At 31.9% G+C, this 72,089-nt stretch overlaps 1 protein-coding gene and 1 non-coding gene across 2 annotated transcripts; one reads left to right on the top strand and one right to left on the bottom strand.

Moving 5' to 3' along the window:
• Positions 1-21,928: 21,928 nt before the first annotated feature.
• On the bottom strand, positions 21,929-25,112 carry LOC108456241 (zinc finger protein WIP3-like). The gene is made up of 2 exons (XM_017754839.2): positions 24,305-25,112; positions 21,929-22,890 (listed from the first exon to the last, which is right to left on the bottom strand). Exons 1-2 carry the CDS (start codon positions 24,914-24,916, stop codon positions 22,453-22,455), a joined length of 1,050 nt encoding a protein of 349 aa, XP_017610328.1. The 5' UTR covers positions 24,917-25,112; the 3' UTR covers positions 21,929-22,452.
• Positions 25,113-50,992: 25,880 nt separating this feature from the next.
• LOC128280941 (small nucleolar RNA R71) lies at positions 50,993-51,099 on the top strand. Its single transcript, XR_008271159.1, has one exon. It is a non-coding gene; the product is annotated as a small nucleolar RNA R71 (small nucleolar RNA).
• Positions 51,100-72,089: the final 20,990 nt, after the last annotated feature.

A 72,089-nucleotide genomic window follows, 5' to 3' on the forward strand; every position in this document is an offset into this window, starting at 1 on the left:
AAGGTAAAGGCAAGAAAATGTCACGTCAGAAAAGTAAAAACGGAAATCAAAAGAAAAAGAAAGATAGGATGCAAAGAGAAATTCAAAGATGAAAGAGAAAGAATCACGTTCAAGGAGAAAGTTTTCTGTAACAAAAAGAAAAAAAAAAGACTGAAATTGGGAATTGAGGGAAAAGTGGGAGATGACAAAGGAGAATTTTTAAGGGATATCTCTCCAAAATATTATTATTTTTAAAAAAAACTACCCACATCCTACAAATTGTTATTTTCTATTAGATTTTTCCAGAATTTAAGTTCTAACCATATGGCCGGCACAAATAGAAACAAATCAAAAAAAATTTTGTTTTGCATACACAAGACTCAAACACAAAACCTTTGGATAAACTGAAGCCTTACCACTAAACCAACAATCTTATTCTTGTCAACAAATCCCCAAAATTTAAAGATAAATCAACTCTTTTGAGTTAGAGGTTGGGACAAAAATAATAAAAATTCAAAGGAAGGGATTTAAACACAAGACCTTAAACATATATAATTTGTAAGAACCCAAATTTACCCGGGCCCAAAAACCACTAACCAGTCCAAACAAAAAATAAAAAATGAAAGCCCAAATACAAAAAAAATTACCCAACCATGGCCCAAACACAACCAAAAATCCCTAACCCAACCTCTATTGGCCCCATAAGCCCAAAACATTAAGCCAACTCAGAAACCCTAGGGTTTCTGAGCCCCCCTCGCGCCGCAGCCACCGCCAACGTGCCTTAGCGCACACTTCGCCCGAGGATCAACGCCCTTGCACGGAAGTGGAAACTCCCTCGCCCGTTGACCCTCTATGGACCTGCAAACATGGCAAAGAAAAGAAAAAGCAAAAGCAGTGCCAAAGATTTTTGTATTCGGCTATATAGCCACAAACACAAAAAGATTGTAACACGAACACTAGCAATCAAAAAAGCAAAAAAAGCATACAAAAAGTTTAATCTCCGATTTTATTTTCTTTATTTTCGTTTCGTTCTTATTTCTTTAATATTTTTTTTTGTTTCAATACAAATCTGTTAAAACAAAAGGGGACGTAAGACAAATAAAAGAAAAGGGGAGAAGGGAATCTTACCAGATCCGCCCCGTGGCCGCATCGTCAGAGCTTTCCTCTCTGTTCGGCGTGGTTGAGCAAAAAGGGGGGGTTGAGCCCTTGTCTCTCGGCTTTTGGGAGCAAGTCTCCAACAAGCATGAAAAAGGAGGGCTAAAAGAGCCCATTTTAGTGCATCGCCGGCCACCGATGTGATGGTGGCGCGGTGGTCGAATGGCGGCAATGATGGGTTATTTTCTAACTCTAGCAGAGAAAAAATATGGGGAGAAAAGAGGGTGTTCTGAAATTTTTTGAGGAAAATGAAACAAATTGATTTTTTTTCTTTTTTTACTTAAATGATAAAGCAAAACGGTGCCATTTTGCACCTGGAACCCCAACGCCGAAACGGCGTCGTTTGGACCACGCCCGTGCACGACCCGACCCACTCTAGGGGGTCCACGCGTTTCCTTGCGAGGGGTAATATCCGCTTTGGTCCCTCCCCCTTTTCTATTCTTTTCATTTAATCCCATATTGCTTTGTTTCCTTTTTAAATTTCGTCCTTTGATTTCATTTCATTTCTGTTTTGGTCCTTAGCCCAGATAGATGAAACACTGCACATAGAGGGCTGGGAATATTTTCTCAATTAGTCCCTCGTTCTTTATGTGCGTTTCGCCTCGGTCCTTAATGGCCTATATTTTTTTTATTATAATTTGCATCTTAAATTTAATTAAATTTCAACTTAGTCCTAATTTATTTATTCGTTTATCTATTTATTGGTTTATACATACCTATTGTCCATTTATTTATCAATGTACATTACTAGTTTAGGTCATTGAAATCATTTCATAATTCCTTTATTTCTTTTCGATTTTCGTTTATCTTGGTTATTATTATCTTATTATCTATTATTGTTTTATTATTTATTCACTCATCATTCTTTTATACTCTTATTATCTTTTTTTCATGAATTATTCATTCTATTTATATTACCATTATTGTTTGTGGTGGATTATTTATTTTATTAATGTTATTATGATTACACTATTAATCTAATTTAGTTAATATTTAATACCTATTTGTTTGTTTATTCATTTATTCATTATTATTTTTATAGATTAGATTTATTTTTATTTCTACCTCATTATTATCCTTTTTATCATATGTTTGTGTATATCTTCTATACCTTCAAATGATATATTATTTATCTTATTATTATTGTCACTATTTTTGAACATATCATGTGTTTTAAACCATCATCAATTTTAAATATTTCACATATTATTTCTTCTAAATCATCATATGTAGTATTCATTTTGAATTTTTTTATATGTATCTTTGTACTCTAAATTATTATATACATATATACACATACTTTTTACTTAAATGGTTTTTATACATTGTTTTATCTCAAATTTCGCTTTTCACCTCATTTATTCCAAATGTTTTATACGTTGTTTATGTTAAACCATCTTATATGTTTTAAGTTTTTATATGTTATTTTGTTATACTATTTTATATGTAAACAATTTCAAATTCTTTTATTATTTATCGTAAACCTTTTATCATTATGTATCTTAAGATTTCATATATATTACTTATTAAATTGTTTTACATATTTCTTATGTATTATATATTTTCAAAATTATTTTTACATATTATTTATCTTAATTTTTTTTGATTTATTTTAAATTTGTATATATTACCTATTTTAAAGTTTTATATGTATTACTTGGTTTAAATTATTTTATATGTTATTTACTTTAAATTTCTTTTACATTATTATTATTATTATTTTCTTTTTTAAAATTGTTTTATATTTTTATATTATGTATTTTATTTTATTTCATTTTTTATTTTTTATTGTAGCGACGTAAAAAATTAGTTTCGCTTGGTCGCTAATTGTATGGCGATTTATTAAACATTTGAAAACTAATTTTGATTTTATTAACAAAGGAGTCGCCACCGATCCTTTTTATAGGTGTGATCGGACACCTAATAAAATTATTTTAAAACAAAAGAATGCCAATTTTAGGTCTACGTGAAAGTCCAAAGAAAAATTGGGGTTCGAGTCGATTCTGTGAGGAAGGTATTAGCACCCTCGCGACGCCCAAAATTGGTATCTCATAAACATGTGTTGACTTGATTTTCAAAATACGAGTTCAATATAATATTTAATCGTGATCCGATTGAAAATTGAGAATTTTAGTTTTCGATTTTTTTAGAAAGGGTGTCCGTTTTTAACACAAGCCGATTTAATTTCACCCAACATAGCGATGAAATCGATGGCTTAATATTAAATCGGTACATTGCCTTATTTTGAAATTAATTAAAACATGAGAAAAAATATTCCTAAAGTGAGAAATTAAAATAGATAAAGGACATAAAAAAAATGATATCATTAATGAAAAATATTAACATGGAATACTAGAATATTAGAATAACAATAATAATGATATTTACAAAATAAAAACAAATCATGTACTAATAATAAAATAGGAAAAATGCTATATTTGGTAATAATAATATAAAATAATAATATGTACATAAAATACATATATATATATATGCATATAATAAAAGTATGTAGTAATAATAATAATAATATCTACAATAAAAGAAAATATTAGGAAACGTACATAAAAATATATACATAAAAATTTACAACAATAATATAAAATAATGATATGTGCAAAATATATATATATATACATATGTACATAAAATATACACTAATATAATAATAGTTATAATAATAATAGCAATAGTAATAATTTGTAATAATAATATATACACAATATGGTATTTAAAATATATATATATATATATGTATATAATAGTATTTAAGAATATATACATAAGAAATATATAACTAATGACATTAAAAATATATACATAATATATATAAAATACCTAAAAAAAGAAGGGGGAAAGAAGAGAGAAGGGAGGGGGGAAAGGAAGTCCGGCCAAGGGGGCGGTCGATCGATCGATCGCCGCCATCGTCAACCACCATGAGCCCACCGCCTACAGTGGCGGAAAAGGTAAAATTTTTAACAATATATGCATATATAAAGAAAAAAAACAACACAAAAAAAAGAAAAAAAAGATTCGAACGAAGAGGAAAAAAGAAAAAAATGCAACATTTTTATTGATGTTTCTTTTGTGTTCAAAATTTGAAGGGATTTTTGTATTTTTTTTTTCAATCTTTGTAAAATCCCCTCTTACATGATTTTGAATGGCTTTTTATAGCCATCTTTTACATGATTTTTTATTATTTCTTTTTCTATTTTGTAGGTGGTGGTGGTAGACAATGAATATCAAAAATGGGAGGAAAAATAGGGCAAGTGGGAAAGTGGCTAGGTGGCTAGGGTTTCTTGGTTTTTTTTGGGTGGGTTAGGTTTTTTTTTTTTTTTTGGGGTTAGGTTTTTTTTGGAGGGGGCTTAATGGGCTTTTGAATTGGGTTTAATATTTGGGTTTTGTAATGGGTTTGAGTAGATATAAATGGGTCATGGGTTAAGGGTTTTAGTGGGTTTAGAGGTTTGGTTGGGTTTTGATATAATCGGGCCCGGGAAATTTGGGTTTCTACATTTATATATACATATTATTTAGTTTAAACTTGTATATGTCGTATATTATTAAACTATTTGGTGAATGTTTTTATTTAAAATTGTCTTGACATTTATTTGAAATTGTTCATATTATTTATTTCACTTCTCTTTAGTTGTTGATATTGGTATTTGAATAATATTCATTGCATGTCACCTTTGCATGCCTTAGAAATTATTTGTTAGTATCTTCATTGACCTTCAATAACATAGCATCTAATTCATGTATCACCGTTCCATGCTCTATATTCCCTTTCATTTTAATTAGTTTAAATCATATCATGTGTGAAACGTTTCGTTTTAATCCAAACAAATAACATGTTGTTTAAATATCGAATTCGATATTCTTCAAAAAGAAAAAATTCCAAAATAATGCAATGTTTCGCGTTTTAGAACATTGAGAAATTGTGCCTTAACTTACGGGGTTTCGATTTTCTCCTTGATTCTAAATAGCTAAATATCCTTTTGAGTTTTAAAACACACGGAATTCCAATTTAAATTAAAGACAAGCTTGCGCTCGAGAATTCATGATATCGTGTCCTAACTGACGAGATGTGATACTCCTATATCTCGAGACGAGGAAGTCTTTAACGATCGTTTTGAGCTAATTCAAGTGTTTTTTAATCGACGTCAATAAAAAAGTATCGTATTTTAAATCCATTCTCGATTTTCAACTTTCGACTCTAGGACAATAACTAATCGATTTGGTACCAATTATGGGCGTGACGAGGGTGCTAATCCTTCCTCGCACGTAACCGACTCCCGAACCCATTCTCTTGAGTTTCGTAGACCAAAAACACCATTTTCATAAACTAAAACGTTTTATTAAAACAAAGGTGGTCCGATCACACCTAATAAAGATCGGTGGCGACTCCCGTTTTAATTTTCATTTTCAAACAAAGTCGATTCTCGTTTTCAAAAAAATGGTTTCGACATAATTAACACTTAGCCACAGAACCAAATTAACTCACTTAATATAATTTAACAATTCAAAAACAGGAATTTTGGCGCGTTACAATTTGATTGATGGTTAAATTAGTCTAAATGATAATTATGATATAAATTTTATGATTGTGTAATGAGATAGTTTGAGTTGCTTCGGCAGCATAATGTGACATCACATATCCAAAATTGATGATCAAGTCAGTTGTGGGGTGTTCCATGTGGTGTATTATTTATGCTTGATTGAAGCATGAGAGAATTTTTCTCTTGCAACTCAAACATTTCTTTGATCTTATTATGGTCTGACCAATAAATGAGATGAGGTTAAATACGTTATTTATGATGAAGATGTGTTTAAGGACTAAATTGTTAAAATTTATAAATGATGAGATTAAATTTATTAATTTTTTAAAATTAGGGTCAAAAGTGATAGAATGTATAAGTGTTAAGGACTAATTGTGTTATTATACTAATTAAAAAGTCACATCATTATCTTTGTTAATTATTTAATGAGGGATGGCCAAAATAAAATTGATTGAAAACATTAGTGATGAACCGAAACAAAAATACGCTAATAGTTAGTTACAATTTACCCATTAAATTAATTATAAAAGTTAAAACTAATATTAATAAAAATATAAATTTAATCTATTGATAAGATTGTTAATATATTCATTTAATTAATTCAAATCTTATTGCTTAAAATTTTACTTTTATTAAGAGATAATGATAGATTTAGCTTTTAACATTTATATTTTTGTCCATTTATCTCTTATTTTTAGTTAAATATGACATTCAACCTTTTAAAAGAGTTGAATTTGAATATCAACCTTTCTAAAAGAGTTGAATTGATATTAAAATTTTAAACATGATAGCCCACATTGCAATTCACGTGTATTTAATTTTTTTCTAATTTTATGAACTTTTTATAAATTATTTTAAAAATTTCAACTTTTATTTTATAATATTTAAATTAATTGTTGATGTAGCATATAAGAAAAAGAGTACAATATCAACGTGAAGTACCTATGAACTGCAAACGTGAGTTGTCATGCCAATATTATTAAAAAAATTTAGTCAACATTTTGTTAAAAAATAATTTAACTCATTTTAAAAGGTTAATGCTTAATGACCAAATTTAATTAAAAAGATTAAATCAACAAAAAATGTAAACATTAGAAAAGCTAAATATATCATTACGTCAGTTGAAGGTTAAATATATCATGATGCCTTTTATTAATTTTATTAATTTATTTTTATCAATTTAATGGACAAATCTTTCGTTGGAATCCATATTATTATAATATTAAAATAAGCAATCAAAATTTAAAGAAATTATTATAATATTAAGGCAAAAATATCAATATCTATATTATATATTAAAATTTTGATTGAATTGATGTTATAAATCGACTTAATTAACTAATGACAAAAATATTTTCACTTTTCAAAATATACTATATTATTTGGAGGGTATTTTTAGTTATCTTATATCTTTTATATAGAAAGTTATACACAGATAACAAGAATTAACCCTAAACCTCTATGGTTTTAAGATTTATACTATTATTTGTATCGGTATTTTATTAATATATATTTATTATATTATTCTATTTTTAGTGAAATTAGTGAGTTGTAACAATAACCAAGTTGATGGGGTGACGTGAAATTATTGATTGTTTTTTAAATCTTTTTCAGGACATTGAATCCAATCAAGATCAGTGCATGGACTGTTTGAGTTGCATTTGCCTCATTTACAGAGAAGCTAGTCCTAGAGGTTTATTAATGTTCCTTTTACAACCCGTAACTCAACCATAAGAAATGCCCTTTTACAAGGGTCTCATGTCTTCTTCCTGGATTACATATTGTGATTCAACTTGCAGAGGAAACAGCCCCCAATTTAAATGAAGATGGAAGGCCTTTGTCCTGTTTTTAGAGCATTTCTTTGCCATCTAAATGTGATGTTTATACCTACACTCGAGCGAATCCATTGCATGGACTTAACTGCTAAAATTCCTTTCAAAGCTAGAAAGTATTGTTTCTCACGTGGAAAGAAAATTGAAAGTATAGAAATAAGTAGTTGAAACTTAAAGTCTAAAAAAGGGTGGGAAGGAATTGGTGTAGCCTTGATAATTTAAAACCCTAAACTTATCTGGATCTGGTTGAGGTGGCCACCCCAATTTTGGTTAAGATTCGGTGGTTAAAACTTATGCTTAACACTCCTCTCCTCTTCACCACTCCACCTTTTCTTCAACTTATATATTGATCAAGTGATCCCAAAACTTCCTTTTTCTTTTTTCATGTTATTCGAGCTCACAGAAAATAATATTTTACAACAAGATATTCAAAATTTTTAGATTTTTTTTTTCTGAAACATTTAATGTAATAATTGCACTCAGTATCCTTTCCCCTCTATTTGCTACTGAATTTAAATTTTCTTTTTGGTGCATTGAATAAGGTTTTTAAGAGCCCTTTTAACCGACTCATTTCATTTGTGCCTCCTCGGAGCTGCTTTACAGGCTACTGAAAGAGGGAGGATAAGAAAATAGGATCGAAAAGGGGAAAAATCATAACTCAATTCGAATTTTCGTTTACTAAACCAAAATAATTTTTAATGAGTTTTTTCTTTTTTCTTTCTACAATTTCTAATACTATTTATATATTTTTGAATTCTTAAATTAAAAGAAAATATGTACTTGAATTTATGTTCTCTTGATTGTCATAAAAACTATTGAGTATGACTTCTATTTCAGTCAAATTTGAAAAATAATCTTCTAGTTAAACATTGTGAGACATAATTTTCCAGTTAAACACTATTTATTTGTTTCAATTAAACTCTGATTAGTCTTGATTATTTTATTATTATTTGACCTATGAATTTAGCCTATAAATATACTCTTCTACAACTTTAGAAAATATATCAATTAGAGAATTTTATATTTATGTTTGAGCGTTCTTTGTTTTCGTGTTTTCGAGGTTTAATTTTTATTACTCATGATTTTTTATTCTTGTTAGAGAGTTTTTTCACGTTAAAGTTATGTGTTTAATTTTTTTATTTTTTCTGTTATTTTTATTTGTTCGTTGCTTAATCAGGTCAAACAATAATATGAAGTAAGTTTGTTACTAATTAATCTAAAGTTCAATTGATTGATTCTGATTAATTTTTTTTATTACAAACAAGAGTCAAAGCACTAATCAAACACGATTAACTATTCTCATAAATGCAACGCCCTCCGTATCCACCCTCAATAGGTGAACAGCGGAAGGAGGGGGACGTTCAAGGAAACGAAATTAACACTCCAACGTCAAGCTCCCCTTAGCCAAATGATCCGCGACAAAATTACATTGCCGAGGGACATACCTAAGCTCACATCTCCAGTCCCGCTGTAGTAACTCACCAATGGACGACACCAAGCAATGCAATGGATGCTTAATGCCAACACCCGAATGAATCATGGAGACCGAAGACAAAGAATCGGTTTCAGCAGCTCTCGTCATCCCATATTCGCAAGTTCAAATTATTCTATTCTAATTAATTCTATATTTTATTCAATTTACAACTAATTTTTGTTTTCATAACATAAAATAACTTATATTTAAATTTTTAAAAAACAAAATAGGGTTAAATATAAAATTGGTATCTAAACTTGTTCACTTTTCCCAGATTGGTACTTATGATTTTTTTTGTTCAAGATTGGTACCTGAACTTTTTTTCCGTCAACTAAATCGGTACCTGAGTCTAATGCCATTAAGTTTAGGACATATGGCAGAAAAAGATTGTGAAACATTGCATAAATAAAGTCATGATAACGTCATAATCTAAGACAAAAAAAAATTATAAATACCAATTTGAGAGAAATGGACAAGTTTAGGTACTAATTTTATATTTAACCCAAACAAAATAGGTATATTTTAAAAATAAAAATAAAAATAAAAGAAAACCAATTCCATAATTTGGGTAGATTCTTTTGTTTAAATATGAAAAGGTCTCAAGAATCTTTTAGAATTTCAAATTTAGTCTCTCTACTTTAATTTTGAGACATTAAGTTCATGTACCTTTTTATTTAAATTTTTTGTTTTTCCATCAAATTTATCACTAGAGTTGTTGATATGATAATTATAAAAAATTGAAAATAATTTTTAGCTCTTAACATTTAAAATTTTTGCTAATTTGCTCCTTACTCTTTAAAAGTACATAAAATTATAAAAAATTAAAAGTTTTTTTATCTAAAAGATCGTAAAAGAATTTCAAAAATTATGAAAAAAACTCTTCAAAATTAAAAAATAAAAAGAATGATAATTATAAAAAATATAATTATAAAAATCCAAAAATATGTTATTTACTTTTTTACTATTAAATTATTTACCACTTAAATGGTAATTAGTTTAGAGGTGTTCATGGTCTAAGCTTGGGAATGGGGTTGTAACGGTTTTGGGTTTCTTGATTGCGAAAGAAATCATCAAAAGAAGGTGGATGGGAATGGAGGTTTGGTTGAGGTGGATTAGGTAGTGGTGAGGATGGATTACGAAAATGTTTACGAGTGGTTGATGGGCCAAGGTATGTTGGGAAATGTGTCTATATTATAGTAAACATGTAACTATTTTCTATATATTTAAACAATGAATAAATAGATAAAGTTAATTTCACATTTTACTATTATATCTTTTGTGTTTCTGTTTTTCATGTTTTGCATAGATAGCGAAATTGTGACAAACAAATATTAGTTTACTGATTGTTTAAGTTCAAACTGATAATAAGTGACACTATAAGAATATTTATATTGCGAGAAAGACTACTTCAGTAGATAATCTAAACAAGTCCGTAATCCCGTAAAAGAATCAAAGTGAGCATTTGATTCAAATACTTAGAAGGATTATTATATTGTCTACAATACCAAGTAGAGAGATAACTAGTCTTGACTATCGGATCAGTTAACTCCACAGGTAGAGACATAGATGTACTCATTGAAAGAATGATACATTGGACTGGATCCAAGTTGAATGAATTCTGAATCTATTTGTGAATTGATTTGCTTGTGACGTTCATGGTGTGACTTACCTAAATCTTGAGTTAGTTATTAACCATGCGTATGTAACTCATGTTCTTTGAAATAAGCGGGGGCTTATGTTATAATGATGATTGATCCGATAGCCGGTATGTTGGGTATATGACTTGTGTATGGATGACTTTACTAGCAACAATGGAATTCATAGCTCAATTAAAGAGTTAATGTCCTCTCATTAGCATTGTGTGAATTGATAAATATGTAATGTGGCCACAAGTTGCTTGTTTTTGAACAAACAATTTATCACAGTTATTAGTTGACAGTGATCATATTAATCATTAAGATGACACAATGGTGACAATGAGATGAAATATGATTTTGTTGAGTGAACGAATTTAGCTCAAAGGAATAAATGATATCATATGAAGGTAACACACACATGACGAGGTCATTAGACAAAACAGTTGGACGAATTACTTTCGTAAAGAGTATACAATAAGTAGTTTTCAATTATGGTACTTATTGTGGACTAACTCCATGATTATAGGAGCTTTCAATAAGGAGTTCGTAAATTACAAATTATCAGAATAATGCTTATGGACATAATTGCAATTACTCGAGTCTAATTGCATATGTTCGATTGGTCCCTTCACTAGCTCAACAAAAGCTCGATCGAACTGTATTTGAATCAGAAGAAAATTCTACGACCTTGGAAATAATTAAATTGAGTTGATTTATTTGATGGGGAATTAAATTAGGCAATCATGAAAATTTGATTAAATAATTTTCTTGAAAAATTAATTTGAAAAATATCAGTGATTTTTAGGAAAACTAGTTTTTATCAAGTAAAAATAAATTAATCAAAATCATTAAAATAAATATGATATTTTTGGAAATTAATTTTCAAGTCATACAACTAGTCCAATGGGTAATTGAACTTGAAGATTGGACCCGAAATCGAAAATTGGACTAAACCAAAAATTGAGATTGAGACCCAAAACGAGTTGAATTGGGCTCGATGTATGAAACTGGACCGAAGGTCCAACCGGTGGCTAGACCAAACTGATCAAGCCGTTAATGGCTCGAATTGAAGCGACATCAATCGAACCTACTGTCGCGCCAGCTAGGCATGCGAATGCCTAGCTGATGGTGCCTCGGCCACAGCAGCAAGCTGTTCAAACAACCTGTTAAGGGTCTCGGCCAACCCCATCAACAACATCGGGCCAGACGTGCGAACACCTAGCTGAGGGTGTTGCACCCCGTGCGGTTAGTCGTGCGAATGACTGACCTGGGCAGGCACTTGTCAATTGAGAAATAGGGGAGGCTGGGCATAGGGCCAACCATTCGAATGGCCATGTAACGCCCCAATTTTCGCGAATTCTGTGAATGTTGGCATAGGTTTAATTATGTTAGTGGGCCTCTAGAAGGCCCAAGCTTAAGATAGAACCCGATAATTTTAGTTAATTTTTGTTCCATAAGAAAAAGGGAGTGAAATTATGAAATAGGACCTATGTGAAAATGTTTGAAAATGCTATAGGCTAATTTGTAGTGGCCAAATAAATAGTAGTGCAAAATAGGAGGATTTGCATGTCAAATTCCCCACTTTTAATGTAGTGGCTGGCCAAGGTGATGAATAGTTGATAATGTATGCATTTTAGCATTTTAATAGTTAATGGATGATGGGCATTAGCATTTTAATAGTTAATGGATGATGGGCATGGTAAGCATTATGGGCATATTTTTATTGGAATTATGGCATGAGTATGGCACAAATATTAGTATATCATTTATATGTCATAAAATGTTGAGTGATAAGAATAACAAAAGGAAGTAAATGAAGGTTTTTGTTCATTCTTTGTTCTTCATAGCCGAATTTGAGAGAGAGCAAATAGGGGAGGAAACCCTTAAATATTCGGTCACTAGGAGGGGGAAAAATTGAAGGTAAGTTCTTGGTACTTTGCTTCTATCTTGATGTTCATGAGTTCTTCTTGATTCTACCCTAACTCATGAAGCATATTTTGGTTTTTGGTTGTTGTTTCATGTTCTTTTGATGAAAAATGGAAGATAGGTGAAGTTGAGCCAAACAAATGATCGTGCATGTGCCTTAGATGCTAAAGGGAAAAATCGGCTAACATATTGTGCTTTAAAATGATGAAATGGAGATTATGCATAAGTAAAAATCATAGATATGTGATGATTGATTGGTGATATACATGTTTAAATAACATGCATGCAAGATAGGTGTATGAAAGAGTGATTTGATAATAAATCTGCTTGGGACAGCAGCAGTAATGTGACTTCGGAAAATCACCATAAATTGTGGGAGATGAGTTAGAAGCTGAATAAATTATGTAATTAAATCTTAATGAGTCTAGTTTCAAATGAAATAAACGAGAACATATTTTGAATTCTGTACAATGAGAAATTTGATTTGTAATGAAGAGTGGTCAGATTAGTCAAACAGTGAAACATGGGAAACTTTAAGAAAAATCTGGTATTGATTGGCCCTACCAAAAATTCTGAAAATTTTATGGATAGAAGATATATGAGTCTATTTTCAGGGAAAATTAATGGCACTTGATTTGGAGTTTCGTAGCTCCAGTTATAAATGATTTAGTGACTGTTGCTTAGGAAGACAGCTTACAGTGAAATTATGATTATGTGGTAAACATTGACAAAAATTTGTTAATGAGTTGCTTATTGATTTCTTATAAGCTTACTATGATCTGTAGGTGTGGTTGGCCGAATATCGTAAGGGGTTAATACGTAGTTTGTATTTGAATAGTTAGATTAACGTGTTAGTAATCTAATTGTAGGCGGTTCGTGTGTGGATCTCGTCAGCATATCGTCGCAAATAGGTGTGTAACTAACATCCTCTTTCTTAGTCTAGATCGGCAAAAGTCGAAAAGCCGAAATGCCAAAAACCGGTATTTTGTAGATTTGCGAGTGTGCGAATGCTCGTGAGGTAAATCGATTAATGTTTTTGGTAAGCTGCAATGTTTGGACTGCAAAGTGCATGATTTCTGTACCCTCGATATTTTTGGGCTTAATGGGCCAAAATTGGAATGATGGGCCAACGGGCCCAATTCAATAAGAACCCTCGGTAGTGATTCTGTTAGTACGTGAAAGGTAGGAATATGCATGAAAAACCCTAAAATAGATAAATTACTGAAATACCTTTAAAAGTGGAAAATTTACAATTTTACCCCTAAGAGATAAATTACCGAAATACCCCTAGGGTTAAATTGACCTAAATGCATGTTTGATGTTGTTATTTATCGCACGCCATGTTGTTATTATCGATGCATGGACTGGGATATTGACGGAGGAAGTCTGAAAGTGGCTTGTCCACGTCTTGGAGGCTTTGCCCCAATTCTATGTTAAGCTGAGCAAAGAAGGTTGCAATTGTGGAGTCTTTCAATGGGTGGGTTGAGCTATTCCCACATGGAGTGTGTGGCTGGTGCGGGTGGAGTGTAGTGGTTGGTGGGTTGAGTAGTCTCCCAAATGGGTTTGCATATGTTTCTTGATGTTGCATGTATTTTGAAATGGGCCTATGGGCCATCTTGTTATCTAAATAAGGGCTAAGGCCTAGTTTATTGTAATCTGAAAAGGGCTCGGCCCAGACCACTATTACCTGAATGGGCTTAGGCCCAATGGGCTTGAGCTGACTTGGGCTTTGAATGGGTTTTCTTTACACACTGAGTTTCCCCAAACTCACCCCTTCTTTAACCTTACAGGTGAGCCTTGATGTGGGTGACTTGGAGCCGGAGGGGATTCAGAGTGGCCATGGTGAATACTTTTGGGTTTGAAAAAAAGAGACTGGTTTTCTTAAGTTATTTTTAATTACTATTTAATTTTTGGGTTGTAATAAGGCCATTTTAACTTTATTTTCTTATTTGATTTTTCTGGGATTATATTATTAAAAACAACTTTAAATTGATGGATACTAATTCAAATGGGCTAGACTTAAGGTGTGATTTCAAAACGATACTTGTTTTTTTTTTAAAAAATAACACGACTTCACGAATATTTGATTTACCAAAGAAATTTCAACTTGTTATAACCAAGTGTGGCAATGGATGTGGACATGTCTAGGATTGGATCCAATCGGAGAGCTTGGTACTTAAGCAGCCTTCATGGCTCACCTCCTCTGTTATGGATACCTACTTGGTGTCCAGCTCCCATTCACTTTAACCTATAATGAAATTATCTTTTAAAACACTAAGTAGGTTTTTCTAGATCAACAATATAAAATGTTTTGAACGCTTCGATGTGGCATGTCGGATCCGGCCATAACGTCTGGGCTGGGTTTGGGGTGCTATAGGCCAGCCTCGCCCTAGCCATGACATTGGCAGCCCCGCGAGGAGGCGCCGAATCGGTCAGGCCCATTCGAGAAAAATAGCGACGGTTCGGAGTGCTTGGGGGAAGTTGCATTTGTAAATAAATTTAATTGTCATGGTCTATAAAACTATGATTACTAATTAATTTAGTTTTCACTTTAAACTCAATTATTTAATTACAATAAATTAAACAAATTTTAAATAAATTAAATTAATCACTAAGTCATCTCTTATTTACTATTGATAGTAAACATGCAATCTATTTCTATTTTGTTGTTTTAATTCATTTAATGTATCAGTTCTGAAGGCAATTCATTAAGAGTTTTATTGAGCTAGTAGAGGGATTGATTAGACATATATAATTAAGGCTCAAATAATTTATTATGAAGTTTTAAATCTTCATCTATTAATCACAATATTATTTAGTCATGGAGTCAATTCATTAGAAATGCAACGATTGAACTCTCCTTTATTATATACTATTACGAAAGCAACTTATAATTTTACTCATCCAATGTTCTTGTCATTAATGTGTTACCCTCATAGGATACTCTTAATTTCTTTGGGTTAAATCCATTCATTAGTGTGTTACCCTCATAGGATACTCTTAATTTCTTTGGGTTAAATCCATTCACCTAGTATGATTTATTTTATCTCATAGTAATCATTTCATCTTCCTCCATGAAAAACTCTATTACCAACATATAGTAATAAAATCATTCTTCCTAGACAAATTACTTGCGATTGCGTTTCTTTTCCATCAACCATGCAATGTTAGTAAGAGAATGTCATTTACACTTCAATGAGCTATGAGTTCCACTATTGTAAGCAAATTTATGTCATACATAAGTCGTGTACCCAACATATCAGCTTTCGACTTTATTACCAATTGTACTTAGGTTTTTATATGAGTTACTAAGGTTTTTAATATATCAAAGTATATGAGTTACTAACTTAGAATTGAGGCAAGTCACACCATAAACCTCACAAGTGAATGAATCCATAAATAAATTTAGAATGAATTCAACTTTGGTTTTGTTCGATGTATTGTTAGTATAGACAATCACACCTATTTTTCTATCTTTTTGGAAGTCATCTGCTCTGATACCCAAATCGAAGTATCTCCCCAATTGGACTTGAGAGACAGTTTGCTGAATTTTGATTCTTCAAATAATGAACCATTTAGATTATCTACTAATAAAAAATTATTTTCTCACACATTATCCGATCACATGATACAATTTGATATTAGTTAAACGTTAAGTAATCATTGAGTCAATATTTACTTATACATTTTGTTTTTCATGCAAAAACTATTTAAGACAAACATATAAAGATAATAATTTTAACAATGGAATTTTATTAACAAATCTATTTGAAAAATTAAAAGCATTAATGATGAAACAACTATACTAAGGGCACTTAATCCCAACACCACCAACTGCCACCTCTCTAATGATATGATATTTATGATCAATATATTTTTTCCTTTTATAATGTTTGGTCTCTGTGATATTAGCTAGGATTGCATTATTATCAAAATACAATGTGCTAGCCTTTTTTTTTTTTTTTGTATTAGGAACTACTTCAAATCAATTAAGGACTTCTAAAGCCAAATAGCTTTGAAAGCAGTCCCATATTCAACCCCTTTATTGGAGTTAGTCGTACTAGCCTTCTTCATACTTCCCTAAACTATAACCTTGCAGCCTAGGATAAATACATAGCCCAACATCCATTTACTCGAATCTCTACAAGTTTAGAATTCCAAATCAGTATATCCAAGAGTTGTCCTCTTGTGTTTTTTTTTTTCAAACACGACTTAGAATTAAACTTTAAGTATCAAAATGGGCAAAAAAAAACATATTCCAATGTAGGAAAATTTGTATAGTTCAAAAATCAAATTGTTAATAAAGACTAAAAATTAATATATGCCATTTTCAATTTTTAATTTAATAATTTATATATATATTCCTTTTATTAAAATTTTAAACATAAATAACATATTTTAAATGTTTATATTATAAAATTATAGATTATTTTAGATTTTATTTTTGTGTGATATAAATAATATATTACAATATTAAAACGAACTAGACTTGGACTTTAAATATTGACAGTCAAACTTTTCTAAGCTCATAATTTAAATAGATTTATTTATTTTTTCCAAAACTCATATTTTGAATTTAATATTTTCATTCAAACTCTTTCCAACATAATTAGACTTCAAATTTAAACAAATAACCTTATACATAAATAATTCTAACCTAACGTTTTCTTAAGTAAAAAACCTTTTTCAACAGGTGAAGCCTACATTTTTACAAAACAAAATTTCTAAGTTTGAACCCATCTGTGATCTTTTCTTCTTTTCCTATTGTTTATTGTCTTGTTCGGAGAAAATAATTACTAAAAATCCTCTTTTCACATGTATATCCAAAAGCAAAACCCTTTTCCGGATTTTTTAGTTCTAGATATAAATAATTCAAGTTGATGTTCGATTTCATGATTATGTATAATTTATATATAATATAAGTAAATTAAAGGGATAAATATTAGAATTGCATATGAAATTTGTTTTAATGTCTAACGATATTTATAAATTTTGATTTTTGATTTGATTCTATTTTCATAATTTATTAATATCATAATTGATATATGTGTATATGTTGCATATATAAATAATTATATTTATCTCATGTAAAAATATATCGATGTGTTTATTTCTTTCAGTGTGTATAATTAAATTAAAATCAAAATTTCAAATGTACATTGAATCACAATTAAAATTTCGTGTATATAATTATATCAAATCAAAATTAATGTATTAATTTACACATTAAACCAAAATCTATTTACAATTTTTAAATTTATCTCTAAATTATATGATTAGCATGTGATTTAAAATACGATTTTAAAAATTTTAAATGATTCTAATTCATGTCCCTAATTAATTCCTAATCATAAGTCTGACAAAAGAAAACAAAAGAATTATGTAAGCAGTGACTATGGCTAAATGATTTTTGACGTCATCTTTACAATTTTTAAAGATTATGTACAGAAAGAGTAAAGAGTCAATTTGATGATTAGGGTGGGTGTAATTGCTTTTTCATTGAAATTTATTTTTAAAATATAGTTTCATCCTTTGAAAATATCAAACAAATTAATAGAAAAAATTTCACTTTGTAAAACGAAAAACAATTCTACAGATTTTATCACAAGTATATTTTTAAAAATTTTAATTAAGTCAAATATTATTATAATAAAATAAATTATTACATTTTATTTTAAAATATTAAATTATTTATCTCAAATATTACAATTTTCTATTATTAAACATAAAATATATTTTAACGATAGATGATATAATATTCTTATTTGAAAATAAATAATACATTTTAAACAATATTCTTAATATTTTATTGAAAATGTTTTACATTAATACTTTAATAATAAATATATTGATTTTAAATTTTCATAAATTTATAAAATGAATTTTAATTAATTTCTAATAAAATTTCTAATTTTATAATTTTATAATTTTTTATATTTCTAAAATGAATATAGACAATGGGTGTTCAAATTCAAATAAATCTAGACAATAATTTATCCAGATTCATTGTATACTTATTTAAAAAACAACTTTAATTTTTTTTGACATGGCAGTACCACATCATCAATAAATGCTGATGTGGCAGTGCCATGTCCGTAAGTGGTCATGAGGTGACACTACCACGTCAGCACTCAACGATGATGTGATAATGCCACATTAACAAATAATGTTGATGTGACATCTGTTAATGACTATATTAGTGTTGTCGTTAAATGCATACGATTAACACCAATCAAATAACCTATTTAGTTAATTTTGTTTGTTCAGAGTTCATTTGGGTGTAAAAGATTTAAAGGAGCTTTATAAATTTTTTGAAACTATTTATCTCACCAATTAACATTTAATTTATTGAAAATTAAAATATCTAGTAGTTTAATAATTTAAATACGTTTGATAATAAAATTTTAAAAACAATTAATTAATTTTTAATAAAAAGCATGAAAAAATATTGGGGGTTACCTATCGCTTAGAGAATACATTTAGAGAATGTTTAGATGAAGAATTTTTAATTTTTTAGATTTTTAAAATGCTAGCATTTATAATTATTGCTTTGTTTAGATAAATGATTTATTTAGGAAAGATTAAGTTATTGAAATTTTACAAATTAAACAATGATAGAAGAAGAATAGTTATATTAAAATAAATAATATAAAAATATTCAATATGAATATTATTATAGATACAAAAATTATAAATAATTTTAATATACTAGAATTAAAATATATATATATATATATTATAAGTAAATAAAGGGTTAGTAGTTGGTATACTGGTAGCGTACATTTTTTATTCGACAAACAACCTTAAAAATTTGCCATGTGTCTCTGTTTTTAAATGTTTTTTAATATTTTACTGTACTCCTGTAAGATACTTGTCAGTTCCCTAATCCTCATTGTGGAGTTTAAAAAACTCATTGTACCAAACAATGTCCCTTAAATAAAATTGATTTTTAAAGTTTAAATTTTTATCTTATACTAGGCCCATGTGTATTAAATCAAATAAAATTATAAGAAATTTTGAAGAAACCACATCTTTAGAAGAAATTTGGAAAAGGAATTAGTGATACTGAAATTTTCTCTTTAAATTACTCATAAATTTTGAAATTCTTCAATATATTTACCCAAACAAGTAATTTATTGTTAAAACTTTGAAATCTTTAATACAAATGGAATCCCTTCTACAAATCTTTCGTCCAAACACACCCTTAATAAATTATTAATTTATTTTATGTTAACATTTTATTATCTTTTAAATACAAATTAAATCATTATAATTTAAATTAACTTCTTTTAATGTTATTAAAAATTTATTTTTATGATATTTATATATTTTATTTTCGGACTTAAAATATACATTTATCACACAATATGATTATATTCGACACTTAATTTTTAATAAATAGAAAATAATTTAATAATTCAAATTCAATACTTAACATTAATTTTTAAAATTTTAATTTCCAATACTTCAAATTTTAATTTATCGAATAATACCTAAGTTCCATTAGATATATAATTTATAATTTGATGGTGGATTAATGTGTAACTAATTGGATAATTATTTGTTATATAAGTAGTAGAAAATTTTTATTCCACAAGCAGAGTTAAGATTTTACCACATGTCTTATTTATTTGTTTTTAAATTTTAAGAAATATTATTTGATATACTACAAGTGAAGTGTTTTTGACTCACAAATGAGTTAAGGATTTGATAAGTGTATTGTAAAATGTAGTAAAAATATAAATAAATAAATAAATGTGACAATTGTCTCACTTATAGCCCACTTGTGGAGTCTAAAACACTCTACTAACTATATATCAAATAATTACCTATCTTTTAAATATAACTCTTAACTACAAATGACAAAATCTCAATTTGTTTATAGAGGTAAAACTTTCGGCGATTATTATATCAAATAATTTCCTAACTTAATTACTAATTTCTTCTTCAAATTTGATATATAGTAAAATTCATTTGATTATAATTATAATTTAATAGATGTACCTATCTCGTAATAAAAAAATTACACCCAAGATTAGAATTTATTAATTTATGATGTGGTTGGTTGGTGCCATGATATGGGTAGCCGAGGTACTTGAGTTTAACCAAGAATAGTAAAAGCATTTTAATTAATGTGTTTAACTTTCAACCAAATACTATAAGTTTTTGGGAAGATAAAAACATCACTTAAATAATTACAATAAAAATCAATCCGTTATAGTCGCATTTTTATCAGCATGCAGAGCTCTTTGTAGTAAACTTGGTAGATACATGAATAGTAAAAGTTTTGACACTCTATTATCTCACGTACTTAGTTATTTAATCAGCAGTTGTATTTTGCGACATTTGAATATAGTAAATTCTTATTCTTTAATTTTATTTGAGAAAGTAACTAATTAGATGTAATTTAATCAACTTATTAGAATCAGCTCCACCAGTTAGCAGAATCTCCACTAAGAATACATTATCACATTCTAATTCTATTTGATCTTTTCACCCATGCTATGCACAATTCTTCATATATGGCATATGCTTCAATTCGAAAAATTGATTCCTTCAATACTCGAAAGCATTTTAATTGATGTGTTTAACTTTCAAGCATTTTATTTTGCGTGGAGCAAATTTTTTAATATTTGTTTTTAAGAATTGAGTGATTATTGTTAAAATTTTAAGGGTTGTGTAAAAAGTTTGTTAAATTATTCACGTTTTTAATCAAAGTTGGATTATAGGTTCCATGGGACAATTTATCCACCTTAATCTATTTCTTTATATTTCGTTCTTCCGATTAACTTTTGTTGTTCCTTTGAAATTTAAACAGAAAAATTATAACTTCTTTTTCCTCTTTTCGTGACTCTTCAGGTTTAGTGCACAAGTTTAGATTTTTCGGCCAAATTGCAATTCAAGGCCACAAATTCTCCTCTTTTCGATTTGATCCCTTTTCAATTCTTTTTATCTCTTTTATTCTTAATTAGTTATCATTAGATTTCGGGGAATTCTACATCTGTTGATCTTGGATTTTTATATTAATGAGGGTTTTATTTATGAGTTATTATTTGATGCACTTTTAATGTATAATTCTGTTCATTGTTAATGAATTAGATGATGATATATCATTCAAAATTAAATAAATTTAATTTTAACAATTTTGGATGATGTGTTATTTTAATTCACTATATCAATTTGACTGGATTAAAAATAAACTCTTTTGGGTTTGGCAGTTTAATTGTCATATACGAAGGCACGATGATTAATGCTTCTCGTGCATGCGTACATGCAAAATCATATGAACTAAACTTTAAAGCTAAAAGCATAAAAAATATGATTGATTGAAAATTATGATTAAGATCATGGTGGTAGCCAAGACATTAATTAAAGACCGAACAGATAACTTTTCATTTGTCCAGAAAACAGTACAAATCCCGATCCTATTAAAAAGATTACCAAATAGCAATGAAGCTGATAAATTTTCTCCGTTAAGAAAATAACCCAAATTTTCTTCAAATCTTAATCATCCAGTCGAAGAAAATTCATCTACTTCACCCCATGAGGTAACCCTTTTCTTTTCTTTTTTATTCCCTATTACAAAGCATCTAAAAAAGTTTCTGAGGCTCAGCCCTGATCACAAGCTTATTTGGATTAAGCCTAAGAAACTTTTAAAGCTATAGCTAATTTAAAACACGGAAATTAAATGTCTATTGAATTACCGGTAAAATGATGAAGGATTTGTGTTTAAGTCTTCGGTTGACATCGGCTTTAGGTTTAACTAGTGATCTGGTGTTGGTGTTAATTGAAGACTTAAATGCAAGTCCTTTGATACTCTACCAGTGATTCAACAGACCGGAAATTATATAAGGTTTAAAGGTTGAAGAAAGGGTAGTTGGGAATTGAACATGCTAGTGAGTGAGTTCATCTTCGGAGCCAGTAATGCAATCCTTGTCAAGGTCTTCAAATCCTTCAAGAGAAGGATGAGGAGAATGGCCGTTGCCGAAGGACCTAATGTGATCTTTCAAGGATCTTTTGTGTTTAAAATCAGAGCCACAAGTGCAATACCATAGCTTGCCACAGTTCTTCTCGTGGGTTCTCCAATCCCCTTTGACAGCAAATGGCTTCCCACATTTCCTACACATGAATGGCTTGGCACCATGTTTCCTTTTGTAGTGAGTTTGAAGTGTTCGAAAGTCTTTCAATGGCTTGGCTCGTGGGTGGTTGATGTTGTTTTTGCAGCCATGAGCACAGCAGTAGCATGGCAGCCTCAGCATTGCTGTTGGCTGTGTTCCTTTCAGTGAATCTGGCCCTTTCCTGTATTCAGATCCATGCCCCCACATATGCATCTGCACCAACAATACTTCATTTATAATATCATTGTGAAACATAGGAGATGAAGTCCCTTTTTAATGTTAATTTTTAAGTTTCAGGTTAAGTGGATCCTATTTCTTTTTTAAAAGAATGAATTGGGGTAGGGAATAATTCATCAACTAATGTTTAAGAATATATAAGATTACTTGGCAAAAAAAGGCAACACCAAAGAACATTAGGATATGTCTTTTAATTAAAAGTTGCATAATTAAAGTGATTAAGGAGTGGAAATTTTACTCAACTAAAGATAAGAATCCAAAGCTGTAAAAAATGAACAGCTCAAATAAAAACAATCCCATGGCCCTCACACCTTCCTTTATTCTAAGTTTTTTTTTATTATTTTAAAAACACTTTAAAATGTTGTGTTATATATCCTATGCTACCCCAGCTTCCTTTCTTCCCCTACAGCTTTCCACCAAAAAGGGAAGCATTGAAGGAGAAAAGTCAACAAAATCTAGATTTCTATTTGGATTTGTTAAAATTTTCTTAATCATATGTAGAGGCTCTTTCACGTAACAATTTAAAGGCAATTGGATCATCGACCCACATCTACTACTTTACAAGCTAAGGCCATTTTCATTTCAAATCTTCTCTTCCTATTTATTGATTACTTCAATCCTAGTTTTATAAAATTTTCAGTAAAAACTGTTGCCTGCAATCAGATTAACCAATTAGTTTGAAATGGGGCTAAAATGAAAAGAAATTATACTAACTGAGTCATTTGGAGTGAATAATTTGGACTTCCTAACAATGGATCTAACAAAAAACCTAGACAAGGTTTGGTTTTCCATGGAAAAAGAACATTAATTTAAAACTAAAACAAAAACGATTTGAGAAGGCAGTGTAATTCAGCATCTAGTTGCACTGCATATATTACCTATACAGAATTATACATATATATATATATAATCTATATGCAAAATAGAGATTTATGAAAATGCTAGCTTGTTGCACACTTTTGACTGTTGCATCCAATGTAGAGGAGAGAAAATTATTGACCATGTTGGAACTTGGAAGGACCGTAATTGCAATTTTCCCTTTCTTAATTATAGTCTCCACGTTTTCATCTCTTCTGTTTCTGTTTTTATCACTATTATATAAAGTATTCATTTTTCTGTGTATGATATCTTTTGATCTACATGAACAAGATCTTCTACCTTTATTTTTTCAAAGACAACTTTGAAATATAATTTTGTGAAGTTTTCCAGAAGAAGATTTTGCATGCAATAAGGACTAACTTAAACACTTTAAATTGCATCAACAAAACCAAGAAACAGTGAATTTGTTAATATCTATGCGAAGAAAACTTGATGATGTTCATGTACATACAGGGAGCCATGAGGTTCATAAGATTAAAGAAGTTGAAAGATAGAAGAAAATTTTACCGACCTGCATGTTATTGTACCTATTGAATGTCTTGCTACAGATGGAACAAGCAAACTGCATGGGACCAACGAGGATCTGTGCTGGTGTTGGGATCCAAAACCTACTCTCTGTGTTGAAAGAACATCCATGGAAACAACTTTTCTTCATGGGTTCTTCTTCTTCCTTAAAAACCTTATTTTCAGCAACTGAATAATTATTATTATTATCTCCATCATCCCCAGTACTGCTGTTAGGCAACCCAATGTGCAAAGCAACTGTAACTTTCTCTATCTTTTCTTCTTTAACAATATTCCCAACATCATCCCCTTTCAATGATTTGTTCTCTGTAAGCCTGCTTAAAAGTGGTAGGCATTGAATAGGTTCCTGCCCAAGCTGCTCACCATCTTGTTGTTGTTGCTGCTGTTGAAATGAAACAGGCAGTTTGTATTTAGCCATGGGGTTTATAATCTGAACTTGCTGATCATTCGAAGATGACGAAGACGATGAAGACGATGAAGATGATAGCGAGAGTGATAGTGATGAATAAGGAGTAGGTGAGGAAGATGGTTTGAGCCATTCAATGAAATTAAGGGCTTGAAATTCATCAACATGGTAGCTCCTAAAACCCATCTTCATCACAGGGAAAAAAAAATTGGGTTAATTAAAATCCAGATTTTTATGTGGGAAAAAGCCTTAAGCCTTGCGAATATGGCAGCTGATTTATGGAAAGTTTGGTTTGGTTTGTCTTTTAGGAAGTACTCTTTATTATTTAAAAAAAAAAAAAAACCTTCTTCCTTGACCTTTAACTTTTCTCCACCTTTGTCATTTGTTTTGATTTAGGGGGAGAGTACGAGAGACTGAAAATATGAAAGAGAGATTAGTGGTGGGGTTTAAGACAATGACATGCATAAATAATCACAAGAGAATCCTAGAACAGTATGATCTATCTTAATGTAAACACACTTACTTGTACATTGCTTAGCTACACTCGTTATTCAGTTATTTCCTTTGTTAAAAGCTTTGGATTAATATTATTTGCATAATCTCAAATTTAGCTTCATACATTTATATATTTTTATCAATTTGGTCCTTTTTTTTACTCTTAATCTTTTAAAAAGAGTCAAATTATTTTTAATAGAAATACAAACTAAAATATTAATTTTTTAACGATAATAGTGTGGTAACTTGTATAACAATCCATGTATACTTTACATGACATTATTTGTCTTGTAAATCATCTCAATATATAATTTTAAAATTATAAAAATTAAAAATTATATAAAAGTTAATAAAATTCAAAAAAATTAACATGAAGTACATTTAGATTGTTATTCGAGACGTGATATTTAAAATTTAATATTTAATTATTTTTTTGTTAAAAAGAACAACAACTTAACTCTTTTAAAAGGTTATGGTTAAATTAGACTCTTTTTTTTGTAAAGTACTAAAAAAGAATCTTGATAAAAAGAATATAAATGTTGAGGACTTAATTTAACATTGCGCCAATGAGTTAAATGATAACACATAATTTTAACAAAAAAAAAAAAAGAAAAGAAGAAGGTAATTTTAATTTTAATAAATGGTAGTATTTATTGTGCATCAATACATGGAATATAAATAGGAGGGTTTCTTGTTTCCATTTTAAAATGTTTTTGGTGGGTATTTTCTTTCCTTAAGCGTATGATGAAAATTGACCAACCAAAACACGTTTGAAGGGATGACCACATAGCATTAGTCAATACCTAAAAGAAAAGGAAACTGAAATCAATGGGTAAAACTAAAATTAATTGTATTTTCTTGGAAGGAAAAAAGAAAGAATGTTAATATAATATACAAAGTTCAATTTCATATTTAGAAAGAAATACTTTTATTGGCAATAATCAATAAATTAGACTTGTATATATGGCATATGCAGTCGTAATTTCAACATAGGCTGCAGTCCTGTTGCCACATTTTAATTTTACGAAATTTGCGTCATGCCCTTTTTCAACATTTTGACATAATGAATTTGCTATTCCACCTAATTAAACTTGATTATTGCAATTAATAATCTTCAATCAAGGATAAAACCTTAATGTTTTAAAATATTAAATTTTTAATATTTCAAATTTGAGTTTTATCTTAAAAAAAAACACATGATTTTTGTTGTGTATTAACGTAGGAAGACATTGGTTCAATTGTACTTAAGTGCATTATCTTTTTATTTAAAGGTTAGAAATGAGCTATACATAATTTTAAGCATTACATAAAAAAAACAGATATAATAAGAACCTATAATATTAACATTAAAAAAATTATATCTTCATTCTTAATTAATCTAATTGGTTTCTCTTTCCACATTAAATTTTAATTTTTGTGTAATTATTAGACTTCACAAGTATGATGGAAATTGTGAAAAGTATATATCATTTGTTTATATATTAAATATTTCATTTTTTTAATTATAACATATGGACACATGTCAAACATTTAACCCGTTTTGTGTATGAGATAAATTTTTTATTTTTATTACAACTTACAATTATATTAACAATTACCATAAAAATCATCATAAACACTAATTTGCATACATATAATTTACATTAATAAGACACATAACAAGAAATTCCAAACCTCAACATTGTGAATTGTAATTTGTCAAACATTTTTACTTTTATACAAAATTATTCATAGAGTTTATTAATATTAAAACCCCAATAATCACACTTGATTCAAACAAATTTCTTTTAAGGATTCAGAATTTTAACTACAAAATCTTTGTACAAATCAAGAACACAGTACCATAAATAAATAAAAGAGTGAAAGAAATTGAAGCTCAATAGCCGCCAGATCCTACATTAGTAATCACTATGTGTTTCAGCATATGATGGAAAGAAAACGAAGGAAAATATTGACCCCAAATTATGCAATAAAACCTCCTCTGGGTTTTGTCTAGGACCCAACTTAAGGCTTCTTACTTTTTTTTCTTTTTTTTGCCGACAAGATTTTCTGAGCGGATTTTCAGGGGGATAAAACATGTTTTAACCCTTTCCTTTTGTAATTTTCTTGCATGCTTTTTCATTATCTTTTGCTCCACCTTGCCTTTTTTATACTGTTTTCTGACCCCACCCCACCCCACATTCCCAAACCTCAATCTACTTAACCTCTGTTGAAAACGAAATTAAACCAAAAAATAATACTAAAAAAAAAACGAGTTAACGTTCTAAATTAGACCTCCTCATGCCCGAAAATCTGGCCGAAAGTAAAAGGATTTGAGTAAAAATATAAGTCCGGAAAATAGACTTGGATCATAAAAGACCCGTTTCTCAAGTAAGGCATTTTTACCCCAAGCTCGGGCTGGCCCGAATTCACAAAAGGACAAAAAAATTACTATTTTTTGTTATTTTAATGCTATTTTCTTGTTGTTTTCTTCCTATTTTACTATAATTTTACTATTATGTTACTACTATTTTATTGTTATTGTCTAGATATTATATAACACTTATTTTATTGTTAATTTTTAATTATTTTAGAGGCATTTACTTATTAAGTTGCATTTATTTTAGTGTTATTTAAGTATACATATTTTTAAATTTATTTTCAATTTGTTCGAAATATTTATTTATTTTTAGTATTTTTGATGTATTATATATATTATATAAAAATTTTATCAAAAATTAATACTGTGTGGATGAACTCGAGTTTTAGCATTTTATCGGGACCAAGATTGGGCAAAATTTTAAGCCCATTTTTTAGGTCGGCCGAGCTCGAACCTAACATATAGACCTAAATTTTTGGTTAGGTTTGGACCGAACCCAACCCGACCCATAAACACCTTTAATTCTAATACTAGTCATCTTTGTTCTTATTTTATTTCTACTGTTCATGCCTACTTTAATGTTGATAAGGATAATTTATATGATTGAATAAATTTTGCTAACATGTTTTTAAAGGTATTGGTTAATATTTCATTTAGGAAAAATAAATTATATTAAATATAGTAGTTAACAATGTATATATTATAATGATAAAGATATTTTTGGGCAAAATTAGGAGTATATGTGGATTTCAAGAAATTATATAGGAAATAAGCTAATTTTTCGTAGATGTGGTAAAAACTCGTCCTAGAATAATTTGATATGTCAACTCTTTGAGTTAGATAGTAAAGTATTATTGTTTTCATCCTCAACTCTCAAGTTTGATGCCTATCTCAAGCACCTTCGTTTTTTATGTTGTTTTAGTTTTTAATTAATTTGTAATATTTAGTTAATGTTTTTAATTAATAACTCTTTTATTTATATAAATAAAATAAGAAATATATAATTATACAGTGAAAATATATTTGATATATTTCATTATGTTAAAAATATTTTTTAAATCAATAACTCCTTTATTTATGTAAACAAAATAATAAATATGTAGTTATATAATGAAAAATATATATTTTGATATATATCATTATGTTAAAATATTTTATATTTCAAGAGAATCAACTAATTTTATTTATTTTTTATATAATTTTTATATGTTAAATATTAATTTTTTGCCCACCTACATTGTGAGTGTGGTAATGTCATGCCCCAAAGTGTGGGTAAAAATTTTTGGGATTAAAATGATAAATGTTGAATCTATTCTATTCTGTTCAACCATATACTTGGACCTATATTTGAACAGTTTACTAAGTGAAACCTTATTTTCCCTCGTATTTTTTTTCTCCTATGTGCTGCATATACTAGGGTTAAATGTAACGCCCTGAATAATTTATTTCAGTTTTTGTAAATATTTGACGTAAATGTGTATTTGCTTTGGTGGTTAAGTGTTTTGGGTGTATGTGTGAGGTCTTGAGTTCAAGTCCCATTTTTGGCAAAACTTTATTATTTTAGATCCAAGCCTTATCCTTGTTGAGTGAGCTTATATAAAATTGTCTATTAATCTATATCAGAATGAACATGTTGTTTTGAGTGGTAAAGGGTTGGAATGTTGGAGGTTCTATGTTTGAATCTTTATACGAGCGTGGATGATAATTTTGGCTCGGTTGTTTGTTAGTGTTTCGGTAGAGTTAGGTTTCTGAGGTTGTTGTAGGTTAGTAGGTTAGTGGGAGAAAAATAAATGATGTGTTATCATACCTTTTATTTTTCTTCTTATTATATTTTTATTATTTTCTTTTTCAAAATTTCGGTTTCTCTTCCAAATTCTAATGTTCATTTTGCTTCCTCCCTTATTCTCCTCTTTTGTTATTTTCTCTTCAATCGATATTCTCTTTTTGTTCTTCCAAATTGCAGTTTTTTTTTGGTTCACGGTATTCGTACGTGTTGGTAAGTGATGGTAGTATTTTTGCTTGAGTAGGGAGTTCTTCTTTAAAGTCGTTTTGAATGATGTTGTCTTTTCTGTTAGTATTGAATTTGTGTTCTTGGCAGTAGAGAATCGTGAAGAAGGAGGCTCTACTCTTGTGGAATCTTAGTCGGAATCGTTCAAGTAATTGGGGTAAGTGTTGAACGCTCAAATTGGACTATTATCGATTTCGTGGTCTCAGTTTAATCTTGAATTATGACTGATTTTGGGAGTTGGTTTGTCGATTTTAGGTTCTGGTGGTCTCGGGTGTGTTCTCGCAGCAAAACCGAAACAAGTGTGTACTTAAAACGCAAAAAATTGAGCTTTGGTGAAATCTGAAAAACCACATTGTCGACTTCACACCGACGTGTGCCTAGCCGTGTGGTTGGCCGTGTGTGAGACACGGTCATGTGTTTGAAGAGAGCACGGTCGTACGTAAAACACAGCTGTGTGGTAGGCCACACGGGCTAGGACAAGTTGGGCGTGTGGGTTTTGGGCTAGGCCGAATGGGCTACACGAGCAAGGCCAATCTGAGCGTGTGGGCCCACACAGACATGTGGGCCCATAAATCTAAAATTTTCTCTAGGATCGCACGAGGTGCTCTGATCAACTGTGTGCCTACTGTTGGGTCGGTAAGGGTTAACCAAACCCTATGACTATGAGATCTGATATTCTAATACTCTACTTTGAGTAAAACACTGTTATGCTTGTCTGATAATTCTGTTAAGTATATATATATATATATAAATGACATCTATATATAAGTATGTTATGCATGATATTTTTGTATCTGTGACTGGGGTGGGTTTTTGTATATATGGAAGAAGTGTTCCATATGGCAACCTTTGCCTATATTCTGGCAGTTTGGCTGCGTATTATCTGATATGTGTCGTAATGGCACAATGTGGTGTGTAGGGTTGGGTGGGTGTTTTTAACCCCACATGGTGTGATGGGATTGTCAGGGTTGGTGTGTAGAGGATGGGGTAGGATTCTGTTTATTTGTTCTGCAGATCTGAATCTGCTATCTATAACTGCATCTGTAGAGGACTTAAGTCCGAATTTGAATCTGAATCTAAATCTATCTGTTTATGAGATTTCTTTATGTGTGGTATGTCTATTTCTGTTGGCTTACACACTGAGTTTATGAAAACTCACATCTTTTTGTCTGTTTTGTTTAGGTAATCCACAGACTTAGGCAAATTGTTACGACGTAGACTCAGTGGTGACCACTCGACTGAGTACTAATATACTTAGTATATTATGGTTTTTATTTTAAATTTCAGATTTTATTGAGAGTTCTTAATTTTTGGGACTCTCTAGACTGTAGGGTTTTTAACTTGGTTTTGGTTTCGTTTGCTTGTTAATTTTCATGGTTTGACAAAACATTTTATGAAAACGACGACTTCTCACAGACAAAGGTTTTTCTAAAAATACGAACTGAATTTCCAAAATATATCAGTTTTATTAAACTTCCACTGAAAATTGTGTTTTGACAAATGAAACAATTGAATAAATTTTACAGTAATAACTTTAAAATATGGGTTTTAAAAACTTGGTTGATAGTTTTATCGTAACAACTCTGTTTTCAAACCCTTCTTTGTGACATCTCTGGATTCAGCCATAACGTCTAGGCCGGGTTTGGAGTGTTACATTAAAACCCTAGGGTGCCGCCAACCCAAGATATAAATACATATATTTTTTGGTCAACCACTCTTCTCTTTTCTTTCCTTAGTTTTGTGCCGCCTAAACCCTAACATTTTTTAGCTGCTCACCTCCACTCTCTCTAGCACTGCTCACTACATCTCCTCTTTTTTTTCTCATCACTTTTCTTTTCCCTAATTTTTCTTATGTCGTCCCACTCTTCCCTTCTCTTCTTCTCCTTTTATTTTCTTTCCTCATATTTCCTAGCTGCTGCCTTATTGCTCTTTTAATCGTCATCTCCTCATATTTTTCTCTTGTTGCCACCATTTCTACCACCCTATTGAGATTGTCGTTTCACTCCTTTGCCAAACCACCCTCATATATTCAATTTTTTCTTCTTCTTTTTCCACCATCGCATTATATCATTCTTTGTCTTTGAGTTTCTTTTCTTTTATTGTTGATTTATTTTTTTCATATCAATCACCGTAGGTGTAGAATTGTAGTTGTTAGATCCATATTCGTTGCAACAACTCTATAAGCCATCCCCTTGTACCGGTTAAACACTGAATTTGGGTATTTAACTGAATTATATTTCCCTCTTCTTTTGGGTTTAAGTGGTTCCTTTTAGATCTTTTTGAAGTTTTAGTAGTTGGTTCTAATATAAAGTATTTTTTCATGTGTATAATGTTTAAAAGGCCAGATCTGGGAGAGTCAGACCAGATTTGATTAAGAGGTGTGTCGCATGGACTAGTAATGAATGTATGTGTCTTGACTAGTCGTATGTGTATTAGCATTTGGTCAAATGTATGTGTGCCTCTCATGCGATTTTGGTTGCTGATTTTATATTTTGTTAATGGTTAAATTGTTCTAATGGTTTCAGTTTTGCTAAGTAATCCCAGATTTGATCTGAAAATTCACTTTGTTGTGGTACTGAAAAACCGACGATTCAATTCAGTGGGTAAGAAAACCATGTATGGTAGATCTAATTGTAGTATGCTGTTATTTTCTGAATTGATTAGGTGATTATGTTTGTGACATGTTCTCTGTGTTAATTCTACAATTACCATTAATGCATACTTATTGTTACTGTTAAAACTACAAATTGCTACCAATTGCGTGACAATTGCATGTTAATAATGTTACATTACTGTTCTCTGATTTATGAAAACATGCCATACTATTGTATTGGGATTGGGAAATTGATGGTGGAAGTACAGGCTTTAAATGTCATATCGGTTCACCAATCAAATCTATTGTTATACTGGCGGTTCACTCGCAAAATATTTTTTTGGTATGTAGAGATGAACGATTTCTGGGGAACTCTTATTGTGGAGTGTAGCGAATGGATGGTAAGAAATTGTATCGTTAATCATGAATACTGAATATTTATTGAAAATTTACTATGAGACTGATAATCTGTTATGCACTGTTTCCTACTAGTTTGTCTACTAAGTTTACTATTTATGTACTTATATGTCTTTGTGTTAGGACCATATTGATCTTCATAGCTCATTCTTTAGTTTCCTATCTTACCAGGTAACTCATGAGGTTAGGGCTGAGATACAGCATTCGGAGCACTGTCATCGGACTTTTATAAAGGAATTTTAAACTCTATTTTACAAATTTGGTTGTTTTTTTACATTATTACAAACACATGGACTTTATTATATTATATGGGTGTTAACCTTGGGATTTGACTTTATATGTTTTTGACAAAAATACAAATACGGTTAAGGTTTTCAAGACATTATTTTAAATTATTTTTAAAATGGCACAAATTTGAATTTCCCTATAGATTTTGTAGCTAAAATTAAAAACAAGATAATTAAAATAAACTAATGTTTTCTTAACATGAATTAGATTTCAAATGTGATTTTGAAACTAAAAATTGTTTTTCTAAAAGTGATTCTCACTGGTTCTATAAAGAGTTAAAATAATATATATACTGGAATCTTACAATAACGTTTTTTCAAAATTTTCAAAGTTTGATAGAATCCCCAAATCGTATTGGTACTTTAATAAGTTACAATTCTTTTTTAACAAGTGATGATCTCGACTAAGAATTATTAAGACTTTTACTATTTAGCTATTTTTACTAAACTTAAATGTTTTACTGGGCCATTTCGATGGCTAATGTAACTTTCATGATCCGACCATAATGTCACACCCCAAAAATTGGGTTAGAAGAATCGGGTTTGTGAAATCAAGAGCTGTCACACCCTGATTTATAAGGTGATCATGGCGTTTTTGTTAAATAAGAAAGCTATTGGCCTAGGTGGTTAAGAAGTAGTGTAAGTACCCTTGGATATCATTACTCCTACTCTAACATATTTAGAGGATTAATAAAGAAATTTGTGACACTAATATGAAAATAGGCATGTGTAGGAATGCCAGGAAATTTCCAAGGATTAAGATGTAGAAATAATGAATTTGTGAGATAAATAAGAAAATGATGAATAAATATGAGATTTATTGTGAAATAAACACGTGTAAACTCTAAGTTTAAATGATGTTGAAATAAGTCATTGACAAGTTGAGGTAGAAATGATTGGTTATGAAATGTCTTATTAACTAATAAGGTATTATGTACATTTTGGTTGCTATAAAATTACTAATAAGAATGATTATGGTCTATGTGAAGAGTCATGAAATGAGATATTAATGTGTAAATATGTCACCATAGAAATTTTGAGGGATAATTCGTTAAATTGTTAACCTTACATGTTGCAGATAGAATAAAAAAATTATTAAAATGTGAACTAAAAAACTATAGGAACATATGAGCGGCCAAGGAGTTTGGTTAAACGTGAAGTCATAATGACCCTTCAAGGATACTACGAGGAAAGTACTGATAAATAAATAAATTTGTTACTTAGGTTCATGGAATTCATAATAAACATGCTTATAAGGCTTATATTAATATGGATTTGAATGTAAACATGCAGAAGCACTATTTGTACATATGAGTAAAATTAGACAAAGACAAAATAATTCATATAAAATACTTTGAATTTGTTTCCGTATAAATATTAAATAATACTTTGAATGCTATGAATCTCTAAACTCTAAAATTCTAATATGCCTCTACTTGAATAAGCGTGTGACTAGCTTTGGTTAAAAACATACTTTTGTGCTTTTTGGTGTTTTGGATGGTTTTCGTGTATCTAAGTCATTTTATTAGAGTTTACTATGGGTGAAATGAATTAAAATATTAATAATGAGACTTGACTATGAGTATTAATTGTTATATATAAACTAAAGTGGAATGTACTAAGAACTATAAGTTAAATAAATTAAATTAAGTAAATGCGTCAGCTAATAAAGAATATGTAAGTTGAGCCCCCTCTCTATCCTATTGTTATTATTTTTGGCAACCCAACTGTCACACACCCAAAATAAATGTATGGTTCAAATGTTTATATTAAGAAAGAAATGACTTATAGCCTTAATGGTTAAGTGTTAAAGAGTCTTCCGTAGAGACCCAAGTTCGAGCTCTCTTCCTCCATTTTATTATTTTCAACAAATTAGGGAAAAGTCACACCTCGAAATAAATATATGTAGTTAAGAAATAAAATTAAGTAGGAAATAGGCTTTAGGCCTAATGGTTAAGAGTTAGCTTCTTTCCCTTGTGATCCTAGGTTTGAATCTCTCATTCCCCTTTTATTTTAAAATTCAACAAGTCTCCCAAAAAGAAAACAATATGTACAATTAAGTGTCAAAATTAAGCAAGAAATAGGCCTCAGGCCTAATGGTTAAAGCAACAATATCCTCCCTTGTGAACTCAAGTTTGAGCCACACATCTCCCTTCCATTTCATTTTAAATTCAGCCAAGAGTAGGGGAATTTGCAAATATCCGCCCCTTGTTCCTAGTTAGGCAAATTTATATGTGCAACCTCTAGAGTTTACAAACCCTAGAAATTTGCCCAATTCTTTCCTAATTAGAATTCATATCTTGTCATTCTTCAAAATTCCATTTTTTTCTCTTCTTTTCCTAATGAGATTTTCATATTGCCACTTTTCAAATCCTAATAGAATTTTCCCTTCATCTTTCTATTTATTCTTTTTTTTCTTTCCCTTTTCTTTACATCATATTTTCATCCTAATTATTGATAATTAGTTTGATTTCCCGAACCAAATCATCCCTCATTCAATCATTCTTTCTATTAGTTTTTTAATTTTCATTAATAACATCCCTACCTTTGCTAAGAATTGGTAAGTACCCTCGTTTTTTATGTTTAGATCTCGAATTTTCGTAATATTACTGTCTGACGTTAATCTCATATTCGATTAATCAATCTTTTACGGTTCTTGCCAAATCTTTTGTTAATCTTGTCAAATCTTGAACCCAGTTATTAATTGTGTATATTTGTCATTGAAAGATCAGATTTAGGTGAATCGGATCAAAATTGATAGTGATAAGCATCAATTGAATCTGTAGTGAAAGGTGTGTGTTCTTTTACAAGCGAATCAGGACAAACCGTGTCTAGGAATAAGGCCACACGGCCATGTACCTGCAAATCCTAGGCTAGTTCTAATCTCACACGACCAAGAACTCTCCATACGACCGTGTCTCCCCTGTGGGTTAATTTTTGCAATTGCAACATGGCTACAATCTGTTACATGGCCTGGCCACACGATCATGTAACCTTTCCACACGGCCTATAGCTTCTTACACGATCATGTGTCCCCTGCTTTATAGTTTTACAAGAAATTTATGTTATATGCAATTTATTCCTTGGATATTCCCTGAACTATTTTTAGTGATTTGCTTCATTCAAATGAGTCCCTGATACTATGAATATTTTGGAACCCATGATTTGATTGATTGAATTACTATTGTATATGCATAAGATGAAGGTACATACCTTTTGTCTTTGTATTTTTGTAAAATTGCTACTGCTAAATTCTACATTTGTATTACTTATTACATGTTAAGCATACCTACTACTTCTGTTAAACTAAATACATGTTAAGAATGTCTACTATTTCTGTATTGAATTATTACTAGCATGTCATACTGTATTGCATGGGTTGAGACGCTTTGAAAGGAGGAAATTCTGGTAGTTTAATAGTCTGCAACTTTGGTAGTTCATCCACAAATGTTCTGGTAGGTCTTACCTGCAAATATGTTGTGCATTCATAACCTATTAGCAATTTATCTACAAATTTTCTAGTGGTTTATCCATAACATGGTGTTTAGGGATGGAAGAGTTGGGAAACTCTTATTATGGTTTGTAGTGGTGGGGTAGGATTTTTCTATTAATCTGAAACTGCACTGCCTTCATAAGCACGCACATACCAAAACTGTGAATTCTGAGATGATATATTGATGAGTTGATTTGAAATATTGATATTCTGAAATTGTTGTTGAGAGTTATGATATGAATCATGATTCTGAATGTATTGTCTATCATTTGCACTAATTTTCTTGTGATTGAACTTACACTAAGCTTTTTCAAGCTCACTCCCTATTATTTTCTATCTTTACAGATAACCCACTAGGTTAAGACGCAAACATGGCATGCGAAGGGCTCAGAATCATTTTATTTATATAAAAGTATTATTAGGCTTATTTTTAAAATTCATGTTATTTCATAACGATATTGCTTTATTTAAACTTATAACACCCTAAAATAGGGCCTAAGAGTTTTAGGGGTATTTTAAAAATTTTAGCCTTAGAGTGCTCGAAAATTAGTAGCATGGTAAATCGAAATTATATTCGACTATGGCATCTTAGTTGTTGAACTAATTTTTGGAAATAAGTTTTAAAAGTATTTCAATTTGGGCCTAGGGACTGATTTGTAAAATGGGCAAAACTGGGAGTTTTTAATAAGCAATTAGCCTAAATTTTAAATTTTTAGCCTATTTTTTCCCCCAATAGCAGATTCATGTTAGTTCATCCTCTCCCCTCTCTTGTTGTCCTCCCTCATTCTCGTAACACTAAACCACTCAATTTTGATTTCCAAACTATAAGCTTTTGATTTCTCTCAACACCCTTAAACATTCATAGAATCACTTTAAAAACACCCAAAACTGTATAGATTTCATCATCTTCTCCAAATGTGAGTTTTCCAGATTTGCATCAAAACTCGTTTAATCTTCCATCTAAGGTAATGTTTCGAATTCTCATGAATTTTTCATGATATCTAGTCCTTAAAATTGAAGTATTAGGCATTGAATTGCATGTTTTTAATAAAAGTTGAAAATTAGGACATTAATGGTGGATTTTAGGATTTTGAATAAAAATGTGGTTTTGAAGTATTTTTCAACTCATTTTTCCATGATTAGAAGGTTTATAAACTTACTTTAAAGTTTCGTTAATGATTTCTTATGTTTTAATGAATTTTGTGAAATTGTCAAAAAGATGTCGAAAATTTTTGATATCATGAATTGGGTAGTTTTCTGTGGTTTAAGGGTTGAGGATTAGGCGTAGATAACTAATTAGGTGAATGAAATTCGTTTTAGGTGAAAAGGTTAAGCATAGACCGAGTTATGAGCATTCTAAGTTTGTTATGTTAAATTTTGGTTACATGAGAACTTAGAATAGGTTGATGTTTTAGTTGGTTTAAGTAAGTCCTCAACTACTATTTGATTGTTATTTTTGTATGGTTATTGTAACATCTCGATTTTGGGCTTAGTCGGAACAGTGGTTTCGGGACCACAAATTCGATAAGGAAAATTTCATTTTTATTATATTTTTATGGTCTACGATTTCATGGAATGATTTCGAGAAAATTTCGTTCGAAAATTTTGACGTTTGGGCACTCAATTTAGTAAAAAGGACTAAATTGTAAAAAGTGAAAAAGTTGATTTTTACATGTTAGAGGTGTCTAATTGTCATGAAATTTTAAATGGGAGGTCCTTAAATGATAATTAAACTATTGTATAACTTGTTGGACAAAAATGGCCTTGGTTGAGTAAAATTTGAAAGAATAGTAAAAAGGGAATTTTGGTCATTTAGGGGTAAAATGAATTAAAAGATAAATTTTAAACCCTAAATGTGTCTCTTTCTTCTTGCTACAGCAGAATGTACCAAGAGCAGCCATGGTTAGGGTTTGGCCAAGCTTCCAAGCTTAATAATCAAGGAAATTGAGATTTGGGCTTAAATTGGAGAAATACAAGGTTATGGACTAGAATGGTAAATTTCCATTTCTGGATCCGAGTGTTGTCAGGTTAAATTGGGGTTGGAGATCGTCGAAGGCAGCATCACACTATCAAGCCAACACTTTAACAGTATAAACACATATGCTAGAATTATCAAGTGAGTGGCATGTATAGGGACCTAGTTTTATAACATGTGTTATTATAATTTGGCCAAATATATTGGTCTTTAGTGAGCTAATGATTCTGGCTTATAAATCTAGCTATTTATGTTATGTCTGATATTGATGATGTGCATATGCTTGTTTGCCATGCATGGTTGGTAATATGTTATGTGTTGTTGTAAGAATGACATGTTTGTGTCTTGATTGTGAATATATAATTACTCAAATATGCCATGTTAATTGCTATGAAAATGTATAAGTGTATGTAGGTAATTAAGGGTGACAATTGGCTTGGAAAATAGCCTTGAAATTGACCACACGGCCCAATCCACACGGGCGTGTGACTCTTCGAAGCAAGAAAATTAGTTACATTGCCCAAAGATTTTCAAAGTTCTTGGTTTAGTCCCGAACCACCCCAATGTATGTTATAGGTTTCGAAGACCTATATAAGGGACGATATGCATGTGTTTGAGATGTTCTAGTTTTTTGTGAAAATTTTGTAGCCCGGTTTTGCGTGTTGTGAATGTTTAAGTCCGGTCACGCCTCGAACCCTGTCCCGACGTTGGATACGGGTGAAGGGTGTTACAATTATTATGTGTAAAGCCTCGAATTCATTAAAGCCTTCTAAAAGTTAAAGGAAGAACTAGTTTAAGCTTCTAGTTTCTCAACGAAAGCATAGTGGTGAGTGTTTGGAATCGCTACTGATAGACACGAGTCATGTGTTAATTGGGAATTTAGTAGTAGTCTAAACCCCTACTCTAAATTTCGAGTATAAGATTTCTTGCATCTATACTTATTTTATGGTTTTGTGCTTATGTGTTACGAAATTGTACATAGTAATGGGAAGCTCAAACATGTGATATGTGGATATGGTGACTACTGGAAATGTGAAAATGTATACATGATATATAAATATGTTAAATGACATCTATAGTGTTTAGAAAAAGATACTAACATGCAGTGATAGTGCAAGGATAATCAGTAAGTGATATGTGATTGTTTTTCAGGTATTTTGACCTTGTGATCCTGAAATCATTGGATATAGTTGGTATGCCGTAGGATTGTGAGTACTCACCTATATGTATAGTGATTTTAGGGCATTGAGGCCTTGGGATATATTAGAGGGATAAGGGAATGTAAGCTAAGCTCCATTCAACCGGATATGTGAGGGGAAATCAGAAGAGTGTTAGCTTTATGCTACACTTTTTCGACATGTTTAACTCTATGAGTCTATGTTTGGTGTGTTGGAGATCTATGTATCTGATGAGTGATCATAAAGCTCACTATATGTTTCATAACCCAAGTGCCAATATATCATATTATATGTAACTGTATGGAACATGTTTTATGCTTTAATGGAGTATGTGTTGTATTGCCAATTTATCATTATATGCGATTTGAAAGAACTGTGATATATGCTTGTTCAAATATGTATGTTACATGATATATATTTCCATGAATATGTAAATGCTATGTAGAAGAACCAGTAGATAAAGCATGGTTAGGTACTGTACGACACTAGACATAGCACTATTGTAATTGTACTTAAATAGTTGTCTTGAAGATGTATGATGATATGTTTGCGATGTGGTTATTCTAATCATTCACTGAGCATGTTAAGCTTACTCACTCCCTTCTTCACTTGTGAGCCATGTGGTTTTTTGATAGGTGATCCATGCCAGGTTAGTGTTATCCCGTAGGTGTTCTTTATTTATTTACATTCTAAGGAAAAGGCAATGTGGCAGACTTGTTATAGCCATGTTGATTTTTGGACATTTTGCTTGTTTTTGATTTGGTTCACGAGGATTACATGTTTTTAATATGCTTAGTTCCATGAACATAAGAATGGCTCGACATTATTTGCTCATATGTGATTTTGTGATTTTGGAATGGTTTTTTGTTGAAGTAGTTGAGGTATGATGATTAGGAACTAAAGTGGAATGGAATAATTGCCAGTTTAATTAACTTTTCAAAAGAGAATTTTTATAGCTTTCGAGAGGAAGGTTTTTTTAGTGCAAAGGGATCTTTCCAATATTCTTCAAGAAAGGAGTCGCATTGCCTTTGAGAGGAAGGTGTCTTTGTGCATGGGGATCTTGCTACTGCCCATAAAAAGGTGTACGACATCCAAGCTGCATTATTCTTAAGAGGTCTTAAATTGAGTTTCCATTGATCGTAGTACTATTGATCTTGAGTAGTGGATTGATTCATTTGCGTGTTGCGCCCCAGATTAAGTGTGGGTTTGGATGGACAGTGCGGTGCAGTGCATTTATCTTTTTTTTTTTTTGTCTCAGGCTACAGTATCTAATCTCACCGCCACAGCTGTCTTTACACTAACCGTATATAAACACATTGTCCATCCAAACCCATCCTAAATATGATTATCCAAATACGCAAACAATCTTTATATGTTTTTTTTTTGTATGTGTGTCTGTTTTATGGTTTAAACTTTTTTTTCAAGTGTTATTCACGCAATTACAACACCTCCAATAATACCACAACTAACTAAACCTTTCCCAGAATATATAAAAGGAAGATTTATTTATTAGTCATTAAAAAATGCCTTCGACTTTGAAAAATTAACTTTTCTTTTCTAAATAAAATTAGTATAATCCCCGTTTAATTGAATATAACAATTGGTAAACACTACTCACCTAATTTGATGACTCAGCATAATTGTTCTATATGTAAATAGATTTTTCTTTTCTAAATTTGGCTAACTCAAAATTTTAATTTTAATTTTAATTTTAAAATATTTATTATTATAATTATATTTAAAAATTATTTTTATTGTTTAAGGAATAAATTAATATGGATTATCAAAAACATATAATAAATCTAATCTAATTCACAGTCAAATGTGTTCGGTGGATGGTCAATCTATAAATAAATCTCTATATCGTATTTTGTTTAATTGTTACATATCATATTTACTTTTTCGTGAATACACAAGCAATTTAACTTAATATAATTTTATTTATTTTTAGTTATGCACAATTATTCAATTCAACTTTTTCATAATAATATATTATAAAAATTTTACATATTAAATATATTATTAATAAAACATTAATGTGAAAGCCAATCATTATTTTGGTTGAAATAGTAAAATAGAGACTATAATCATTATAATATTTTAAGTTCAATTTTATCAAAGGCATATATTTAATAAGATTTTATATAAAAAATCCTCTTAATAATATTTGTTGTTTTTTAAAATAATGAGCTTTTATAATTTTTCAACTGTAACTTCCTCAATCCAACCTAAATATTACATTTGAATTCAGAAGATTACATTAGCCACCGAAGTGACTTAATGAGCTAACGTGGTTTTGAAAATAGTCATTTTAAAATAAGTGTTTAATTTAGTAGAAAACTTAGTTAAATACCCATTTATTAATCTTCAAAATCTTAATTAAGATATAGTAACAGAAACGTGATAAGTGGTAGTTTTTAAATGAAAACAGGGGATTCATGCATAACTCAATACTAAACATGTCTTGTTATCCTAAAATTAAATTAAGTGCCATGCAGTATAAAATTCAAATATTAAATCTCATGCCACAGTTTGAAATAAAATAATAATACAAACTTTAAATGATGAAATATCAAATAATATATCTAAAATTGTTTTAGAAAAACCAAGTCGAGACCCTCTGGATGTTGTGTCCTAACCTGGTGGATTATTTGTAAGGACAAAAATTAAAAGGGAGTAAACTATGACGCTTAGTGTAAGTTCCTTCACAAGAAAATCGGTGCCAAATAGTAATCCAAGCAATTGAAATAACAGTTTACAATACATTAGAAATCATATAGCATAGCAGTAATTGACAGTTCATTCGAGCATGCTTATGTGTGATGATGCAATAGGTAGCAATTTTAGTTTAATAGAATAAATAGGTCCTACCCTACCACTGTACTCCACAGTAAGAGTTCCCTAGAATTCTTACATCCCTACCATTTTGTGGATGAACCACCAGTGTTGCAGGTTAATATGTTGTCAGTAGTTGTGAATACACAACTGTTTTGTATATAATAGCTGCCAGTATAAGTTGTGGATAAACCACAAGTGCTTGCAGGTTAATATGCTGCCAGTAGTTGTGAATGCACAATGGGTTTGCAGATTAAAGTTGCTAGTAATTTGTGGATAAACCACCAGTATTTACAGTTCAAACTGCCAGTACTTCCTCCTTTTAAAGCGTCCCGCCCCATACAGTGCAGTATGGCAAACTATTAATAGTACAATATAGAAACAGTAGACATGCATAACATGTACTCAGTTTTAACGATAGCAGTGGATATGAATATCATAATTTCAATTTATCAATAACAGTAGGCATTTTTTCATGCAATCAAAAATACCGTAGTACGAGTAATAGTGACAGTACATCTATAATTCGATGACAGTAAACAAGATTCAATCGCATATAATGCATAAATAGAATAATTTAATCTATCAAATCATAGATTCCACATTATTCAAAATATCAGGGACCCAATTGTCAGTAAAAACACTTCACAGATCATGTAGGGACTAAATTAAACCATTTATAAAAATTCTAGGAAAAATTATAAAATCTGATAATCAGGGGACACACAACATTGTGGGAAGCCCTAGACCATGTGAAGGGGGTACACAGTCATGTGGCTGGCCCATGTAACAGAGTGTACCTGTGTAACATTAGTAAATTAAACCTACAGGGATGACACAGTCGTGTGGTAGGCCGTGTGGAAAGGCTCAGGTCATGTGTAAATCAAACTCTTAGGGTTTTAAGGTAGACATGATCATATGAGAGGGTTGTGTGTTTACACGGCCCATGTGGCTAGCCACGTGACCCTATAATGAGGTACGATTTGCCCTAATTCACTTGTAAAGAAATGCACACCTATTAGCAAGAGACTGAATGGTGATCCTAACGTCCAAAGCTGATCCAGGATACCTACAATAAGTCCTTCAACCAAAAATTATGGGAGAATTAATAAAGGATTTCAAGAAAAATCAAGATTTCGAAAATTTTTGACAAGATTCATAAAGGATTCATTAATTTGGATGAACAATTAACACCGGATGTAAATACTACAAGAATTTAGGATTAATTATGGGTTTAAATTGAACTTACCGATTCTTGGCAATAATTGGGAATGTTTCTAATGACGATTTCGATTTCGGTAAGAAAACGAGTTAATATCAAGGATGGACTTTGATTTGGGTTGCAAAAAGAAAGATGATTTTGATGGTCGCTAAACTAACTAAAAATTTGACTAAGGCAAGCGCACCTATCGAACAGTAGTGTAGTTATAGTGAGACCGGAACTATCGTATCCACAAGGACTAAAAGTACTAGTAAATACTATCTTTTTATTATCTAGCCTAAAAATTAAAGGAATGTTTTTAACTAAAACTAATTATCTAGTTAACTAAGAACGTGACAGAAGTAAAAGTTGGAAAATACCTTTTGGAAAATCGATGGAGAAGACAATACCCAAGGAAGAATCCACTTAGACTTCACTATTTACTTCTGAATTAGACGATTTATTCACTTGACTTAGTCTGTAGAAATCCCTGATTTATGTTATTATCTCTCTCGAGAATTAAAACAACTGACTCTAGGTTGATTAACTGAAATATCTTTCTAATTAAAACCCCTATTGTCGCATTAACTCGATCTATGGATTCCCTTATTAGATTTGACTCTAATTCGGTAGATTTATGTCGTCCTATCTCTAGGATTGCATGTAATTTCACTTAATTATGAAGGATCTACTCTTAAACAGGGACTTTTGCTCCATTGAATAAGCACATCAAAACCTGAATTAATATCCTAGAATATTAAAGCAAGAAGTAGAACTCACAATTAAGAATAAGAACAAGTATTTATCATATAATTCAAATAGTAATAAGATCCGTCCTAGGTTTCATCTCCCTTAGGTATTTATGGAGTTTAGTTCATAATAATGGAAAAAATCTCAAGATTGGGAAAACAACAAAACATAAAGAACCCAAAGAACTTCTAAGGAAAAGGAATGAAGATCTTCAGTCTTGAAGTAGATCCTGCTTTCGAGCTGATTCCGATGGCTGTCCTTGAGTATTTTCTGTCTTCTACTCTGCGTCCCCCCTTTAATCCTCTTCTGGGGTGTTTATATAGACTTTGGAATGCTTCAAAACCCTCAAAATTAGCCTTTTTCGAATAGAATTAGACTTGGGCTCAACAGGAACATGGCCGTGTGACATGCCCGTGTAATGGTGTTCAGGCCGTGTGTAATTCTGAATTGGTTTTTAGTTGACACGGCCATGACACACGGGCGTGTGGTTTACCCGTGTGAAAATACCTATGCCATGTGAAATACTGAGATAAGCCCATTTTGTCCGTTTTTGGCCCGTTTCTTGCTCTTTTCACCTTCCTATGCTTACCTGAGTATAAAATAATGAAATTAAAGGATTAGGAGTATCAAATTCAAAAATATGCCAAGCATGGGGTAAAAATATGTATATATTATGACTTATCAAATATCCCCACACTTAAGCATTTGCTTGTCCTCAAGCAAAATCCTCAACTCACAATTAAAATAAATCATTCTCAACTTATAATTCTCATCAATAATGTTTTAAAGTAATCCACAGATAATCACACATTAATAATTCTACTAAAAGAACATCAAAGTTTCAAACAATCCAAGTTGAGCATTTTAATCATAAAATCATAGGTATCCCCATTTATCTAAGTAATCACCTTTAATTCCAAATTGACAAGAGTTGACATCCTCACTAAGGATTCACTCAAATCACTCGAAGTGTTTAAGGGAGAAAGTATATAATAAGAAATAATTCAGCAACTGGAATGAACGAACATTAGTTAGGTAGCTAATCGAATCAAATCTCGATAAAAAGGAGTCAATGAAAAGGGAAAAATTCTTAAAGAATCAAAAAGGGTTAAGTTGTGGGTTAACATTAAGGGGAAAATCAAGAAACAATGGTTAAGGCTCAAAGAGGTTCACTAAGAGTCAATTATGTGGGTAGGCTTTTAATGAGGTAAGTGGGTTAAAACCTAAATGCCTTTATCATCTCGGTATATCAAATCAATGGTGTGGTCTCGACATGTATAATCAAAGCAAGTTTTAGAATAACAAATCAGTATTGACATACTCATAAGCAACAATAAAAGTGAACAGGAAATGATATATGCTCTAAAGACTTAAGATCTCACAAAATTTATGGCTCTTGATGTCAATCTTGTGAATTCAGAACTTCAAGATAATACATCAATTCAGGGAAACAACCTGGGAATTTTAATTCTCAAAAGTCAACTTATCATGTTTGATTCTCTAATATCTTAAGGTTAAACAATCAATGTACAATTACCTATAATTTAATTCGAAACATATCAACAAAAATTATAAATCAATCAGAATTCACTCTAATAATAATATGAGAAACTTATTTGAGAACAAGATAATAATTCAAGGATTTTTTAATAAACATATAAATCCCCATACTTAAGATGTACATTGTCCTTAATGTACGAAGATAGATAATAATAATAATATAAGCATAAAATCAGAAGAGAGAGAAAAAAGTGAAACTGCCTTGAATGTTTTTGATGAAATCCTTGGAATAGTGACAGCTAGAGTTGTAGATAAGGCTAATAAAGGCATGATTCTGAGTTACTAATAAGAAAATAAACACTACTATGGAAGAGAATTAAGGGGTTACTTGATAATAACCATAAATATAAACATAGTTCAAAATATAAAACAGAAGTCTTCAAAAACTAAATAAAATAAAAATAAAAACAAAAATAAAATAAATGGACTCAGAGGTCCTCATCATCAAATGCGTCAGCGTCACGAGGTGATGGTGGTGGTGGAGGCGAGATGTGGAAGTGCTGGCAGATCTGCTGCAGAGTTGCCTCAATGTTGTCGAACTCGCAAAACACTATTGCTCGAAGCGAGTGAGTCGCTTGGATATATCGATCAAAGTGGTTACAGGAGGTCGGCGACTCGGTGGTGGCAGTGGGTGTGGGTCCTCGTGAGGGGGAGGGACATCATCAGTAATCTCATATGGCTCATCCTGGTCATCAGAGTGAATGAGTCAATACTGATGAGGGTCGAATCCACGGTGTCGCTCTATCATCCTCATGTGGATAATACTGGAAATTCCTTGATGAGACATCAGACCTACTAGTGTGAGTGTTGAAGACATCTCTGGAGTGTCAGCTAAGCGAGTCACGTAGGGACCAAGGCAGATGGGGCCCCTCCTATGGTAGTATGCCTGGTAGCGAAAAGCAAGGGCAATAAAGTATGCCAAATTGAATACATGACAGTAGCCATGCTCCATAAAAAGTGAGCATCGGTGGTGCTAACAACACCGGTGCTCTATCTCCTCCCAGTCAAGGTGTGAGTCAAGATGGCATGGATGTAGGGTAGTACTGGAGGAAAAGAAGTCGCCTTTGAACAACTTGTGTCATAGGGAATAATACTCGCTGTAAGGTTGGTCCAACAACAGGAAGGCAAGTGGTGTATGTGTCGGTGAATATGTAGAAAAGCCTCAGAAGCTATAAACTCCTCTGTGTAGAGGCCCAAAGCAGCTCCAAACTTTGGTACACTTATGTGTTTTACGAGTCCACCAAGTCTGAAAATGATAATACCAGCCTCGTCTTGGGTATTCATCACGTGCTGAAGATGGAAAGTAGTGCAAAATTCCAAGGTAAGCTCTGACTAGGTGGGCTCGATAATCGTAAAAAATTGATCCCACAGGGCAGTGGCAAGATGGAATCGAACAAGATAGACAAGTTGGACCTGCTCCAAGGCAGTCCAATCTATGCAGCGACCCACTCCTAATGGTCGTACTCGAAGAAGCTGAAACAAGTTGTCCTGTAGACCTGATGATAATCGAAGCAGAGGATGATGAGCTTCGATTGAGGAGCTCGAGGAGGTTGCGCCAGGACCCTTCTACTTTTTCGAAGTGGGGACGGCAGTTTTCTTGCCTCGTGTGTTTGTCATAGTATTTCTAAAAATGACATAAGTCAAAAATAGTACCAAATATTCAACCACAAGTCGAAAGAAAAAAAATAAGAATAGAAAATAGTAAAAATAAAACTATAGTCCTAAAAAGAATATGACCTGACAGTAATCATAGCAAAAACCGAATAATAGAAAAATATATAAGAACATAACAATAGCACTAAGGAATAAAAATTAAGAAAAAGATCATGGAGAAAACAATATAAAGTAAAATAAAGGAAAATATAAATACGAAAAATAATAAAATAGGAGAAAGCAAAGATAAAAAATAAAATAATCGAAAACTAAAATAAAACAAAACAAAGTAATAAAAATAATAATCATAATAAATAATAAATATAATGAAGAATAATAGTAGTAATAATGAAGACTAATAAATAAATAAATAAAATTGACTAAAATTAAAATGGAATAACAATTAGGAAATAAAGAAAGAAAAAAGTAAAATTGGAATAAAATAAATGTGAGGGTAAAAGAGGAAACCATGGACAGTGATTGGAGCTGCAGACGGCAGCGGCTGGTTGGGGTGGTGTCGGCCGAACGGAGGTTGGAATTTTGTGCAGGAGGAGAGGGGGTTGACGGGGTGGTGGGTGGTCGGTTGAAGAGGAAGAAGGGGGAAAAGGGAAAGAAAAGGGGAAGAAAGAAAGAAGAAGGGAGAGAAAGGGTGGGGGTAGGGAGGAAAGGAGGAAAAAGAAAAGGGAAGGGGAGTGTGGTAGCCGGCAGTTGGTCGAAAATAGAGGGGGAGGGACTTTCGGCGGTGGCTGGTTGGGAAAATTTGGAGAAGAAGACAAAAAATAAAATTTTAAGGTTTTGGGGGAGTTAAATGGGACACGGTCTGCGAGGCCCGTGTTGGGCCACACGGCCTTGTCACACTCACCTGTGGCTCAGGTTTAGCCTGTGTTTATCGTGAAAATTAAATGCTCATTCATCACACGGCCTATGACACGCCCGCGTTGTCCTGCCGTGTGGTTCACACAACTGTGTGCTATGTCATTCACTTCTCTCACACCCATGTGGTATTCCACATCGTGTGTCCGAACACACGGTCGTGTCACACGCCTGTGTGACTTATCCTCTAGCTCGTGTTTATCATGAATTTGAATGCTTCGTTTGCTACACGGCCATGTGGGACATTCTTCGTTTCTCCCATGCCCGTGTAACCACCTACACGCTTGTATGTTCCAGCCCTGTGTGGCATTGTCCCGTGTCAACCTCTGACTCGTTAAAATTTGAGAAATTAAGCTTTAGATTTCACACAGGCATGGACACGCCCGTATATACTGACCGTGTGCTTCACACGGTCGTGTCGCTCGGCCGTTTGGATTTACCGCAGGCCGTGTACATGTCATTTTTTTGGGAAATTTCAGTCCACGCCCGTGTATCCAGGTCGTGTGGGTTTCTGTACCTATAAAAAAACACAGAAAATAGATAAAATAAACGGGTTAGTGGTGTTAGTGCTCGGGTTGCCTTCCGAGAAGCGCTTATTTATAGTTAAGCTTGACTTACCTCATATTTGCACGGTCATGGTGGTTCGAGAAGTTGAAACTCCTCATCCCTGCTATCAATCTTATCAAAAAAGGGTTTTAGATGAGTACTATTTACCTTAAAAATGCCTAATTTGGGATGAGTTACCTTGACTGTACCGTACGGGAAAACGTTGAGTACTGAAAAAATAGTTGCTCTATTGGGTTCAGAAGTGGCAACATGAGGGTCTGTTTCATCTAACAGTACTTTGTCTCCAAGCTTAAGTTGATTCGATTCATCTTTAGGTGTCATGGCATTGCCTTGGTTCATCGTGTATCCCCAATTTCTTCTTAACTTTCGCCATTCATCTAGTTCCTCGATTTGTAATCTTTGTCCTTCAAGAGTTATTCGTGGCTCCATCACTTTATCCCTAGGGATTTCCTGTACAGCAATCTGAGCCAACATGTTGTTCTCATCGAAAGAACTCGTAATATCAACTCGATCACTAGATAGTCTAACAGAGTCACGAACTTGAAGTTTAATCGTGTCATCACCTGCACGAAGCATTAATTCTCCTGTTCCAACATCAATAATAGTCCTAGCAGATGCTAAAAAGGGTCGACCCAAGATTAAAGGAACATCACTGTCCTCTTCCTTGTCTAAAACAACAAAGCCTACTGGGAACATGAATTTCTAAATCTTAACAAGTACGTCCTCAACAATACCCCTAGGAAATCTAATAGTTTTATCTGCTAGTTGTATATTCATCTAGTTTGTTTAGGTTTCCCAATGCCTAGTTTTTTAAACATTTTATAGGGCATGACATTTATACTTGCCCCTAAATGGGCTAAAGCATTATCAACATTTAAACTACCGAGTAAACAAGGAATAGTAAAACTCTCTAGATCCTTTAACTTATTAGGAAGTTTATTTTGTAAAATTGCTAAGCAGACTGCATTTAATTCCACATGCGACGAATCATCTAATTTCCATTTGTTTCCTAGAAGCTCCTTTAAAAATTTCACTGAATTGGGCATCTGTTAAAAAGCTTCAATAAACGGTAAGTTAATATGTAACTTTTTTAAGATGTTAAGAAATTTACCGAATTGTTCGTCTGTGAGGTCTTTCTTTATTGCTTTAGGGTATGGCACACGAGGTGTGTATTCTCTGCTTACTGATTTTTGTTTGTTCTGGCTTTCGTCCATCTTATTTTGGCTTACCATAGTTTCTTGCCTTGGTTCTGGTGTGGACTCAACTAACCCTTCTTCATATTGAATGGTAATCGCATGAAGCTGCTCTCTTGGGTTAGCCTTGGTGTTGCTGGGCAAGCTACCTTTTCTTCTTTCTAAGATCAGCTTAGCAAGCTGGCCTATTTGAGTCTCGAGACCTTGAATCGATGCTTACTGATTTTTAAGTGCTGTTTCGGTGTTTTGGAAACGTGTTTCTAACACCGAGATGAATTCTGTTAACATCTCCTTGAGGTTCGGCTTCTTTTTCTGCTCGTAAGGTGGTTGAAAACCTAGAGGGGGTTGTGGTTTTGATTTCCTTGGTCATCCCAAGAAAAGTTGGGATGGCTCCTCCAACCTGCATTGTAAGTGTTACTATAGGGGTTATTCTGAGGTCTAGAATTGTTACCCATATAGTTGACTTGTTCGTTTGTAGTACTAGGGTCGTAGGCTAGGCATTATGTATTATTCATTCCTCCTTCATTTGTACTGCACTGCATCATCAGATGTACCTGCGTAGAGACACATAAGCCATCAATCTTTTTATTTAAGAGCTTTACCTGGTTTGATAACATGGTGCCTGCGTCGAGGTTGAAAACACCGGCTGCTTTATTAGGTTTTGTCCTAATGATTTGCCACTGATAATTATTCAGTGACATCTCTTCAATGAACTCATAAGCCTCTTCAAGTGTTTTATTATTTAAGGTTCCACCGGTCACTGCATCGACCATCTTTCTCGTTGAGGGATTCAAACCATTGTGGAAAGTTTGAACCTGTAGCCATAAAGGTAATCCATGGTGAGGGCACATTCTCAATAAATCCTTGTATCTCTCCCATGCATCATATAGTGTTTCTAAATCCATCTGCACAAAAGAAGAGATATCATTCCTCAATTTAGCCATTTTAGCCGGCGAAAAATATTTGAGTAAAAATTTTTCGGTCATTTGCTCCCAAGTAGTGATTGATTCCTGTGGTAACGAGTTCAACCACTGTTTACCCTTATTCCTTAATGAAAAGGGAAACAACCGAAGGCGAATGGCATCGTCAGAAACGCCATTGATCTTAAAGGTGTCGCAGAATTCCAGAAAATTTGCTAAATGAGTGTTTGGATCCTCATCCTGCAAACCATCAAACTGAACAAACTGTTGTATCATTTGAATAGTGTTAGGTTTTAGTTCAAAATTATTTGCAGCAACAGCAAGTCTAACTATACTCGATTCGGTTCCTGTTAAAGTAGGTTTAGCTTAATCATGCATAGTACGAGGAGCAAGATCCTGATTTACTACATTTGCAGCAACCACAGGAGGTAGGGGATTATTCTAATTATCAGCCATCTCCTCAGTTGTAGTATGGATATCGTCCTCTCGCTCTTCCTCTATGTATTGTAGACTTCGCCTTATTTCTCTTTGGTTTCTGTGAGCTGTGCTCTAGATCTCACTGTAAAAAAACAAAGGTCTTGACAGGTTCCTCCTAGTCATATACTAGAGACACCTGCCAGAAGCAATTAAAAAGAAAAATTTAGAAAAGAAAAATTAAACTAAAAACAAAAAGTAAATTGCAGTAAAAGTAAAAATGGCTAAAGTAATAAAAATCAAGCATTCCTAATATCTTAGTCCCCGGCAACGGCGCTAAAAACTTGATGGTCGCTAAACTAACTAACAATTTGACTAAGGCAAGCGCATCTATCGAATAGTAGTATAGTTATGGTGAGACCGAAAATATCGTATCCACAAGGACTAAAAGTACTAGTAATTACTATCTTTTTATTATCTAGCCTAAAAATTAAAGGAATGTTTTTAACTAAAACTAATTATCTAATTAACTAAGAACATGACAAAAGTAAAAGTTGGAAAATACTTTTTGGAAAATCGATGGAGAAGGCAATGCCCAAGGAAGAATCCACCTAGACTTCACTATTTACTTCAAAATTAGACGATTTATTCACTTGACTTAATCCGTAAAAATCCCTGTTTATGTTATTATCTCTCTCGAGACTAAAAACAACTGACACTAGGTTGATTAACTGAAATCTCTTTCTAATTAAAGCCCCTATTGTCGCATTAACTCGGCCTATAGATTCCCTCATTAGATTTGACACTAATCCGACAGATTTATGTCGTCTTATATCTAGGATTGCATGCAATTCCGCTTAATTATAAAGCATCTACTCTTAAACAGGGACTTTTGCTCCACTAAATAAGCACATCAAAACCTGAATCAATATCCTGGAATATTAAAGCATGAATTAGAACTCACAATTAAGAATAAGAATAAGTATTTATCATATAATTCAAATAGTAATAAGATCCGTCCCAAGTTTCATCTTCTTTAGGTATTTAGGGAGTTTAGTTCATAATAATGGAAAAAATCTCAAGATTGGGAAAACAACAAAACATAAAGAACCCAAAGAACTTCTAAGGAAATTGAATGGAGATCTTCAGTCTTGAAGTAGATCCTGCTTTCGAGCTGATTCCGATGGCTGTCATTGAGTATTTTCTTCCTTTTACTCTGCGTCCCCTCTTTAATCCTCTTCTAAGGTGTTTATATAGACTTTGGAATGCTTCAAAACCCTCAAAATTAGCCTTTTTCGAGTAGAATTAGACTTGGGCTTGACAGGGACACGGCCGTGTGGCACACCCGTGTGATGGTGTTCAGGTCGTGTGTAATTCTGAGTTGGTTTTTATTCAACACGGTCATGACACACGGGTGTGTGGCCCCGTGTGAAAATACCTAGGCCATGTGAAATACTGAGATAAGCCCATTTTGTCCGTTTTTGGCCCGTTTCTTACTCTTTTCACCTTCCTATGCTCACTTGAGTATAAAAAAATGAAATTAAAGGATTAGGAGCATCAAATTCACTAAATCTTCGGATAAATTATCCAAAAATATGGCAAGCATGGGATAAAATATATTATGGCTTATCAGATTTCAGTTATGGGAGAAAAATATTTGCAAAGAAAAAGATGGAAAATAGAGAAAAACTTTTAGTTTAATTGGGAAAAAGAAACTGTAGTTCTATTATGATTTGGAAAAGAGACTAAATATGTAACGCCTTCTATCCGACCCAATTTACCGAATCCGAATATCGAACATTATGCGCTATTACAAATGTAACCTAACCTTTTATTTATTTCCTATGTAAATTTCTTTCTATGAATATGACAGAGTCTCTTATGGGTGTTCATTGTATGATTTACATATAGAATTCATGATAGTCATATTTTATTTATTGAAATTTTATCACTCAGCCTTCTGTAAACACATTAGAATGCCATTTAAACAATTTATGCTCTAACTTGAAAACGCCACTTGAATTTCTCTGTATGTATAACAGTCCATCGCGCCACTTCCTTTTTGGCATAGCCTGGCGTCATCTGAAACACCCCTAACCTGTCTTTGATGTTGAATTAGGGTTACGAAGCATTACAGTGCAAAATAAAATCTTAAACATCGCAACATGGACCAACATGTAATTCACATATTTATATTAGATAACATAATTTAAATATGATAAAAATACTTTTACGGGCCTTAAACCGGGCTTAAGTGGCCCTAAAAATAGTTTAGGAACAATTAAAGACTTATTCAAATTAAAATAGAAACTTCAGGGCAGAATTAAATATTTGCAAAAACAAGGGTCAAATGGCCGTGTGGCTTAACCCAAACCGTATGGACATTCGAACTAAAGGACAAACGGCCATGTCTTAGCCTGTGTCTTAAATCATGTAACTCTCTAACTTGTGTCACACGGTCGTGTCGTAAATCATGTGTCAGACTCTGTGTATTCAAAATATGGTCACACAGTCATGTCGCGGGCCGTGTAAAACCTGTACCTAAAATTTAAAAGACACACGACCATGTGAGGTGACCGTGTGTGGCAAACGGCCGTATGATAGCTCGTGTCCCGATCTGTGTGCAACATGTGTTGCCCCTAAAACAAACCATTTTAAACACAAAACTTGCACACCAATATACACTAATTCAACCATCTTTCACATGTTTAAAACATACATCAAACATCTAAAAACATACCAATTTCATGCTCATCCTATATCTAACCAAGAAATTATTCTAATGGCACCTCAATCACATCAAATCCAATTCATTCAAACATACATTATAACCTAAATAAATATCTCTATATTCACACATACCATTGAACCATTTCCACCCCATATAAACTTGTCTCAAGCCATATATTTACACAGTACTTATAGTGCCGAAAAGACACAAACATGCCAAAATATTACGAGTCCAATCAAACACATATACACAAAGGAGCATAACCATACCAAGTTGACTAAATAACATAATCAAAAACTCCCTTTATAATAAGCCCCATACATGCCATTCAACCTGGAACTTATATACCAAAAATCTACCAAAACAAGGTTTGGATAGTATGATCATGCTCTAATGAGATTCCAATCGGTCAAGCTTTCCGAAAACCTACATGAACAAAGAAAATCAACTACAAAAGCAACTAATGCTTAGTAAGCTCGTGTAATAGAACTTAAACTTACCATATAAACTTACTATATACATTAGATAAAACAAGTAAAGATAGATTCATTTCTTTGTGAGCCAAATGTCTTTCCTATACACAACAACTCATAGAGTTTGTTGGTGAAACATTGCACTTATAAATTTCACTAAAACATAGCATAACACATATCAAGGTTTCAACTTCCTCAATTATAGTCATCATATACTATGCACTTGTATTTACATTACATTTCACACTTCATCTTCATTCCTATAATAGCATTGCAAATAATATATATTTTCATTTCAACCTTAATTACCTATTGAACCAAATGAAGTAACTTCGGTTAATCAAAAAATACTCATATTACTATTTAATTCTCTAAACGCACTACAATCATAACTAGAAAACATATTTATAGAAATACGATACATATAATCACACCATATTATTGATATTCATTTTCAAACCATACTAATCAAAACGTTCATCTCATATTCAAACTTATAATAAATTTCACATCGAAACATGTTACCTAAATAGCGGCTGGTTGAAGAATGAAATACTGACTTTTTCTTTACTATCCATTTTGACCCTTTTCATTGATATCTTCAATGTATGTCGTCCTCTTCAACCTATTATTGGCACTCAGTGCTTAACAAATAAATCGTAACAAAGTTTTGCACCCAATGCTAGTCGGATAAACGATGATAGGTGTGCTCGACACTAGTCAGATAAACTGACGTCTTACACCCAACGCTAGTTGGATAACCCAACAATGTTTTGCGCCCAGCGATAGTCGCATAAATCGACAACGTCTTGCGCCCAAAGCTAGTCGGTATAAACCGACGATGTCAAATATGTGCCCAGCACTAGTCAGATAACCCGATAATGTTTTGCGCCCAGTGCTAGTCAAATAAACCGACGATGTCAAATGTGTGCCCAGCACTAGTCGGATAAACCAACAACGTCTTGTGCCTAGTGTTAGTTGAATAGACCAACAATGTTAAATATGTGCCCAACACTACTTGGATAACCCGACAATATTTTGCACCCAGCGCTAGTAAGAGATAAACCGACAATGTTTTACATCCAGCGCTAGTCGAATAAACTAACAATGTCAAATGTGTGCCCAACACTAGTTGGTTATACTAACATTACATATGCAATTGCATAATTCCACAATTCATCCATTCATAATTCAATCTTTTGCATTAATCATTTATGTTAAATTTTATGATCTATTTCATAAACATTTACATATATTATTCCTTAATATTTCATTTAAGTTATCGATCACTTGAATACATATAATTAGATATCAAGTAAATATTAAGTTAACTAAAATAAATAAATGAATAAATTTTGAGTTTAAGGACTACGAACTTACTTGGCACCGAAACAATAGTAAACCAAAAGTCAGGGACTAAATCGTAGTTTTCTCTTTTCCTCGATTTTGTTCATGCTCTGGATCTAAATTATAATTTAATGTCAATCATTAACTCTAAATTAATTTAATATTCAAAATTATGCATATAAATCTTTTTGGTACACATTTCTTAAATACCCTCAAATTTGAAATCTTTATAATTTAATCCCTAAAACTGAAACTAACAAAACTTTCAAATACAGACTCCGTTTTTTATTCTGATCTTAATAATACACTTTATTAATTCAATATAATGCATAAATTTATAAATTTCATGTCAAATTTTACACATTTTCAATTTGGTCCTTAAACACAAAATTATTAAAAATCATTTTATAAACTAGTCCTATCTAAACACCATGGCTACCGAGCCTTCATTCAACATAAAAAATACTCCAAAAAATCAATGGAAACTTTTATGAATAATAATCGTTTCAAAAACAGAGGTAAACCATAGATAGATTTCAAGACAATGATTACAAAATCATTAAAATTACGAGAAATCAAGCTTAGAAGGACTTACATGCAAGGGCTTGAAGTTAAAGCTCAAAAATGTATTCTAATGGTTGTTTATAAGCTATTACACGACTGGAGAAGAAAGTGAATAGCTTTACTTTCATTTTCTTTTCTCTTTAACCATTTAAGAACCCAATTACCAAAATGCCCTTAAATAATTTAAATGAAACTATGGAATTTTATTGTCCATGACCGTACACTTTTATCTAAAAAGGTATAATTACCGATTAAGCCCTTTAATTTAAGGTTTCATAGCCATTTAAACCCTTTAACATAAATAATTCAACTTTTGCATCTTTTACAATTTAGTCCTCTTCGCTTAATTAACTATTTAAACGTTAAAATTTCTTAACTAAATTTTAGTATAACCCTAAAAACACTTCGTAAATATTTAATAAAATATGTACGGGCTCAGGTTATAGAAATGAGGTTTCGAAACCTCATTTTCCTAAACCATTTGACTTTATTGATTTACTACTTAAACTTAATTATTCGTTCAAATAACATAAATTATCAAATCAAAATTTATATTAATACTATATTTGACTTGTAAATATTAAATAATAATATTGACGAATTCATTCGTCGATTTTGTGGCCCTAAAACTACTATTTTCGACATTACTAAGAAACGAGTTGTTACATCATCCCTCTTGGCGCGTACTTCTTTATGACATGAAACAGGAAATAACTTTAATAAGTTTATAAGAACTTAGTGAGATAATCCTTAATTACATGTTTCATTGTATCAAAGCGTGATAGATGTTTCGCATGTCCTTCATGTGTCCTTTGACCTTTTCTTATTCCTTCTGGCGGTTACTTCACTAAGATTTCCTTTAACAAACTATAATTACTCTTTCTATTTTAGACCTTTGTCTTCCTCTTAGGGTCTTTAAGGACTTATTTTCCTTTCATATTCACTAAGCCTTCATTCTACTAGGCTTTAGATTCAAGGTCCAACTCAAATGGCCATTTATTTCCTTTGAACGTACTATATTTATATCTTTTCAATTTCTATGTCCTTCTTAAGCCTTATCTTGACATGTACTTAACCATTTTGTTTACTTAAAATCTTATTTCCTGTATACTGATTCCACCATTTCCTTCAGGCAAGGTAAGTTACACCTTTTAATTAACCCAGAGTTCGTCCAGATCCTTCATACTTCAGGATACTTATCTATACATGCATATAACATATATCTCGAATTTTCCACCTACTCTGTGTGTTTTAGCTTCACTGCTCATTTCTTGTGTAACACCCCTAATCCATATCCATCGTCGGAATAGGGTTACGAGGCGTTACCAATCAACCACAACATAAATTATACATTTGTGCAATCATAATTCAAATCCATTCATCTCAATCACTTTGTCCCATATAAGGTCCTAAGAGACCTTAAAACATGCTTAGAAGTGGTTCGAGACTAAACCGATAACATTTGCAAACTTTAGGAAACTTAGAAAATTTTCTTTGATTTAAGGGACACACGCCCGTGTGAACAGGCCGTGTTCCTCACATGGCCACCAGACACGTCCGTGTCATAGGCCGTGTGAAAACAGGGCATACATACTGACTTGTACCACACGACCGATGACACACCCGTGTGCCATGGCCGTGGGAAAACTGGTAAGGTTACTGACTTGGGTCACACAACCGACCACACGCCCATGTGCCAGCCCGTGTGTCTAGGTCGTGCTATACCTGTAGGGTATAGTGACTTTAATTCGAAGGGTACCGTAGGGGACATACGACCGTGTAACATGACCGTGTGTCGTATATGGTTGAGACACACGCCCGTGTCTCTGCCCGTGTGAACAAAAATAGGCTATTTGCAAAGCCAATTTGCCACCCTTCATTCATGCACACATAGCAACCAAATTGGTACCGTTTCAACACATATTTTAGCAACCAAAACATGCCAATTTATACACATATCATGCCATCTATCCACAACCATTTCAACTACTCAATTCCGTATTAAAAAACATACCAAATCATCACAACTTAACTTCTAAATGCATTTTCTCACCTTTCTATCAACCAAATTATACTTCTCAAACATACCAATTCGTCATCCACAAATCATACCAAAATTTATCATTCCTCAAGCACTAAAACATCAACTAATAACTAACCAAAAGAGCATTCATACAACCATTTCAAGCAAGCCAACACTTAGGACATTATATACATCACATATATCATTCATCAAACATATAATTCAAGCCAACTTAAATGGCCATATTCCAACATTTACAAGCCAAATCTCATGGCTATAATCACAATTTAAAATATACAAAGATGACAATAACCTATGCATGTCATATACCATATATACAAAGCTTCAAAAGTACCAACAAGATGATTAATAGTGTGATGATGTTTCCCAACGATCCCCAAGTCCGAGCTAGCTTCGATAATCTATAAAACATGGAAAGAACATACAAAGTAAGCTTTAAAATCTTAGTAAGCCATAAAAAAATAAATCATCTTATGAATCAATATCATTTCCATCAATTAAGCAAGATATGAATAAGCACATTTAAATACACATTCAAGTTCACAAACCTTTCTCATTGTACACATATTCAATACCATAATTGAATTCATCAAATGATTTCCTTTTCAATACTCATATGAATCTCGTACGTACCTGAGTTGTTTAACTCATTCACACCTTTGTCGACTTAACTTTTCCTGTTGAACTGTTCAGAATCGTTAAAAATACTCGGCAATCACATATAACTCGTACAATGCCATATCCCAGATATGGTCTTACATGTTATCACTTATCGAAGCCACTGTACCAGACAAGGTCTTACACGAGATCGATTAACGATGCCAATGTACTAGACATGGTCTTACTGTCCCAGACAAGGTCTTACACGAGATCGATTAACGATGCCAATGTACCAGACATGGTCTTACACGTAATCTCAATACAATGGCAATGTCCCAGACATGGTCTTACATGTAATCACCAATAACCTAATGTCATGACATCTGCATCCTACACTATTCCTGAGGTTCACGGGACTTTCAGATATAGCAGCTTTGTCGATTCTTGCTCGTAATTACTCGTTCAACATTCATAGCAATTCAATCATAATAAAAAATATATAATTCAATGTAAAGATGTTTATTTGCATATGAACTTACCTTGTATTCGGGATAAACGAATTGGAACAACTATTCGTCAACTTTCGATTTTCCCCGATCTAAATCTGATTTCTTTCGTTCTTGATATATATACATTCAAAATTAAATCTTTTATTCATCAACACATGAAATTTAGTCCAGAAACACACATTTGGGCATTTTTGAACTTTAGCCCCTAAAGTTCTACATTTTTGCAATTTAGTCTTTATTTTACAAATACACCAAATTACACAATTTCTTTCTAATTTCATGCTAGCCGAATTCTCTATAGCTTCATAAAAGCCCATATTTCATTTATTTCACACTTTTAATCACAACATTTCACATTTTCTCAATTTAATCCCTTTTATGAAATTTCACTAAAAATCACTACACAAAACATGATAATCTATCAACAAATATTAATTTTCCATCATCAAACATTCAAGAGCTCAAGCACTCATCAATGGCACTTCACAAAATCATCAAAAATTTCAGAAATGAGGGTACAAGCTAGGTAGTACACAAAGCAACGATCACAAAAACATAAAAATCATAAAAAAAAAAAATTAAGCTCAAAACATACCTCAATCAAGCTAGAGAAGTGCCGAATGTTTGAGCCCTAAAATGAATTCTTATTTATTTTATTTTTGAAGCAAAAAGATGAACAAAATGACCACCATTTTGTTTTGTTTTAATTAATATAACATTATTTACCATTTTACAAAATTACCCTTAGTTATAAACATATAAAATTAATTAATGGATGCCCATTAATGTCCATTAACACTATCTATGGTCTAATTTCATCATAACGACCTCCCATTTAATACGTCATGACAATTAAGCACTTTTAACAAGCAGAATGCAACTTTTATATTTTACGTGATTAAGTCTTTTTTCTCAAATTGAGCTATTAAACGATAAAATTAGCTTACAAAATTTTCACACATATATATTCACATGCTATAAACACTAAAAATAATATTAAAATAATTTTACGACCTCGGATTTGTGATCCCAAACCACTATTTCATTTAGCTAAAACCAGGCTGTTACATCTTGTCACTATATGGAGTTCGTCAATTCATTTACATACAGTACCTTTCTTTCAGAGTTCATTGAATACTTAGTTCTTTCCACTTCTCAGAGTTCACTGAATACTTAGTTCTTTCTACTTCTCCCATATGTTATCTCTTACACTTACTATACCTCAGAGTCCTATCCTTTCCTTGCCTTCATAAAACCATTCATATCATTCTTCCCTAATTCCTTTTTATGACATTCGTTCAAAATTTTGTTGTAGAAGCATTCTCTTGTATTTTCCACAATGAATTTCCTTTACAAAGTTGCCACCAAGGCATCCTCCCCTAGGTTGCACCACAAAAGCTTCTTTTTATAAAGGTAGCCATAGAGGCTTTCCTTTGACAGAGATTGCCACAAAGGTATTTCATTTCAGAGATTTGCCACAAAGGCATTCTTAAACAGAGGTTGCCACAAAGGCTTTCCTTTACATTTAATTACTGTCTAGAGTTTTGCTAGAAAGGCTATCCTTTACATTCAATACTCGCCACAAAGGCTTTCGTGTCCAGAATTGTGCCACAAAGGCTTTTCTATCCAAATTTGAGCCACAAAGGCTATCCTTTTATGGTGTTTCGAATGATAGGGATTCGCCTAAACTCATACCTAGTGAGGTTTGCCCCTTATCGTTTTGGACACACAGATAACCATATTAGGTAATAACCTTTATTGAATTTTTCATATGAAGCCATAATCTACCAATTACAATCTTACACGATATGGTCTTCTTCAATTCAATGGCCATTGACTTGTCATTTCAGATATTCATATTTTTAGTATCGACGAACCCCTTTGACGACTCTGAAGATAGACACAGACTCATCATGCATCGACTTGCTCTTGACAGACATATTCATACTTTCAGACTCATTTGCACACCAAAATCATTTAGACTCATGTCTCGTACTTAGACTATCAAACTTCATACAATTCATACATGCATAATCATGAACCTTTCATTTCCTATTAGAGTTATTACATCATACTTTGCTAGTTTCATTTTTATTACTTTTTCACTTAGCATAGAAGTTCTTAATACTCATAGCAGATGCGAGAGTAAGCTTAGGGATTCACCTGATAACCTCAAGGTAGTTTAAACTTCAGTTCTAGCCTTTCCTTGTGAAATCGACAGCTGCGGCTCCATATGCATCATTCAGCCAGATGTTACAGGTTCCTCTATCTTGGTAAATAGAGACACTTTGTGAGAACTCATTCGGGTAGCCTTTATCATTTTTTAAACCTAGATGTATCACTAAACCCTATTTCTCGAAGCATACTTACAGATCTGTGCTCCCTTTTCAAGTAGAGTCATGAAACATACCTTAATGCGAAGAAAATCACTATAAATGTCCAGGATTTCAACCTCAGCTTAGAGAAATGTTTCTTTCTTTAGCCCTAGATGTGACAACCCGAATTAGGGCCTAATCGGAATAGTGGTTTCGTGACCACAAATCCGAGATAGAAATAATTTTTTTATAATTATTTTGGGGTTTATGATATGATTTCATGATTTCGTGAAAATTTCGTGATGAAATTCTGTGCATTTCGCGCTTAAGTTGAGATTAGGGACTAAATCGAATAAATTGTAAAACTCGTGTTTTAGAAGTTTTTAGTATGAAATTGCTTTGGGATATTAACTAGGAGGTCTTAAATAGCAATTTGACCCATTATTAAGTTATGGACAAAAGTTGGACATGGAGGGAATTTTTTTAAAAGTTTAATAGTAAGGGCATTTTGGTCATTTGTATATTAAATGAAATAAAATGGGAAAAATAACACAAAATTGGTTATCATCTTCATTAGTTGCTGCCGAAAATTTCTCTCCTCCATAGCTAGGGTTTCTTCAACTTTCAAGCTTCATAGTAAGTGATTTCAAGCCCCGTTTTTAATGTTCTTCACATTTTTAAAATCCTCGTAGCTCGGTTTACTTATTTCTACCATTAGTTCGAGTTAGAGTTTATGTTTAAAAATTTACCCATGAATGATAGGCATGTATTTTGTTGTTTGATGGTAGAATATGAATGTTTGAAGTTAGGAGAACGATCTTTTCTAAGCGATTTTTAACGAAAACGAGCAAAACGGCATAATCGATAAAAATACCTATTGTTCATAACTATGTGTTAGAGTGAGAATTTGATGTTTCCATAGAAGAGAAAAATGATCAGTAGGTCATTAAACATAAGAATAAGGGCTGAAATTAAATTTCCGAGCCTTGGCGCAAAATCATAATTTTGTAAAAGTTAGGGGGCAAAAATGTAATTTTTGTATAATGTGATTTTTGGATTAAAATAAATATTTCGAGTGTTAAATGAGCTAAATATGTTGTTATAGATCAAGAAAGGCGTGGAATCGACCTCGAACGGGGGAAGGAGAAAGTTTTGGACTAAATTGCAAAATTCCCATATTTTGCACCGAGGTAAGTTTGTATGTAAATAATACATTAATTTCATTTACATTCTTATAGTTCAGCCTATTATATATATATTAGCTGATGTTGAAGTATAAATCGACTATTGGAAGAATGGAAATAAGTAATAGAGAGAGAGATCCCGGTTGAACATTCGGAAAAATCGAATAAAATAGAGGGAGCGTAGCTAGGTCACATGTATGGTGCCGAGTGCACATCATGTGTACAAGAAGGCTACGAGATACTATATAGTAGCTAGGTCACATGTGTGATACAGGATGTATCCCATGTAGACAAGAGAGCTACGAGAGAGATAAACGTAGCTAGGTCGCATGCGTGATTCCAAGTGAAGGACACTATGTAGACAAGAGAGCTACGAGACAAATCGGCTAGGTCGCATGAGTGGTACTAAGTGTTCACCATGTGTACAAGAGAGCCGAATTAAATGAAATATGATGGTGGGGCTGTGTGCTAAAACCATCAAGTATCAATGATTAATCCGAATTGTTCAACGGGATGGTTTTGTGGTGACATTGTAGTCATGGACCTACACTTGTGATGTATGAAATGTGGTGAAAATGATTTGTGGTATATATATATGTAAGTTAAAATGAGGTTAGTATAAAGAATGTGTGAAAGAGTGAAATTAGCATTAAAATTGTTTTAGACAGTAGCAGTGATGTGATTTTAAAAATTCACCAAAAATAGAAGGAATTTAATTAGAGGTTGAATGAGATGTGAAATTAAAGCTTAATGAGTTTATTTTCATATAAAAGAAACAGAGAAGCAAAGGAATTCTATATTTTGAGATATTTACAATTGTGTGAGACTTGCTCAGGATGACTATGTGATCCCCTATTTCAACTTTGAAAAATCATTAAAAATTGTAAAAAACAAATTAAGAAATATAGTTTATATTCCTAAATTCCTTATTGAGTCTAGTTTTAAATAAAATAGGTTTCATGGTTATTTGAATTGTGTACTGAGAGAAATTCAATTCGTAATGAACAGAGGTCAGATCAGTTGAGCTGTGTAACAGGGGAAACTTTAACTAATAAACTGTACTAATTGGCTAAACCAAAAATTCTAGAAAAAAATTTGTAAGAATTTTTATGAGTCTAGATTCAGGGAAATTTTACGGATTTTAATTTTGAGTTTTGTAACTCGAGTTATGATTTATTTAGTGATCATGACGCAGGAGGGACAGCTTGATCAAATTGGAGTAAACAGTAAAATTAAAAATATGATATAATTGAGTTATGTTGTAAACATATTAGATTCCTTATTTGTTATTTATATACTTACTTACTAAGCTATAAGCTTACTTTCTTTTCTCTCCTTTGTCTTATAGTGTCATCCAGCTAGCACAGGAGTTAGAGATCGTAAAAGATCCGCCCGCACTATCAATACTCTTGGTATCTGAACTCAACATTTTGAAATATGGCATGTATAGCAGACTTAGTTATTTTGTTACGTGTCATAATTGTCTAGGTTTAAATTACTACTTATAGTATCAAACTAATCATTTTGTACGAAGCCTTTGAAGTTGGTTTGTATTGTTAGTGGCATATGTTATAATGATCCATGATCAAATTGCACGCCATATTTTTGTTGGGTTTTATTTAATAGTATAGACTATAATTTGTTAATACCTCGTACCCTATTCCGGCGACGGATACGGGTAAGGGGTGTTACACTAGATCTTAATGTTTTCAATTGAAAAGGAGTGAAAAATATATCCTTCATCTTAACTCAACCAAAGCGTCCCTTTAACTTAACCCAAGTCTCCATGGGAACTTGGTAAACGTTACATCAAAACTGAGTGGCCTTATCAGAATCTGCCACCTATAAGAACTTACTCAATTCCTCATTTGGCCTTTAACCCTTTTAGTCCACATTCGGTTAATTTCTAACTAGTTTTCCTCACAATTTAACTGTCATGAGACAACATTGGTCACTAGATATACTATATCACATTCCTTTCGTATTACCACTTCTATTTCACTTATCATCGAAGTCTAATAGAGAGTCCTTGTTTATTTATTTTCATGTCGAAGTCAGCCCATTCTACACTCTAAAAAGAGCTTTTGGGCGAACATTACTTCGCCAATGGTACTTCTTTATACTATGCGCCTTACGCATATATATATTTTTACCAGTACTCCTTGATTCGATATACTTACCGAGAAATCGCCAACCACAACGTTTGAAAAAATAGTATACAGCATTGGAATGCGTCGACTCAAAGATATGTTGTGGTGTTGCCATTATGGAGTCTAAAACATATTGTGTTATTTTCCTTTAATCAAGGTTTCGTCCCATTGAATTTTCTTGGTAAAGTTTTTTAACAAGGCAGCTTGTAATAGGAGATTGTGTACTCTTTTTCCTTCATTAGGTTTTTATCCTATACGGTTTTTCCTAATAAGGTTTTAACGAATGGACAAGCAATGGGGAGAATTGTAAAATGGATGTCTATTTAACTCTCATAACCCCCCAAAATTTATTTTCTTGTAACTCTTGTAACCCCTTAAAATTTCTAGGATAATTTATTATCTTTATTATATATTTTTAACTTATAGTGATTGAGGCCCTATAAATAGAAGACATGTATAAGTTTTTTTTATATTCCAAGTAAAAGTAAAATGTCCTTTCACTTTTATGTCTACTCTTCTCTCTTGTTCATAGTATAATTCTTTTAATTTTATAATTTGTATTAAGCAAAATAATATTCTCTTTTTATATTTAAAAATATCACAATTTAAACATACAATTACAGCTATAACTAAAATCTATCAATTAATTTATTAAAATAAATTTAGATAAAATTAAAACATAAATTTGAAACTTCAAAATTTGTTGTGGCTCTTTCTAACAATTAAGTTGATTATTACAAATAATTAGACTCTATCTTTAACTGACTATTTAATCAATTATAAACCTAGAAAATAGCTAAATTTGATTGTAATAATTAAAACCACAAAAGAGATAGATGTCCACCTTTTAGAACATTGATTGACATTTTAACAACTTTATATACTGACTAAAATATGCCCTGTAATTAAAGATTGCCAAATTACAAAATTGAGTCACATCTCTTTTTATGTCCTTTTGGCCTTTAGGTTTTCATTGTAGAAGGAAAAAGGAAATCAACCCAAAGTCTTTATATTGGCAAAATAAAAAATAAAATAAAAATACAGCTTTTGCGTAGTAAATTGCTTTCACAGCTTCTGAACTTTCTTTGTAAAGTTACTAAAATCAAAATCCCACTACAATGTAATGTGTTTTATGTTTCGAGAAAATATAAATAAATATGCTCAAACTCAAAATCTCTTCCGATATTTGAGAAAATAAAAAATTAATTCGCAAAAAAACTTATGCCGGCTTAATCCCATCTTGGTTAGTTTTTAATAATATTTTATTTTTTATTTTTATAATATTAAATAAAATTTTATTATTATTTTGAAAAATAAAAATTATAATTATATTTAAAAAACATGTCACTTAATACATAATTTGTGGCATAAATTACGTTTTCCATAACATTATAACTTTCAGCTATATTTATTCATTACGAATCTTTTCTAAAAGCTATGCTTATTTGATTAAATCTATTCAGATGCAAATAAAAATTTATTATTGTTGTAGCGACGTAAAAAAAAAAATTAGTTTCGCTTGGTCGCTAATTGTGGCGATTTATTAAACATTTGAAAACCAACTTTCGATTTTATTAACAAAGGGAGTCACCACCGATCCTTTTTTATAGGTGTGATCGGACACCTAATAAAATTATTTTAAAATAAAAGAAGGCCAAATTTAGGTCTACGTGAAAGTTCGAGAAAAATTGGGGTTCGAGTCGATTCTGTGAGGAAGGTATTAGCACCCTCGCGACGCCCAAAATTGGTATCTCATAAACATTTGTTGACTTGATTTTCAAAAATACGAGTTCAATATAATATTTAATCGTGATCCGATTGAAAAATGAGAATTTTTAGTTTTCGATTTCTTTTTAGAAAGGGTGTCCCGTTTTTTAACACAAGCCGATGAATTTCACCCAACATAGCGATGAAATCGATGGCTTAATATTAAATCGGTACATTGCCTTATTTTTGAAATTAATTAAAACATGAGAAAAAATATTCCTAAAGTGAGAAATTAAAAATAGATAAAGGACGCAAAAAAAATGATATCATTAATGAAAAATATTAACATGGAATACTAGAATATTAGAATAACAATAATAATGATATTTACAAAATAAAACAAATCATGTACTAATAATAAAATAGGAAAAATGATATATTTGGTAATAATAATATAAAATAATAATATGTACATAAAATACATATATATATATATATATGCATATAATAAAAGTATGTAATAATAATAATAATAATATCTACAATAAAAGAAAATATTAGGAAACGTACCTAAAAAATATATACATAAAAATTTACAACAATAATATAAAATAATGATATGTGCAAAATATATATATATATACATATGTACATAAAATATACACTAATATAATAATAGTTATAATAATACTAGCAATAGTAATAATTTGTAATAATAATATATACACAATATGGTATTTAAAATATATATATATATGTATATAATAGTATTTAAGAATATATACATAAGAAATATATAACTAATGGCATTAAAAATATATACATAATATATATAAAATACCTAAAAAAGAAGGGGAAAGAAGAGAGAAGGGAGGAAAAGGAAATCCGGCCAAGGGGCGGTCACGATTGATCGTCGGTCGTCATGCCTCGTCGTCACCACCGCCACCACCTACCAATGGTGGCGAAAAAGTTAAATTTTTTAACAATATATGTATATATAAAGAAAGAAAAAACAATACAAAAAAAAGAAAAAAATTGAAAGAAGAGGAAAAAGAAAAGATGCAACCTTTTATTAATGTTTCTTTTGTGTTCAAAATTTGAAGGATTTTTATGTTTTTTTTCAATCTTTGTAAAATCCCCTCCTCTTTTTTTTTTACATGATTTTGAATGGCTTTTATAGCCATTTTTACATGATTTTCTGTTATTTCTTTTTCTATTTTGTAGGTGGTGGTGGTAGACAATGGATATCAAAATGGGAGGAAAAATGGGGCAAGTGGGAAAGTGGTTAGGTGGCTAGGGTTTTTTAGTTTTTTTTTTGTTAGGTTTTTCTTTTTTTCTTTTTTTTTTTGGGTTAGGTTTTTTTTGGGGGGGCTTAATGGGCTTTTGAATTGGGTTTAATATTTAGGTTTTATAATGGGTTTGGGTAGATGTAAATGGGTCATGAGTTAAGGGTTTTAGTGGGTTTAGAGGTTTGGTTGGGTTTTGATGAAATCGGGCCCGGGCAATTTGGGTTTCTCTGTTGCCCCTCTTTGCTCATTGTCGTGTAACAGGAATAGAGCAAAGACTTTCAAGGAAGACCAAATTTTTCCGGTCTTGCTAGGTCTTGACTTGCTTTAGAACTCTTCTTATTTAGTTAGTCCCTTTTCAGTCCACCGCATCTTGTATCTTTGGTTCACACCACTGCATCTTATGATATACGCCTTGTAGCTTCAATCTATTCCAATGTAACTTCAAGGATATGAAATTTATGGCTTCGATCTACTTCACTGTAACTTCAGAAAGGTGGGATCTACAACTTCAATCTTCTCTTCTATCGCCGGTGAGATAAGGTTTGTGGTCTTTTCTTCTGCGACTTCAGAAAGGCAAGATCTGATGCCCTCGATCAACTCCACTGCAACTTTAAGGAGACAGAATCTGACGTCTTCAATCAGCTTCAATCTTTATTCTCTACTCGGCATATGATCCTGAGCTCAACTCATTTTTCACAATATGAATTGACTCTCTAAAACAGACATTAAAAACAGAAATTGAAAATAGCTCAGCGTGTGAGCCAAGGCTCAACTCACCTCTCGCAATATGAGTTGATTTTTGAAACTTATCTTGAAAAGCAGATTTTAAAAATACCTCGACATGTGACTCGAGGCTCAACTCACCTCTAGCAGAAATTAAAAAGCTCAACTCACCTTTCGCAATATAAATTGAAAAAATACCACAGTGTGTGATCTGAAGCTCAACTCACCTCTCGCAATATGAGTTGATTTTTTTGAAAGACAGAAATTGAAAATACCTCAGCATGTGAACCGAGGCTCAACTCACCTCTCGCAATATAAGTTGATTTTTTTGAAAACAGAAATTGAAAATACCTCAACGTGTCTTGAGGCTCAACTCATTTCTCGCAATATGAGTTGAATTTTGAAAAGAAATTGAAATTACCTCAACGTGTCTTGAGGTTCAACTCATTCTCTAATATGAGTTGAATTTTGAAAATGAAATTGAAATTACCTCAGCGTGTCTTGAGGCTCAACTCATTTCTCGCAATATGAGTTGAATTTTAAAAACAGATTGAAATTACCTCAGCGTGTCCTGAGGCTCAACTCACCTCTCGCAATATGAGTTGATTTTTGAAAACAGAAATTGAAATTACCTCAGTCCCGAGGCTCAACTCACCTCTTGCAATATGAGTTGATTTTTGAAAAATATAAATTGAAAAAAAATACCTCAGTGTGTGATCTGAAGCTCAACTCACCTCTCGCAATATGAGTTGATTTTTTTTGAAAGGCAGAAATTGAAAAACGGAAATTGAAAATACCTCGGCGTGTGAGTTAAGGCTCAATTCACCATTCGCAATATGAGCTGATCTTTTTGAAACACAGAAATTAAAGAATGAAATGGAAAACACCTCAGCATCTTGAGGTTCAACTCACCTCTCATAATATGAGCTGATTTTTTTAAAAAAAAGAAATTGAAAATACCTCAACGTGTCTTGAGGCTCAACTCACCTCTCGCAATATGAGTTGATTTTTGAAACTTAACTTGAAAAGCAGATTTTGAAAATGCCTCGATATGTGACTCAAGGCTCAACTCACCTCTCGCAATATGAGTTGATTTTTGAAAAATATAAATTGAAAAAAAAAACCTCAGTGTGTGATCTGAAGCTCAACTCACCTCTCGCAATATGAGTTGATTTTTTTGAAAGACGAATTGAAAATACCTCGGCATGTGAATCGAGGCTCAACTTACCTCTCATAATATAAGTTGGTTTTTTTTGAAAATAGAAATTGAAAATACCTCAACGTGTCTTGAGGCTCAACTCATTTCTCGCAATATGAGTTGAATTTTGAAAACAGAAATTGAAATTACCTCAGCGTGTCCCGAGGTTCAACTCACCATTCGCAATATGAGTTGATTTTTTGAAACACGAAATTAAAGAACAAAATGGAAAACACCTCGGCGTCTTGAGGTTCAACTCATCTCTAATATGAGCTGATTTTTTGAAAAAGCGAAATTGAAAATAATTCAACATGTCTTGAGGCTCAACTCACCGCTTCGCAATCTGAGTTGATTTTTTTTTGACAACAGAAATTGAAATTACCTCAGCGTGTCCTGAGGTTCAACTCACCTCTCGCAATATGAGTTGAATTTTAAAATAAAACATCAGAATACTAGAACATGTCATCTGGTGGAACTCATGTGTCTTTTCAGCTATCATCACATCTTCTTGCTCTACTGGAGTACCTGTATATGTCATGCATGATGTTATCATGATATGCACATGTTTGTCTTAAATGCTTTTATGCCTACATGATTATGCAGTGCTCCTTAAGCATGTTTGTCGTTTGTCTATTTAGCCAACAATTGTTGAGGATCTGTGTTCATTGCTTTGATTCTCAACTTTCTCTTCAGGCCTTATACCTGTCTTCAAGCTTCACGAGTAATCGACGTTTCTCAGATATCACTCTTCTGCTCCCGATTGAACTTTGTTCTTACTTTAAGACTCTTGTGCTTATCAAATTTTCATCCAGGTAATGCTTAACATTTCTTTTGTTTAGAGTATGTCATTTCACCATTTATCATGTAAATAATGAGATGCATGAAAAGGTCGATAGGGACAAAATGATATTTCATATTCATCTATTTCAAATGTGGCAAACAAAGCAAGTTAAACAATGAGAGTAAAAAATGTCAAAAAGAAAGAAAGGATCGTATTCAACGGATACAAATGCTCTAAATATTCAACACATGAACTCTTCCTCGTTCCTCAATCAAAAATCTTTTTGAGCGCGGCTTCTTGCGTAGAAGATTTCAAGCTTTCAGAAATGCTTCAAATACTGTAGCCTCACTGCTTGACCTATCGTTCGACCGCCAGGTTTGTTTCATTAGGACGCCCTCTCGGGTTTTCATCCTAATCTTTTTGTAATAATCAAGACGCCCTTTTCGGGTTTTCGCCTTGATCCATTTTTTTTTTAAGATGCCCTTTTCGGGTTTTCATCTTAAGCATAATATTTCTTCACAACATCTGAGTTCACTGGATTCGACAACTCTTTCCCATCCATCTCGGTAAGGATCAAAGCTCCTCCCGAGAATGCCTTCTTTCTGACGCACGGTCCTTCCCGTTTGGTGCCCATTTCCTCGCAGATCTTTTTGTATTGGGAGAATTTTTCTTAGCACGAGTTCTCTTTCATGGAATTCTCTTGGTCGTACCTTCTTGTCATGGGCTGCTATCATTCTTTTTTGGTACATCTGCCCGTGACAAATTGCCCTGAGACGCTTTTCTTCAATGAGGTTCACTGATCATATCGAGCTTGTACCCATTCGCTTCTTCTAACTTTGATTCCATTAAGACTCGTAGAGAAGGGATCTCAACCTCGATAGGTAGCACGACTTCCATTCCATAAACCGAGAGAAAGGAGTTGCTCCGTAGATGTTCAGACAGATGTGCGATATGCAAACAAAGCAAATGGAAGCTTTCG

This window comes from Gossypium arboreum, chromosome 9 (assembly GCF_025698485.1).
Source record: "Gossypium arboreum isolate Shixiya-1 chromosome 9, ASM2569848v2, whole genome shotgun sequence".
In the NCBI taxonomy this organism is placed as follows: domain Eukaryota; kingdom Viridiplantae; phylum Streptophyta; class Magnoliopsida; order Malvales; family Malvaceae; genus Gossypium; species Gossypium arboreum.

What these genes read in the sequence shown, in the direction of transcription:
- LOC108456241 (XM_017754839.2), bottom strand. Translation starts at nt 24,916, where the DNA reads ATGAAGATGGGTTTTAGGAGCTACCATGTTGATGAATTTCAAGCCCTT. An exon ending in ATAGGTACAATAACATGCAG is followed by an intron (nt 22,891 to 24,304) that starts GTCGGTAAAATT and finishes TTGTTGGTGCAG; the next exon opens with ATGCATATGTGGGGGCATGG.